The sequence below is a fragment of the Nicotiana sylvestris genome, chromosome 2 (assembly GCF_000393655.2).
Source record: "Nicotiana sylvestris chromosome 2, ASM39365v2, whole genome shotgun sequence".
Classification (NCBI taxonomy): Eukaryota; Viridiplantae; Streptophyta; class Magnoliopsida; order Solanales; family Solanaceae; genus Nicotiana; species Nicotiana sylvestris.
The window spans coordinates 102,598,992-102,671,080 of record NC_091058.1 but is presented as its reverse complement, the minus strand read 5'-3'; the positions used below and the strand labels follow the sequence as shown (position 1 = coordinate 102,671,080).

Here is a 72,089-nt window from a genome sequence, read left to right as displayed (position 1 = left end):
ATTCGGACCAAACAAGGACGAACTCAGATCCGTTTCAAATTAACACCAAATAACCCCTAGGCTACCCTCACCATTGTGTCATGTTTGGTTCTTCTCGAATCTGACCAGAAATGGTTAAATCCCAAATCGAGTTTTTAAGAACCCTAAAAATACCAAACTTCCGGATTCTGTGCATATTAAATGAAGATTGAGGTTTAATCGACCTTAGTCGAAGTATTTTCAGTGGAAAATACTTCGACTAAGGTCAGTTTGATTTCAAACAAAAAAAGGTCCAAATCCAAGTTGAGTTCGAGTTTAATTGAAGATTTAGAGGTATTTTCTATTTCTTTTTGTATTATTCTACGTGTATTGTTGTCTGTTTTAATAGCTTTTTAATTTTTCATATTTTTGTTTTGATTAATTTTGTCATTTCTGTCTCCTACCTATCTACTTAATCCGAATGTGAAATGTTTCTGTTGGTTATGTTTGTTTACAATGTGTGTAATCGACTCGATTAAGTTCGTCGATTAGTTACATTATAAATCCCCGTTATGATAATACATTGTAATAACCTGCTCACCTGTTTTGATTGACTATTATCATGTTGTTGTAATCAGTTAGTTAGACCTTGCTAATTAGTTGGTTCTTGTTTAATAAGTCAGAAAGTTTATCAAACATTTGAGTATTAATTTTGGGCAGTTGGTTTCAGGCAAAGTCAGTATACTGACCATGCCCCTGCATTCATACATATTTCAGATTTAGTCTGAATTGTTCTGATTCTGTGTGATGTTGTTGAGATGTTAAGTTTGAATTCAAATTTACAAATGTTGCATAGATACAACTGTGTTAGGAAGTTGTTTAGAATTGGTTTTAGCTGTTAAAATCAGAAGGATAACCAAGCCTGGACAGATTTTAAAATCAGTTTTGTAACAGATTCTGGATTTTGGTCTGGGGCAGTAATAACAATAATATTAAGGGATTTTCAAGGGGTATTTGAGGAATGAAACAGTAGGGTAATGTAATAATAATAGTATGTTTATAATGGAATGTTAGTGGCTATAATTTAATGGGATAATGGGAAACAAAGGGTAATGGAATGCTGGAAATCAGGGAAAAGTTCACTTAATGGGATTTAAAGTAGTTAAAAGCAGATTTTAGATAGGATTTTCTGTTTTTAAAAGATAAAAGGGTGCAACCATCCCTGTATAAATACAGGAGCTGGACAGACAGTTAAGGAGGACAGAATTTTCAGAGAAAAACAGAATTTTCAGAAAGCTTTTTTTAACAGAGAGAGAATTTTTAAGAGAGAATTTTTAAGAGATTTTGAGGGCTGAGATTTTAAAGGAAGGAAACAGAAAATAGGACACTCACATACACACTCACATACAGATACAGCAGCAGAAACAGAAAATCAGAAACAAACTGAATTTGAAACTGAAGAAAAAACTGAAATCTGAAATGTTGTTCTTTTGTTGAATCTGTTCAACTTTATGTGATTCCACTGTTCAGTTAAAATCCGAAGTGTTTCTTAAAAGTACTTTACTGTGCATCTGGGCTCTTCGAATCCTATTCCTGTTCAGATTTACTGTGTTATCAGTATATTCTACTGAATTTGTTACTGCTGTAACTGCTGAAACTTACTTCTTCTACCTCCATTTTCAGGTATATGTCTTTTAAATTTTAAGTTGGAAAGAGATTTCAGCATGACCCATCAATGAAGTTTGAATTGAAATGCTATTGCCAATTGTCCAAGTTCATTATTTTCATTTTTTATGTTGATTAATTATTAGTGAACTCAATTTGATAGCCATGAGTTAAATTGTCTTATTTTGAAATTCATATAAAACTTTGTAATAATGTTATCCATGTCAAACTTCATTAGTTTAAGTTATCTATGAGTTATGTAAATAAGAAGCATGGTAGAAAGTTGGTTTTATTTACACTTCATGGTGTTGTTAGATAGGTATAGCATAATATAGCATTATCAAAGAAAATATGATATATGTTTATCTTGTTAGTTAATTAGTTGTTGTTTAAAGCTATATGATGATTAGCTGCAATTTGCCATCTTTTGGCATAATATTGGTGGTGTTCATAATTTATAGTTGAAAGATGTATTAGTATAATCCGTATGTTCAAAAGTGTCAAATATAGTAAATAATATTGTATGCAATATCATTTTATTAAGTCAACAAGACTTATTCTCTTTCTTAGTAATAAAAGGCTTAGGAACTTATACAATGCGAAAATTAATAGTTAGTAATAATTCACATAGATTGAGAATCAAATTGGTTTGATTATATCTATATCTATCCTAACTCAATCATAGGCATAACTAAGTAAGTTAATTTCATCTATTAAGATTAAAACGAGTATGTGAGAATAAGTTGAGTTGTATATACACAAATGGCAACATTTTAAATCAATGGTAATTAAAAATAGAATTTGCATTAAGTAATCATGAAAATTCCCGGAAAATATTTCCTTCCTTTATGAATCATTTATTTTCGGTTTCATATGCAATTTATTCTTTGGCATATATATATATATATGTCACATTTGTTTTAAAGTTAGTATTAATCATATTTTTATTCTGTCCTTTGACTTTGAATAATTGGAATGAATATGATTTATATTCGGAAATTATAATCAATGGTCAATATTTAATAAATTGTGGTTTATTTTCCAAAAATTAAAGAATATCTTAAAACGAGATTTCTCGTGATATAACAAACATTTTTTTTGGAAATTCCATAATATCATTACAAATATGTTGCGCAATTAGGGATACGTTCGCGTACCCTGATTATACTTTTAAAAGCAAAATTTCTGATTATGCGTACGCGCAATTTCGAGCGAATATTTAATAAAAGGATTTTTCTAAAGGCGTTAAATCAATTTCATAAAAATCCGATATGTACGGTTCATTATTCAAGAAATAATTATTCTTGATTCAACGCAATCTCGAAAAAATGTGCTTAATAAATATATTGTCAAAAGTAATTGTGTACACGTGCGCGTGACACAATTCCGCATCTTTTAATTTATAACACGAATATACGTACGCGTAATTCGATTCAAAGAAGGTTTCTCAATCACAATAAGTATAAGCGGTAGTAAAATCAGATAACATCAATATTTAATAAAATCAAGATGATTAAGCCAATAATAAAAACAGTTAAGCGACCGTGCTAGAACCACGGAATTCGGAAATGCCTAACACCTTCTTCCGGATTAACAGAATTCCTTACTCAGGATTTCTGGTTCGCAGAAAAATAAACAGAGTCATATTCTCCTCGATTCAGGGATTATAATTGGTGACTTGGGACGCCTCAAAATTCCCAGGTGGCGACTCTGAAACAAATAAACAAATCCCGTTTCGACTGTCCTTTAATTGGAGAAAACTCCCCACGCGCCCCGCGGGCGCGGGAAAAAGGAGGTGCGACAGCTCTGGCGACTCTGCTGGGGATAAATAGGTGTTGCCGTAACCCAGAACCATTGGTTCAGGGTTTAAAGAATTCGAGCTTAAAATATCTGTTTTTATTGGCTTTACTTACTATATAATTTTCAACTGTTTATATGCTAATATGCTAAATGTTTTTTTTACCGCTTTAATATTATTTGAATTGTGAATATATACAACTGCTACGAAACCCCCTTCTTTCTGAGTCTTCTGAATTTATGGTGTACACGTGCGCGTGACCCACCTTTCTGTTAAAGTCATACCAAATAAGACGGAGTTGGGACAAGTAACTAGGTCGGGCAGACTTTCGTGCTCCCGGTACGTTGCCCCCGCTTCGGCTCAAACTGTCCGTTTGGGTAAGCCAGGTTTAGAACAATCAACCTAAGGTTTTACACTTAGAATAACTCAACCATGTACCGGATCCCTAGTAGGAACGAATATTTGCATCATATGCATTTGGCCTTGGAGACTCAACACAGGGGTTGGGTCTGTCTAGGACAGGTGAACCAAAAATTAAAAGACCATCATGATGCATCCTACTTGTTATTTGTGCATTCATTCGCCTCGAACATGCTTGTTGACCAGCTTAAATAAAATCATGGTGAGAAGAAAGGAATAAAAAGGGTTGCTTTAAAAATTTCGAAAAAATATAGTTTTAAATTTTTTTTTTAATAAAAGAAAAAATTTCGAAAATGATTTTTAGTATAAATTTTGACTTTATTAAAATTAAATTTCAGATACAAAATGAGCACTACACAAAGCCCCTCATCCACAAGTACGGAGGAATTTCTATGTCAGCTTCAAATGTGGTGGTATGATTTAGGCGAAGACGGTCAAAAATGGGTCGTCAAGCATTTGGGAAATCTCACGGACATTATGAAAGTTGAGCCTCGGGATGATCTGATTACGGCATTAGTAACTTTCTGGGATCCTGTTCACAATGTTTTTCGTTTCTCTGACTTCGAGCTTACTCCTACATTAGAGGAGATAGCTGGCTATGTTGGTTTTGACGGAAGTTTAAGAAATCAAAGCTTGATATTCACAAAGGCTCCTTCAATACATCGATTCTTCGGTCTTCTGAACATCAGCAGTCAAATCAGGAAAAGCAATGTCATCAATGGATGTTGTTCCTTCAATTTTTTGTATTCCAGGTTTGGAAAGTCAGATGGGTTCAAAATTCATGAGAAAGGCCTTACTAATAAGCAAAACAAAGACACTTGGCAGATGCACCGTCGATTTGCTTTCATGGTGGCTTTTCTAGGAGTCATGGTCTTCCCAAATAAAGAGCGAACAATTGATATTCGCACCGCAAAAATTGTGCAAATCCTCACCACTAAAGAAAATCACACCCTTGTCCCCATCATTCTATCAGATATTTATCGGGCTTTGACTTTATGCAAATCAGGAGCGAAAGTTTTCGAAGGATGCAAAATTTTGTTGCAAATGTGGGTGATTGAACATCTCCAACAACAACCCAAGATCATACAGTATGGGTCGAACAAAGCTAATTGCATCGAGAGCTATGAGGAAAGAACAAAAAATTATCAAGCTCCAGAAGGGATAGAAGCATGGGTATCTCATCTAAAGGCTTTAACGGCAAATCAAATTGAATGGACTCTGGGATGGCTCCCGATGAGAGAAGTAATACATATGTCAACCTCAAATAGTTATCTACTACTATTGGGATTGAGAAGCATTCAGCCATATGCACCACTAAGAGTCCTAAGGCAACTAGGGAGATATCAAATAGTTCCTGATGAGGAAGATTTGAGTATGCAAGTAATCGAATTACACCCAGAAGCCACTATTCCCGAAGCTTTACTTCAGCAAATGTGGAATGGGTGCCGATACTTGAAAAGTGATACTCAAGTCCTAGACACTACCAAGGGTGAGATAAATCCTGGATATGCGAGGTGGTTCGAAAAGCGGTCTCGCGTGGATGATGTACCAGAACCTGAGCTAAAAAGGCCAACAAAAAGACCCCATGTTCAAAATTTCAATGATAAAATCCAAGAACGGTTAATCTGGGGAGAAAAAGAAAAAGGGTACAAAGCCACTATCCATGCCCTAAAAGAAAATCTAAGAAGCCTCAGTTTGGAGAAAGATTTGCAAGAACAAGAAGCCAAAGGCGAGAAAAAGAGTCTAGCTTGTGAGAATGAAAATCTTCATGCTCGATTCCTAAAAATGAAAAGAGTCTCTGAAACGCCAAAGAGAAGCTGGAAGGATCAAAAAATCATCGCCAATCTCTTCGAAAAAATGCAAGATTATGATTCCATTCTTGCGGAAAACGAAAGGGCATTGAGCAAAGCAAAAGAAAGGATCCAACAATTAAACGAAGAAGCCAGATCTAACAAGGAACGCCAAGATAGGCAATCCGAAAAAGACAAGGCTCAATTCAAGAAGGAAAAAGACTATTGGATGCGATCAGAAGACCAGCTTCGTGCACAACTAGAAGAGGCAAGAAGATGCAACAGAGAATACCAACAAGCAGACCTCGACAGGGAAAGATCGCAAGCAAGATTAGAGCAGGCCAGACTCCGAGCTCTATTAGAATCAGCTTTAGATCGTGAAAACCGTGTCAGAGACATAGCCACCACTCGTCAGCAGCAATTGCAAGACCAAGACCAACGTCTCCAAGGTTTCAGGGCACAAATCCACGACTTGGCAGTCTTCACATCTCAAAGTTATGTAAACTGCCAAGGAATGGATTATGAAAGGTTTACAGAGCATGCGCCCACTTTTGCTCGTCATCTAGCAATGGAGTTGGAAAGGATGTATCGTACGCTGGGAGGCCATCCAGGTCAAGCCCCACATTGAGCAGATAATCCAATATTAGAGAACAAAAGTGGAAAGTGGGGCATTTTGTGAGATGTTATGAATTGTATCTTTTATTTTGATTTAAGTGTGTGTGTTTCAAGCTATTTTCTTAAAGTTTTCAAATGTAATTCCATCTTTGTGTAATAAATAAACATGATTGACTTTGGTCCGAACTACGCAAGGTCTGATTCATGTTTGACATGATACGTAGGCAATCTCTAAGATTCGACCACCACGATAAAGATATATATAGTAAATAAAAGCGAATGACAATTTTTCAATTTCAAGAAAGCTGGGACGACACAAGCAACCGAGCGAATGCATAATAGAAAGGGATTATTTGTCTAGGAGCATTGCATCTCAACGTGTGATTATATATGTGTTAAACTCTCAAAACTAACAAGTTTGTCCATTTTCAGAATTCAACCAGTTAGTTTCTCTAAAGAGTATACTGGCATACTATCACTATCATACAAGATCAAAAGGACCAATACCCGAAAGTATGTCTATCCCAGATGTTGACACAGGTATGGAGATAGAAGAGATGGATGTCGGGAAAATGAAAGAAGAAATGCTTAAGCTCAAGCAGCAAATGGCTGAAATGTACCAAGCTTGGTCTACAGGACAGTTACCCCCATCTTACCCAAATAACCCTGCTCCATCAATGATCCAAACTCAGGATAATATCACCACTGAATTATCCCCAAGTTTCCCCATTTATCAGCACTACCGAGGCACCACCTCTCAGACACCACAGTCTCCACCTCCAAAACCAGTTCCGTACCTTCCTCCACCTATGACTCCTGTTTTTGTAGCACCTCCCCCTGCTACATTTCACAAATCTCCTAGTGAGCCTACATTTCAGGCCCAAGACAACCAATATTACCCCCCGGAGCCCACCTTCAAAGCCTCCGAAATCAATTCACCTGCTCCTCGGTTTGATCTCCCAACCGAAATTGACAAGCCAGCCAAAAATGCTGAACAAGAAGAGATGTTCAGGAAGGTCAAAAGTCTAGAACAGTCGTTCCGAGACATGCGGGGATTAGGTGGGCAAGTCAGTGTAGCATACAAAGATTTATGCTTATTCCCTAATGTACAATTGCCATTTGGCTTCAAGATGCCCAAATTTGACCTATACAGCGGGCACGACGACCCAGTAGCCCACTTAAGGGGTTTCTGTAGCAAGATGCGAGGAGCTGGGGGAAAGGATGAATTATTGATGGCTTACTTCAGTCAAAGTCTAAGCGGATCAGCTTTGGAGTGGTATACACGCCAAGACCATGGAAGATGGTACACCTGGGATGACCTGGCACAGGCATTCGCATACCATTTCCAATACAATCTGGAGATCATCCCAGATCGATTATCTTTGACCAAATTTGAGAAGAAACACAATGAAAGTTTCAGAGAGTATGGTTTTCGGTGGAGAGAACAGGCAGCAAGAGTGGATCCTCCTATGAAGGAGAGCGAAATGGTAGACTACTTCCTCCAAGCCTTGGAACCAACTTACTACGCCCACTTGGTTTCAGCGGTTGGAAAATCATTCAACGAGGTAGTGAAGATGGGAGGTATGGTGGAAGAAGGCCTCAAGACAAATAAAATTATGAGCTATTCAGCAATTAAGGCAACTACTCAAGCTATTCAAGGCGGGGTAGGAGGAATCGGAAGAAAGAAGAGGGAGGAAGCAACCGTAGTTGATTCAGGAATTTGGCCGGGACCCAGGGGTTCACCGCTTTACTATAATCAGCAACGACCTCGCCAATCAGCTTACCACCATGATTCATCCCAACATTACTATCACCCTTCAGAGCCTCATTTCGCCATTAACCACGCTCAAGCATACAATCAGCCACCTGTTCACACCAATTGGCGTGCTCCTGTCACACCAAATACCTACCCCCGAGCTTATCCCGGACCAGGTTTCAGGCCTAGGCCAGCATTCAGGGGAGAAAGGGAACAGAAAAAGAAAACTTACACTCCATTGGGAGAGTCTTACACTAGTCTGTTCCACAGGCTGAGACAGTTAGACATGTTGAGACCAATACAATCCAAGCTACCCAATCCTCCACCAAAGAATCTGGATTACACCATTAGCTGTGAATATTGCTCCGGTGCACCAGGCCATGATACGGAGAAATGTTGGCATTTGAAAAACGCAATACAAGAGCTGATTGATACTAATAAAATCGAGGTTCAAACCCCCGAAGCTCCAAATATCAATAAAAATCCAATGCCAGCCCATCAAGAGGCTAATATGATAGAAATCATACAAGTTGATGGGGAGACAAAGAAGCCGTCACAAACTGTCATGATGATCAAGTCTCATGAAAGCAAGCCAGATAAGCAGTTAATGGAGGAGAAGCCGGTGTCTAAGCGTAACAAGAATGGTGATGAACCGTCTATGATAGTCGATGAGGGATCATCAAACAAAGTTGCCACAAAACAAGAGAGGCCGAAGGTGATAGTACCAGGGGTTGCTAACAAACCCGTTGTATTCGTAGAAGGAGCACGTACAGATCGAGTTATTATTGCACCTGTAATCCAGCTGCCAATCATCAACAACAAAGCCATCCCATGGAACTATGAACGGGTGACCGTAATGTACAAGGGCAAAGAAATCAAGGAAGAAGTGTGTGAGGTACAAGGCTTGACTCGTTCGGGAAGATGTTTTACTCCCGAAGAGCTGAGGAAAACTAAAAACAATCCAATGCCAACAAAGAAAGCTGTGACGGAAGAAGAGGCGGAAGAGTTTTTAAGAAAAATGAAGCTCCATGATTATTCTGTTGTGGATCAATTAAAGAAAACCCCCGCTCAAATTTCATTGTTGTCATTACTGATCCATTCAGAGGAACACCGTCTGGCGTTGATGAAAATCCTGAATGAAGCTCATGTTCCTGAAAAGATCTCTGTAAATCATTTGGGCAAAATAGCCAACAGAATCTTTGAGACAAACAGAATTACATTTGCTGATGATGAATTACCTGTGGAAGGTACCGAGCACAACAGAGCTCTTTACCTCACCGTGAAATGTGAAAACTCCATAGTAACCCGGGTATTGGTTGACGTGCAAACATATGCCCTCTCTCCACTTTAAACAAATTGAAAATTAAAGAGGAGAGGATCCAAAAGAACAGTATCTGCGTACGAGGATTTGATGGTGGAAGCAGAGATTCATTTGGCGACATAGTATTGGAACTAACTATAGGGCCAGTTGAATTCACAATGGAATTTCAAGTGTTGGACATGACTGTTTCTTACAACTTATTGTTGGGGCGACCATGGATCCATGCTGCTAAAGCAGTCCCGTCAACATTACATCAGGCTGTCAAGTTTGAATGGGACCATCAAGAAATAGTCGTGCATGGAGAAGAAAATTTAAATGCTCACAACAGCACCATTGTACCAGTCGAGGGAGCAGAAATTGACCAAGGACCATGGGTATACCAAGTGTCCGACACGGTGACGGTAGAGAAAATTCCAGAAGGAAAATACCTTGCGAATCCAAAGGTATCCTCTGCATCAGTCATGGTAGCTTATGAAATGCTGAAGAATGGCTTTATACCCGGCAAAGGTCTGGGCTTATCTTTGCAAGGAATTGTACAACCAGTATCTCTCCCCGAGAACTGGGGAACATTCGGTTTAGGGTTCACACCTACCACCAATGACGTGATAAGGGCCAGGAAGTTGAAACCAAGCATGGGTTCTTCCAAAACCAGTACCACAGCTGTCGAAGTCTTTTGTCAAGACCGGTGCTAAAAATCGCCCGATAACAACAATTCCTAAATCCCAGGTCAATCCTGAGGAAGAATTAATTGAAAGGTTCGAGAAATTGTTTAGTGATGTGAATATGTTGGAAGGCGGAGAAGGGTGTAGCAACGCAGAAGTTCAATTCGTTGGACCAGAAACAAAGCTCAATAATTGGAAAGCCACTCCTCTCCCAATTCGAAAGGAGTCTTGGTAGTTTATTTTGATCTTCTTTCAGTTTGTTTGGGTTATTTCAAGGTTGTAATCCCAAAGTTTATCTTACAGTTGGTTTGAAGTGTGCAAAACCTTGTTATCTTTCGTTATCCAATAAAAAGCAGTTTCCTTTTTATTATCATTCCTAATAGCTTTCTTTTCTTTTTTCTTCTTTTCTATACATCTCTTTTTACGCTGGCTCTAGTGATATGGCATGCATGAGGAATCCTCAGCCCAGTCTTAAAAATCAATCTGGTTCTGAAGTAATAATTCAAGAAATATATTGTGATTACGAATTAGAATATGATGAAGATGAGGGTTTTGAAGAGATTAGTAAAGAGTTAATTCACTTTGAGGAAAAAATCAAACCTAACTTGAGTGATACCGAGGACATCAATATAGGGGACACGAGTAATATCCGAGAAACTAAAATAAGTGTCCATCTCGAACCAAAGATCCGAGAAGAGTTAATTAAAGCACTCATAGAATTCAAAGATGTTTTTGCATGGTCGTATGACGACATGCCGGGCTTGAGCACTGATTTAGTGGTCCACAAATTGCCCACCGATCCAATGGTGCCTCCTGTCAAGCAGAGGCTGAGAAAATTCAAGCCTGATATGAGTGTGAGAATTAAGGAAGAAATCACCAAACAATTGGAAGCAAAGGTCATTCGAGTCACTCGATATCCTGTTTGGTTAGCTAATGTCGTTCCTGTGCCAAAGAAAGATGGCAAAATTAGAGTATGCGTCGACTATCGCAATCTCAACAAAGCAAGTCCAAAGGATAATTTCCCATTACCCAATATCCATATTTTGATCGACAATTGTGCCAAGCATGATATAGGGTCTTTCGTGGATTGTTATGCCGGATATCATCAAATTCTAATGGATGAAGAAGATGCAGAAAAGACGGCATTCATCACACCATGGGGAACTTATTGCTACCGGGTAATGCCATTCGGTTTAAAGAACGCCGGAGCAACCTATATGAGAGCAATGACCACAGTGTTTCATGATATGATACACAAGGAAATTGAGGTATACGTGGATGATGTAATCATAAAATCAAAGCATCAGGCCAACCACGTTGGGGATTTGAGGAAGTTCTTCTTAAGACTTCGCAGGTACAACCTCAAGCTTAACCCTGCCAAGTGCGCATTCGGAGTTCCGTCCGGAAAGTTGTTGGGATTCATAGTCAGTCGACGAGGCATCGAGCTAGACCCATCAAAGATTAAAGCCATTCAAGAACTGCCACCTCCAAGAAACAAAACTGAAGTAATGAGTTTGTTAGGGAGGCTAAATTACATCAGCAGGTTTATTGCTCAGCTCACAACAACCTGTGAGCCAATTTTCAAATTGTTAAAAAAGGATGCTGCAGTCAAATGGACCAATGAGTGTCAAGAAGCGTTCGATAAGATAAAAGGGTACTTGTCGAAACCACCCGTGTTAGTCCCGCCAGAGCCAGGAAGACCTTTGATTCTTTACTTAACGGTTTTGGAAAATTCATTTGGTTGTGTATTGGGGCAGCATGACCTCACTGGCAGAAAAGAACAGGCCATCTACTACCTTAGCAAGAAGTTCACAGCTTATGAGGTTAAGTATACTCATCTGGAAAAGACATGTTGCGCCCTAACATGGGTAGCTCAAAAATTGAAACACTATTTATCATCCTACACTACTTACCTCATTTCTCGGTTGGATCCATTGAAATACATTTTTCAAAAGCCTATGCCAACGGGAAGACTTGCAAAGTGGCAGATATTGCTCACGGAATTCGACATCATCTATGTGACTCGAACTGCAATGAAGGCTCAAGCACTGGCCGATCATTTAGCCGAAAACCCGGTCGATGAGGAATATGAGCCGTTGAAGACTTATTTTCCTGATGAAGAAACAATGCATATCGACGAGGTGGAACAAATTGAAAAACCTGGCTGGAAACTTTTCTTTGATGGAGCCGCCAACATGAAAGGAGTCGGAATAGGAGCTGTAATCATTTCTGAAACAGGGCATCACTATCCTGTTACGGCTCAATTGCGATTTTATTGCACCAATAATATGGCTGAATATGAAGCTTGCATTTTGGGGTTAAGGCTAGCCGCAGACATGGGTATCCGAGAAATCTTAGTCATGGGAGATTCGGATCTTTTGGTACATCAAATTCAAGGAGAATGGGAAACCCGAGACTTGAAGCTCATCCCATACCGACAATGTCTACATGATCTTTGTCAGCGGTTTCAATCAGTGGAATTCCAACATATTCCAAGAATCCATAATGAGGTTGCCGATGCATTGGCTACCCTAGCATCAATGTTGCACCATCCGGATAAAGCTTATGTAGATCGAATACATATTCAAGTCCATGATCAGCACGCTTATGGCAATATGGTTGAAGAAGAATTTGATGGTGAACCATGGTTCCACGACATCAAGGAGTATATCAGAATAGGGATATATCCCGCACAAGCCACAGGAGACCAAAAGAGGACCATTAGGCGATTGGTAAATGGATTCTTCTTAAGCGGAGGAGTTTTGTATAAAAGAACACCGGATCTTGGATTATTAAGATGCATAGATGCCAGACAAGCTACAACTGTCATGTCTGAAGTACATTCAGGAGTTTGCGGACCCCACATGAGTGGATATGTGTTGGCAAAGAAAATCCTCCGAGCTGGTTACTATTGGCTTACCATGGAGCGAGATTGTATCAGTTTTGTACGCAAGTGTCATCAATGCCAAATACACGGAGATTTGATTCATTCTCCACCATCCGAGTTGCACACAATGTCGGCACCATGGCCCTTCGTTGCCTGGGGCATGGATGTGATTGGACCAATTGAGCCGGCAGCATCCAATGGGCACAGGTTCATTCTGGTAGCTATTGATTATTTTACCAAATGGGTTGAGGCCAAGACATTCAAATCAGTGACCAAGAAAGCTGTGGTCGATTTTGTCCACTCAAATATCATATGTCGATTCGGAATCCCGAAGGTGATCATCACAGATAACGGTGCTAATCTTAACAGCAACTTAATGAAAGAAGTATGTCAACAGTTTAAGATTACACATCGTAACTCTACCCCATATCGGCCCAAGGCGAATGGAGCAGTAGAAGCAGCCAACAAAAACATAAAGAAGATACTGCGGAAAATGGTAGAAGGTTCAAAACAATGGCATGAAAAATTACCATTTGCATTATTGGGATACCGCACTACTGTTCGCACTTCAGTAGGAGCAACTCCTTATTTGTTGGTATACGGCACTGAAGCAGTAATTCCTGCAGAAATTGAGATTCCTTCCCTTCGGATCATCGCCGAAGCAAAGATTGATGATGATGAATGGGTCAAAACCCGTCTAGAACAGTTAAATTTGATTGACGAAAAACGATTGACCGCAGTATGTCATGGTCAATTATATCAAAGAAGAATAGAAAGAGCATACAACAAAAAGGTGCGTCCCCGGAAGTTTGAAGTAGGTCAGCATGTGCTGAAACGCATTCTTCCACATCAGGTTGAAGCAAAAGGCAAATTTGCTCCGAATTGGCAAGGACCATTCATTGTGACCAGAGTATTATCGAATGGTGCACTATGTTTAACAGATATTGAAGGCAAATGCATAGATATGGCGATCAATTCTGACGCGGTAAAAAGATATTATGCATAACTTTTTGAATGTTTGTATTTAGCACTATTTCGAAGATTGAAATGACAAAGGCAATTTATTCTGCTATCCAAACACTATACCATTTGCTTCCCCTTTGAGCCATACTTGTTTCTTTCCTACCCTCTCTTGGAATCAATAAAAATAAAAAATAAAAAGAAGATCAAAATCTTCACTATTATGTAGTGAACTACGTTTGACCTGATTCCTCAAAGAAGGATACGTAGGCGCCTCACGGCTCGGTCATAGGGTACACCACATGCACAATGTGCACAGAAAAGAAACATTAAGAGACCCCAATCAAGAAACTGGGGCAGGAATTGTGTCGGAAATAAGAAAAGATTCCAAGAGTTGTAATCTTAAACCCATACCAAAGCTATTTAGCTTTTAATACCTTTTTCATTTCTAACCCTATACCAAAAAAAGACCTTTCGATCAATCTTAGAAAAATGCTGAGGCAAGCAAATAAAGTGGTTCATAACATTCTGGTACAAACAAGGAAAGAAAGTAAAAATGAGAGAGTCTTATAGGTGAAAACCCACACGGGCACCATAAGGCGACGGAAGTAGAGAGAAAAGTAAAATGAGAGAGTCTTATTGGTGAAAACCTTAGCAGGCACCATAAGGCGAAAAGGAAGTGAAGAAGTGAAAAATGAGGAAAATTTATCGATGAAAACTCCTTGAGACAATTGAAAGGAGATTGATTAAAAGACTGGGTTGATTAATCCGAAATGCATACCCTGATCATTGGTGCCAGTAATTCCAATCAGATAAGTCCTTTATTCCTTTTCCAACAGTCATCCAAAAATTGGATTTTTCTTTTCATTCTATAATTGTCGAAATCAGCGTATTTCGCTACTAATAATCTTACTTTCTCCAAGCTTTGAGATAAGTTTTATTCCAAACAAATAAGAAGGAATGTCAAGGTATACTACCAAGATTCAAGGTTACAAAATACAGCCACGAAAGGTGGGAGATAAAATACGGGTGTAAGAAAGATGAAATCAAAAGAGGATCAGCAAAGTCAAAAGAGGCACATGATTACAGTTGAAAGATTTTGAAGGAAAACACACAGAAGGGAATCCTATAGTCAAGGATCAATTACAAAGACAAAACAGTCTTTTCAATCATTCCAAGGCAATAAAGAGAGACGAAGAGAAACATCACCATCGGCAAGAATACCACAGCCAGCCACCCTGCTTTAAACTAACGAAGTTTTCTTTGATTTAAAACTAGGGCAAATACAATATTTGTGTCAGGAAATACCTGGTAAAGAATTAAAAGAAATCAGGCGTCCACCTGGAGAATGAGGATGAAAGAATTAAAGAAATCAGGCGTCCACCTGGAGAATGAGGATGAAAGAATTAAAGAAATCAGGCGTCCACCTGGAGAATGAGGATGAAGAATTAAAAGAAATCAGGCGTCCACCTGGAGAATGAGGATGAGAAAAGAAGAAATCAGGCGTCCACCTGGAGAATGAGGATGAGAATTGAAGAAGTCAGGCGTCCACCTGGAGAATAAGGATGAAGAATTGAAAAAGTCAGGCGTCCACCTGGAGAATGAGGATGAAGAATTAAAGAAATCAGGCGTCCACCTGGAGAATGAGGATAAAGAATTAAAGAAATCAGGCGTCCACCTGGAGAATGAGGATGAGAAAAGAAGAAGTCAGGCGTCCACCTGGAGAATGAGGATGAGAAAAGAAGAAGTCAGGCGTCCACCTGGAGAATGAGGATGAGAAAAGAAGAAGTCAGGCGTCCACCTGGAGAATGAGGATGAAGAATTAAAAGAAATCAGGCGTCCACCTGGAGAATGAGGATGAGAAAAGAAGAAGTCAGGCGTCCACCTGGAGAATGAGGATGAGAATTGAAAAAGTCAGGCGTCCACCTGGAGAATGAGGATGAAGAATTCAAGAAATCAGGCGTCCACCTGGAGAATGAGGATAAAGAATTAAAGAAATCAGGCGTCCACCTGGAGAATGAGGATGAGAAAAGAAGAAGTCAGGCGTCCACCTGGAGAATGAGGATGAAGAAAAGAAGAAGTCAGGCGTCCACCTGGAGAATGAGGATGAGAAAAGAAGAAGTCAGGCGTCCACCTGGAGAATAAGGATGAGAATTGAAAAGTCAGGCGTCCACCTGGAGAATGAGGATGAAGAAAAGAAGAAGTCAGGCGTCCACCTGGAGAATGAGGATGAGAAAAAGAAGAAGTCAGGCGTCCACCTGGAGAATGAGGATGAAAGAATTAAAGAAGTCAGGCGTCCACCTGGAAAATGAGGATGACAAAAGAAAAGAAGCAGTCAAGGCACCCACCTGAAGAACGAGGGAATGAAATTGAAGTGTTGAAATCAAAAAGCCCGCTCATATGAGAAAGGAGCACACTTAAAATCAATAAAGCAGAGGAGTCCAATAGAATCCCCAGCAAGAAACAACAAGAGCTTCAAGAAAAATACGAAATAAGCCAAATGCCCAAGATTCACCAAGATATCAAAACAACAAGAAACGCAAGGGCATGATCTAGATAAGATTTTATAATTCATGTACCATAGTCTAGTTTAATTTTGTATTTCCTTTAAAGTAAGGTGTAATAAGGAGGTCAGCAAGCAGTAAAAACAGCACGAAGCAGCAGTAACATCACAGTCCCGCGGTAGTCCCAGCTACCCCAAAGTTCCCGAACTACACTGACCTGATTCCTTTATAGCCAAGGATATGTAGGAAACCTTTGAAGCAGAGGTTCGGTCAAATCTTTCTAAAAATGCTTCCCACGGAGTATTCGAACGGGCAAAAATCGCTCGTATCCGCTCACTTTATCTTTGCACGAAAACTCTTCGAGTTTCCGCACAAAGAGGGGCAGCTGTGAGCACGTGATTTTTGCTTTAACGAAAACTACTCCAAAAATAAATCAAAAAATAAAATAAAATACATATTGCATGCATATAGGATTTAATTATGCATTTAAGAGATAATTTAAATAAAATCACAAAAATATGCGTTTGTTCTAATTTTAATGTTTCATTGTGTGATTGATGTTTTGACTATGTGTTAAATAATTGTTATGAAGTAATTAATATTTTTGGTGTAAGGTTAAAAAATTGTTTTATAATTTTTATTAGGATTTTTTTTTATTAGAAAATATATGTAATTGTGAAAGAATATTGGACCTGGATTAAAATCCAGGCCCAAGTGAATTAATTACCCCAACAGCCCAAACCAAATTACCCCCCTTTTAGCCCAGGTCCGGTCCAGTCCGAAAAGAATCAATACGACAGCGTTTAGTCGCGGTTCAGCATGGACCGTTCGATCAAATCCAATCAACGGACGAGATCTCCTACCCTTACCCGAAACCTGTAACCCGACCCTTGGACCCGATACAGGCCGACCCTGAACTTAGACCAAACGACGTCGTTCGGATTAGTGGATTAATCCTGGCCTTTCATCTTACTTGATCGGACGGATAACATCAATCCACCCCACCCCTATATAAGTTCCCAAGCCTTACCCGGCCCCTAACTGAACACCCCCTCCCCCTCCTACACTATTCATCATCGTCCCCCAAACCCCCACTCCTAACCCTAGCCGCCCTAGGATTCCACCGCCTGAAACCCGGCGGCATCAACGCCGCCGGTCACCAAAATAACACCATAGAATCCCCTGAGCCTCCTCTATCCAAATATGTTAGCCGTTGGGCTCGAATCCTCCTGAAGGTTCTCGAATCTTCATTTGAAGATTCGAGCCAAGTTCAGACCTAAACCAAACAACACCTAGTTAACACCATAGCTTCCCCTAGTCATCCTGAGTATGGATCTGTTGGTTGTTTGGCTCGAATCAGTCCCGAGCTTCTCGAATCTTCTTTTGAAGATTCGGACCAAACAAGGACGAACTCAGATCCGTTTCAAATTAACACCAAATAACCCCTAGGCTACCCTCACCATTGTGTCATGTTTGGTTCTTCTCGAATCTGACCAGAAATGGTTAAATCCCAAATCGAGTTTTTAAGAACCCTAAAAATACCAAACTTCCGGATTCTGTGCATATTAAATGAAGATTGAGGTTTAATCGACCTTAGTCGAAGTATTTTCAGTGGAAAATACTTCGACTAAGGTCAGTTTGATTTCAAACAAAAAAAGGTCCAAATCCAAGTTGAGTTCGAGTTTAATTGAAGATTTAGAGGTATTTTCTATTTCTTTTTGTATTATTCTACGTGTATTGTTGTCTGTTTTAATAGCTTTTTAATTTTTCATATTTTTGTTTTGATTAATTTTGTCATTTCTGTCTCCTACCTATCTACTTAATCCGAATGTGAAATGTTTCTGTTGGTTATGTTTGTTTACAATGTGTGTAATCGACTCGATTAAGTTCATCGATTAGTTACATTATGAATCCCCGTTATGATAATACATTGTAATAACCTGCTCACCTGTTTTGATTGACTATTATCATGTTGTTGTAATCAGTTAGTTAGACCTTGCTAATTAGTTGGTTCTTGTTTAATAAGTCAGAAAGTTTATCAAACATTTGAGTATTAATTTTGGGCAGTTGGTTTCAGGCAAAGTCAGTATACTGACCATGCCCCTGCATTCATACATATTTCAGATTTAGTCTGAATTGTTCTGATTCTGTGTGATGTTGTTGAGATGTTAAGTTTGAATTCAAATTTACAAATGTTGCATAGATACAACTGTGTTAGGAAGTTGTTTAGAATTGGTTTTAGCTGTTAAAATCAGAAGGATAACCAAGCCTGGACAGATTTTAAAATCAGTTTTGTAACAGATTCTGGATTTTGGTCTGGGGCAGTAATAACAATAATATTAAGGGATTTTCAGGGGGTATTTGAGGAATGAAACAGTAGGGTAATGTAATAATAATAGTATGTTTATAATGGAATGTTAGTGGCTATAATTTAATGGGATAATGGGAAACAAAGGGTAATGGAATGCTGGAAATCAGGGAAAAGTTCACTTAATGGGATTTAAAGTAGTTAAAAGCAGATTTTAGATAGGATTTTCTATTTTTAAAAGATAAAAGGGTGCAACCATCCCTATATAAATACAGGAGCTGGACAGACAGTTAAGGAGGACAGAATTTTCAGAGAAAAACAGAATTTTCAGAAAGCTTTTTTTAACAGAGAGAGAATTTTTAAGAGAGAATTTTTAAGAGATTTTGAGGGCTGAGATTTTAAAGGAAGGAAACAGAAAATAGGACACTCACATACACACTCACATACAGATACAGCAGCAGAAACAGAAAATCAGAAACAAACTGAATTTGAAACTGAAGAAAAAACTGAAATCTGAAATGTTGTTCTTTTGTTGAATCTGTTCAACTTTATGTGATTCCACTGTTCAGTTAAAATCCGAAGTGTTTCTTAAAAGTACTTTACTGTGCATCTGGGCTCTTCGAATCCTATTCCTGTTCAGATTTACTGTGTTATCAGTATATTCTACTGAATTTGTTACTGCTGTAACTGCTGAAACTTACTTCTTCTACCTCCATTTTCAGGTATATGTCTTTTAAATTTTAAGTTGGAAAGAGATTTCAGCATGACCCATCAATGAAGTTTGAATTGAAATGCTATTGCCAATTGTCCAAGTTCATTATTTTCATTTTTTATGTTGATTAATTATTAGTGAACTCAATTTGATAGCCATGAGTTAAATTGTCTTATTTTGAAATTCATATAAAACTTTGTAATAATGTTATCCATGTCAAACTTCATTAGTTTAAGTTATCTATGAGTTATGTAAATAAGAAGCATGGTAGAAAGTTGGTTTTATTTACACTTCATGGTGTTGTTAGATAGGTATAGCATAATATAGCATTATCAAAGAAAATATGCTATAAGTTTATCTTGTTAGTTAATTAGTTGTTGTTTAAAGCTATATGATGATTAGCTGCAATTTGCCATCTTTTGGCATAATATTGGTGGTGTTCATAATTTATAGTTGAAAGATGTATTAGTATAATTCGTATGTTCAAAAGTGTCAAATATAGTAAATAATATTGTATGCAATATCATTTTATTAAGTCAACAAGACTTATTCTCTTTCTTAGTAATAAAAGGCTTAGGAACTTATACAATGCGAAAATTAATAGTTAGTAATAATTCACATAGATTGAGAATCAAATTGGTTTGATTATATCTATATCTATCCTAACTCAATCATAGGCATAACTAAGTAAGTTAATTTCATCTATTAAGATTAAAACGAGTATGTGAGAATAAGTTGAGTTGTATATACACAAATGACAACATTTTAAATCAATGGTAATTAAAAATAGAATTTGCATTAAGTAATCATGAAAATTCCCGGAAAATATTTCCTTCCTTTATGAATCATTTATTTTCGGTTTCATATGCAATTTATTCTTTGGCATATATATATATGTCACATTTGTTTTAAAGTTAGTATTAATCATATTTTTATTCTGTCCTTTGACTTTGAATAATTGGAATGAATATGATTTATATTCGGAAATTATAATCAATGGTCAATATTTAATAAATTGTGGTTTATTTTCCAAAAATTAAAGAATATCTTAAAACGAGATTTCTCGTGATATAACAAACATTTTTTTTTGGAAATTCCATAATATCATTACAAATATGTTGCGCAATTAGGGATACGTTCGCGTACCCTGATTATACTTTTAAAAGCAAAATTTCGGATTATGCGTACGCGCAATTTCGAGCGAATATTTAATAAAAGGATTTTTCTAAAGGCGTTAAATCAATTTCATAAAAATCCGATATGTACGGTTCATTATTCAAGAAATAATTATTCTTGATTCAACGCAATCTCGAAAAAATGTGCTTAATAAATATATTGTCAAAAGTAATTGTGTACACGTGCGCGTGACACAATTCCGCATCTTTTAATTTATAACACGAATATACGTACGCGTAATTCGATTCAAAGAAGGTTTCTCAATCACAATAAGTATAAGCGGTAGTAAAATCAGATAACATCAATATTTAATAAAATCAAGATGATTAAGCCAATAATAAAAACAGTTAAGCGACCGTGCTAGAACCACGGAATTCGGAAATGCCTAACACCTTCTTCCGGATTAACAGAATTCCTTACTCAGGATTTCTGGTTCGCAGAAAAATAAACAAAGTCATATTCTCCTCGATTCAGGGATTATAATTGGTGACTTGGGACGCCTCAAAATTCCCAGGTGGTGACTCTGAAACAAATAAACAAATCCTGTTTCGACTGTCCTTTAATTGGAGAAAACTCCCCACGCGCCTCGCGGGCGCGTCAAAAAGGAGGTGCGACAGGTGTGATCAGCCTAGGGACAATAAAAAGAAGAATGGTACGTAATTGCTTAATTTATTTTAATTTTCAAAGTATATCTATTCTGTTTATTAACTAAGATTTATGAGTTTTCAGGAAAAGAAGTTGGGGCGTCCGATGAACTAAGATGAGCTATTCAAGGAGACTCATATTGTAAATAAGAAGAAAGAGACGGATCAAGAAAGGTGGGTCGAGGCCTGAACCTTGACTGTACATGTAAGTTTTCACTTTTCATTAAGTATTTTGATTTACTTTTATATAAATTTTGAAATACTAATTCAATGTAATTTTTCTTATAGGGTCTCTTCACAGCTGAAGAGGAGGAATTCATACGTAGTCAGCCACCTAATGAGTCGGGCGAGCCAATCCAACATTCGGACGAGGATGCTGAAAGAATGTGGACGGAGGCTGCAGGCGGTCCAAAATGGGGGAAGGTATACGGGCTTCCTACTAAGAAATTCCATCCCTATAAGTGTGGAATGCAAGGAATAGGTACTTCCTCGCAAGCCGAGCAACTTAATGGGGAGAGCCTCTCCGCTATGCGGGAGACTGTGACAAATCTCACATCCGAGCTAGAAGCGGCCAAGGAAAGAGAAAAGCTTAGAGATGCTCAGTACATTGGCATGCAAGCTCAGTGTCAGGGCATGCAAGAGCAGCTCAAATCTCTCCTAGCTTCTGGAGGTTTTGCGATTCCCCGGTCTCGTGAGTCATCGCCATAGGCTCGCCTTCCCTGTGCTCGTTCCTCCTATCCTCCAAGTGCTCGTTCCTCCCGTCCTCCCCGCGATCGTTCTTCCCGTCATCGACAAGTAGACCCTTCTGTATACCATCTTGGTGATGAAAATTCATGAGACGGTGATGATAATGATGTGCAAAACACTTCTTGACTTTTATACACTTTGAACTAGACAAATAGAATCAGTTTTCGAATCGGCTTGTAATAAGAGTTAACTTAGTTTGGTTAGCTTAATGTGTTAGTTCTATTGAACTTTATACTTTGTTGGTTTTAATGTTGTTGTTAATTGTTTTGTTGTTGTTGTTGTTGTGTTATTTTTGTGTTGTTGTTGGTTTTGTTGTTGGTATTGTTGTTGTTGTTGCTTGTAATAGGGATTTGGTATGCTGACAGGTGGTGTAGCTGCCAAAACAGGCAGTTTCTGCCAAAATTATACCCAGAAAAACGACCAACTTTGGCGCTTGTTGGTCTCTTTTCTATTTAAAAAAAATATTTTATGGGAAATAGCGACCAAGGTAGGTCGCTAATTAACCCAGATTTCTCAAAAAACGACCAACTTTGGTCGCTATTCTATTAAAAAAATAATTTCTAGAAAATAGCGACCAATTTTGGTCGCTTATGTTTAAAAAAAATTAAATTCTTGAAATTAGTGACCAATTTTAGTCGCTTATGTTTAAAAAAATTAATAAAAAGCGACCAACTTTGGTCGCTATTTTTCAGATTTTAAAATATAATATTTGGTTTACAGACCAAAGTTGGTCGCTATATTTTGATTAATAATAAATTAAAAAAAACATAATTTAAATATAGAGACCAACTTTGGTCGTTAAATTTATATTATTAAAATATTAAAGCGACCAAAGTTAGTCGGTATATTATTTACCCGGAATATTTGATCCTTTTACTTTAGATACCAAAGTAACTTTGGTCCCTAAGGTAAAGGGGCCATCAAAATAGTGACCAGGCCTGTTTGGATGCTTTTTGGTCGCTTTTTGACCTATAAGCAACCAACTTTGATCGCTTTTTGTGGTCGCTTTTTTTCAAATTTCTAGTAGTGTCTGTTTAATATATAGTACTTAACAAATTAAAGAAGCTAATTGCTTTAGTATACGTGTTGTAATATGTGATTGAAAGCAAAAAGATTTCAGTGTCCGCCTCATGCTACCGATTATTTGCGTACGTCCAAACAATCAAGTTATAATCTTACTTATCAAATATTAATAAAGCTCCTTCCTGCGATTCCCGATAAATGGTTGATAGTTCACTTCTATATATTCAGGCTTTTCAGCTTAATTTAGAAATATTAGATGGATTCCTCTCCTTAATTATTGATCTTTTTAAAAAGAAACATTTGATTTCATATTTGGAGCGTGCTAGTATCTGTTTAGACTTGGACTTTAGAAAAATAGGTGCAACTAACATCTTGATGATTTTTTTTAATTCTGCCCGTTATCATATTAAGATGAAGTGAAAGGCAAAAGCATCTGCCGAATTGTTGACGGCAACAAATGATGGCTGGAAGAATCATGACGTGTTAAGAATAATTGAATATATTCAGATTCCTAATTAATTTTGTTATGGAAAAGAAAAGAATCTAACGAAACATTAAGGTTATATTTGGAGCGTTCCCTACCGCTAGTATCTGTTTAGACTTGGACTTTAGAAAAATAGGTGCAACTAACATCTTGATGATTTTTTTTAATTCTGCCCGTTATCATATTAAGATGAAGTGAAAGGCAAAAGCATCTGCCGAATTGTTGACGGCAACAAATGATGGCTGGAAGAATCATGACGTGTTAAGAATAATTGAATATATTCAGATTCCTAATTAATTTTGTTATGGAAAAGAAAAGAATCTAACGTAACATTAAGGTTATAAACTTATAATTGAGGAAATTGTTTTACAGTCTCGCTATATAATCTTACTTATCAAATATTAATAAAGCTCCTTCCTGCGATTCCCGATAAATGGTTGATAGTTCACTTCTATATATTCAGGCTTTTCAGCTTAATTTAGAAATATTAGATGGATTCCTCTCCTTAATTATTGATCTTTTTAAAAAGAAACATTTGATTTCATATTTGGAGCGTGCTAGTATCTGTTTAGACTTGGACTTTAGAAAAATAGGTGCAACTAACATCTTGATGATTTTTTTTTAATTCTGCCCGTTATCATATTAAGATGAAGTGAAAGGCAAAGCATCTGCCGAATTGTTGACGGCAACAAATGATGGCTGGAAGAATCATGACGTGTTAAGAATAATTGAATATATTCAGATTCCTAATTAATTTTGTTATGGAAAAGAAAAGAATCTAACGAAACATTAAGGTTATAAACTTATAATTGAGGAAATTGTTTTACAGTCTCGCTATAAAATTCTGTTCACATATGCGTAATTTTTTATCGAAGTCGTCTATATTCGTAATTCAAGTGGCAACTTCTTGTGCTTTCCATTATTTCTTCTTTTTATCCTCCTTATCATTTTCACAAAAGCAAAAATTCTTGGTGTTCGAATTTACAAAGATAAACATACAGTTAGTCCACTCAAAAAACAAGGACGCAGTAATAATCAGAGGGATAAGGCTTAACGCACAAAATCTCCACGCTACTATTTGGTTTACTTGCCCACAGTCTCGTTGAATAGGAAAAAACTTGTTTGGTGTTTATCCAGATTTTTTTACCATAATTGGTTTTATATTTCATGAAAGAAATGACAACATATTTATCATAATTGAGTTTTTCTTTTCCTAGAAGGAAAATATAATTTTTTCATATTTGGCTAGTCCATTTTCTTATAGGAAAAGGTTTGGTGTTCTATAAATTAAAGATATGTCTTTCTCATTCAGTAGCATCCACAATGTAGCCATATAAGTTTGAGAGTCGTGTTTAGGGGGAGAACTTTACGGGACAAGTGTTAGTGTCACTACTAGAAATCCGGTAATTAGCGACCCAAAAAAGCGACCAACGTTGGTCGGTTTAGGCAAATTACCGACCAAAACTCGTTCAAACACGCTTGGTCGCTATTTTGGTGGTCGTTTTAGTATACCGACGTTAGTCGCAAAGGTAAAAGACCAACTGTGCAATTTAAAGCACATACCGACCAACTTTGGTCGGTAACAATATTTTAATTTACCGATCAAAGTTGGTCGGTATATTTAAATTACGTTATGTTATTAATTATTAAAATTTAAAAATTAGCGACCAAAGTTGGTCGGTAAAGTTAAATATATATTTTTTAAACAAATTAAAATTTAACCATACCGACCAAAGTTGGTCGGTAAAGTTGAAATTTGGGTAATCCTTGTTCAATAATCGACCAACTTTGGTCGGTAATTTTTAATTTTTTATTTTTTTTAAAATGAAGCGACCAAGGTTGGTCGCTAATCAGCAGATTTTTTTTTTAAAATTAGGAACCGACCAACTTTGGTTGGTTTTCTGGGTTTTAATTTTGGTAGAAAATGCCTGTTTTGGTAGCTACACCACCTGCCAGCATACTAAAATTCCTAAACAACAACAACACAATTCAATAAATACATTAAAACTAACAAATTAAAGTTCAATAGAACTAAAAAATCCAAAACCAAGTTCATACTTATTACAACTAGTTCAAAACCGGTTTTATTTGTCTAGTTCAAAGTATATAAAAGTCATGGAGTGTTTTGTACAACATCATCATCATCGTCTGATGAACTTTCATCTAAAAGGCAGTGTCGAGAAGGGTCTTGTAGAGGAGGGGAAGAACGACCACGGGGAAGACAGGAGGAACGATCAGGGGAAGGACGGAAGGAACGCTCACGTTCAAGTCGAGCCTCTGGCGATGACTTATGAAACCGGGGCAATGGAAAAAGCTCCAGTAGATAGGAGAGTTCTGATCTGATCTTGCATGCCAAGTTCAACAACTCTAACCCTTTCTCTTTCCTTGGCCGCTTCTAGCTCGGATGTGAGCTTTGTCACAGTCTCCCGCATAGCGGAGAGGCTCTCCACATCAAGTTGCTCGCCTTGCGAGGAAGTCCCTATTCTTTGCATTCCACACTTATAGCGATAGAATTTCTTAGTAGGAAGCCTGTATACATTCCCCCATTTTGGACCGCCAGCAGACTTCATCCATATTCTTTCAGCATCCTCGTCCGAAGGTTAGGTTGGCTCGCCCGATTCACCATCTGGCTGAGTGCGGATGAATTCCTCCACGTTAGTTTGTTAGCGACCCTATACGAAAATTTAAATTGAATTAATATTTCAAAATTTATATAAAAGTAAATTAAAATACTTAAAGAAAAGTGAAAGCTTACATATACAGTCGAGGCCCGGTCCTCGACACACCTTTCTTGATCCGTCTCTTTCTTTTTCTTTACAATATGCGTCTCTTTGAATAGCTCATCATGGTTTATTGGATGCCCCAACTTCTTTTCCTGAAAATAAATTAATTTAGTTAATAAACAGAATAGATATAGTTTGAAAATTAAAATAATTTAAGCAATTACATATCAATCTTCTTTTTATTGTCCCTAGGCTGATCGCACCTCTAGTGTGCAAGGAGCCTCCCTTCTCAGATGTGCGAGCTTTCTTTCTTTTTTCGCTCTTATCTAAGAACTTTGCGGTAAGCCATTACCTTTGCAAATCATCCCATAAATTTTGAAGTAACCAGTCAGGCTTCTTGTTCTTCTTTCTAGCTTCGGAGAAAGTATGAGACAATCGCTTGCGAGCTTTGTGATGGAAATTTGCAGCCACTTTCGCGCTATAGTGGTGTTCCCATACACACTTGCTATGTATTTCAAAAGTTAAATATTATATGAAAATATCATAAATATAAATTATTAAACTACTTAAAAGAACATTTATACCTTAAATTGATTGAAAATTTGCTCCTTCAGCGAGAATGGGAGATTAGTTCTTTCAGCGAGAATGGAAGATCAGTCCAAGTCGCATAAGGGTCATCATAAAGCTTTCTGATGGATTTGGTGATTACCCTTGTAGTCTTATTAATAAAAATACATTAATATCTTAGTAAAAACTTTACAAAACAATAAACGCAAAAATAATAAATAACTCTTACCCATCACCCTCAAGGACTATGATGATCTTGCCATATTGATCATAATGCACCTCCTTGTCATAATCAACATCATCATCCGAAGCATATATATTAGAGGCATGTATGGATGGTGTAGGGGGTTAGAGCTACTGCCTCGCAGGCGAAGGCCTGAAATAAATGGAGTCGATAATGAAGATGGTTGCGATCCCTGTGACTGCGACATAGCTGGATGGACCCCAAGTGGCTGTGATACTGATGTCTATGACCCGAGTGGCTGTGATCCATGTGGCTGTGATATGGATGGATGCGATCCATGCGATGTAGATGGCTGCAATCCACGTGGGTGTGAGGCAGCTCGACTGTATTCGGATGTATAGTTCTATGGCCCTGTGATGAAAGACTTGGTGTCTGCACGAAGGTGTAGGGCTCGTGATGATGTGGCAACTTAGTATAGCCGTCGGGTGGAGGATAAGACATATGCATAGGCATAGGTATCTCTGAAGAGGGTGGAGCAGATGAAGTATTATTTTCTACCCGCCTCTTTCCCTTCCTAGCCTTTTCTCGACCCCGAGAACCAGTAAGGTCATTGTTACCTTGACCCTTGCCTGCCATCTGCATAATATAATACATATTTAGATTGAAACATATAAGAAACTAGCTATAAAACGAGAGTTATTTAAAAAAACTAACTTTTTAAAGCTCATCGACGTATTATTCCTCGTCCGAGAATTCTTCGTCCTCACTTGTTTGAGCTTCATCAGTTGATTCTTCGTCCTTATTTTCTATAATTCTTGCTTCATTTATATCAACTTCTTCCAATATGTGTTCAAGATGTTCCAAATCATTTTCTAGTTGATCGTCCACTATTTGGTGAACACTGGAGATATCGTTTTGATATGCAACATCTAACACATTCTCAACTTCCACCCTACCTACATGCTTAGTTTTTACTACAACCTACTAATCGGACTTATTCTGCCGCAATGGATAAGGAACATAATACACTTGCCTAACATTATGTGTAATTAAAAAAGGATCATAGCGATCATACTCCCTCGTATGATTAACCTCAATTATGTTGTATTGGTTGTGTACTCTTGTACCTCTTGTTGAATTTGGGTCAAACCACTTGCATTTAAAGAGTATCAATTTCTTATATGGCCAACATGTATATTCTAGTTCTATTATTTCTTTGAGCACACCATAATAATCAATATCTCCAACTTGGTTGCCATCACCACCTTGAACCCACACCCCGCTGTTGTTGCTATTTTTATTTTTAGAGCAATCCTCTGTATGGAACTTATAACCATTCACTACGTACTTAGACGTTGTTGTGACATGAAGCCCAGGTCCCAAGATATATCTATCAAAAATTAATTTACACCATTATTTGGATCATTTACCTACATAGTGTTAAAAAAATTCATAAGTTAGTATAACTTACAAACATTATTTACCTACATAGTGTTAGAACATTATCAGGATAAACTTACAAATTGTTTGAACCACGTATCAAATCTCGTATATACAGCATCATGGCCAAATTGACCCACGAAGTGACTGTGACACATCAAATATTTTTAGTAGTTGCATCGAGATGTAATCATAGTAAATTTTATATTTTGATAACTAATAAATCAATACTTACTTGAGAAATGGTACAACTTCGGGACAATTTAGCAACACATGAAGTGTAGATGACTTGTACTCCATATCACTCAAACTTCTCTTACTAACATCCTTAGAACATCGGCTTGGTTGATTGAATATGGACATTGGTGGATATAATGGATCATTCACACATTTGACCGTGTGCCTATTGGGTATATTCCTAGAACATGACACGTTACTCTCAAAATAATAAGAACAAAAATGAACAGTTTCGTTTGCAAGATAAGCTTCGCATATAGATCCTTCAATCCTATTCCTCTGCTTAACAAATTATTTGCATTTGCCAATTGTCCTACACAATGTCATGTTAGCCTAGAACATTCAAATAAAACAGAAAATTACATCAAACTTATAATATTACCTCTCAAAGGGATACATCCATCTGCATTGAACAGGCCCTCCAAGTCGTGCCTCGTGTACAAGGTGGATTGGAAGGTGTTCCATCACATCAAAAAAACCACATGGAAATATCTTTTCCATCTTACTAGAAGTTACACGAATGTTCTAATCCATCCGGAGTAGGTTTTCTTCCCTTAATGTGGTAGAACACAAGTCTTTGAAAAAATAAACTAATCTCTGTGATGGGTTTCCAGATTCTTTTAGGCAAACCACAAAATGCAAGAGGCACTAAGGTCTCCATGGAAACATGATAGTCATGACTTTTCAAATGGCTCAACTTCCCTACCTCCATATCTACTTTTTTTTCTAAGATTCGACGCATAACCCTCAGGCATCTTCAATTTCGTAACCCAATCATAAATTTGTTGTCTTTCCTCTAAAGTGAATGTGTAACTTGCTTTGGGCTTGAACACCTTACCATTGTTTGCTGTCTGCAAGTATAATTCAGGCCGCCTGCAATATTCTTGTAAGACTATTCTAGCCTTCGGGTTATCCTTTGTCTTACCTTTAACATCCATCACTGTGTTGAACAAATTGTCAAAATAATTCTTCTCAATATGCATGACATCAAGGTTGTGACGGAGAAGATTATCCATCCAACAAGGCAACTCCCAAAATATACTCTATTTCGTCCAATTATGAGTAACACCATATCCGGGGAATCTATAAATTGGAGCTTCAGTAACTTTACTGAAATTCTGGACCCTCTCCCAAATTTCCTCACCTGAAAGTATCAGAGGTGGAGAATCATATTCCATTTTATTCTTTTTGAATGCATTTTTCATCCTTCTAAACTCATGATCATGAGGCAAGAATTGACGATGACAGTCAAACCATGATTGCTTTCGGCCATGTTTCAAAGTCTCCCAAAATATACTCTATTTCGTCCAATTATGAGTAACACCATATCCGGGGAATCTATAAATTGGAGCTTCAGTAACTTTACTGAAATTCTGGACCCTCTCCCAAATTTCCTCACCTGAAAGTATCAGAGGTGGAGAATCATATTCCATTTTATTCTTTTTGAATGCATTTTTCATCCTTCTAAACTCATGATCATGAGGCAAGAATTGACGATGACAATCAAACCATGCTTGCTTTCGGCCATGTTTCAAAGTGAACGCTTTACTATTTTCCATGCAGTAAGGACAAGCTAGCTTCCTAGTAGTCATCCGCCCAGACAACATTCCATACGCAGGAAAATCGTTAATAGTCCACATTAAATTAGCACGCAAATTGAAATTCTGCTTGGTTGATATGTCATATGTTTCAACACCATCACACCATAATTGTTTTAGCTCATCAATCAAAGGTTGCAAATATACATCAATCAAACTTTTCGGATTACGTGGACCGGGGATAATACAATTTAAGAATATATATGGACTAGTCATGCACAACTCGTGTGGTAGATTATAAGGTGTAAGAAAGACATGCCAACATGAATATGGTATCTTAGATACAGAAAAGGCGTGAAGCCATCCGCACACAGACCTAACCGAATGTTCCTTGGTTCACTAGCAAAATCTAGATATGTCCTATCAAAGTGCTTCCAAGCTTCTCCATTGAAGGATGACACATTACACCAAGTGGTCTTCTATTTTCAAAGTGTCATCTCATGTGAGGAGCAGAACTCATCAACGCATATAACCTCTTTAAACTAAGGTATAAGAGGTAAATAATGCATCGCCTTGATAGCGACCATATTCCCGCTGGAAAGCCTCTCGAAACGAGGCTTTTCGCAAAATTTACAACTGTTTAAAGTTGCATCATCTTTATAAGATAACATGCAACTATCTTCACAACAATCAATTCTCATTGACGAAAGTCCTAACTTAGAAACCAATCTCTTTGCCTTATAGAAATCACCAGGTAACTTGATATTAGGGTCAACTAATTCACTCATAAGGTCAATGAAAGAGTCCATGGCTGCTTGAGAAATATTCCAATAAGAATTTATACTTAGTAATCTAACTGCAACAGACAGCTCGGAGTGAGAACTTTCTTTACGTAGTGGACGGCTAGCTTCTTCTAACTGTTCATAAAAACGTTTTGCATCACCATTAGGAGTTTGTTCAACATTTTTATTGGGATCACCCCCGAAGTGCATCCCAAAAGCATCTGTATCCATATCATGAATTCTAGAATCACAATTTGTATTCTCCACTGACCTACTACTTTCACCAACAACCATGTTATGAAATATCCCACGGCTACCATAGATCTCTCCATGATTAGTCCACACAAAGTAATTCTCTATAAACCCCTTCCTATAAAGATGAATCTTAACTACCTCCGGTTTTTAAACTTTATACAGACAAACCTGACACAAGGGCACCTAATTACTCCTTCACTTTGGTATAGTGGAAGTGACATTTCATGTCTAATAAAGTCATCAACCCCTTCTACAAAATCCTCCCACAATTCCCGCCGATTAGGATAATTCCTATTGTACATCCAAGTATGATGTTCCATCTATACAAATAAAACGAGAACTAATTAATTTAGTTAATTTATATCATAATCTTTTTTTAGTTAATCCATATCCTAAAAATTCCAATTCATATCCTAAAAGGTCCATAAACTAAAAGTTCAATTCATAAACTAAAAGTTCAACTACAAATCCTAAAAGTTCACTTCATATCCTAAAATTTCAATTTATAAACTGAAAGCTCAATTAATAAACTAAAAGTTCAATTCATATCCAAAAACTTCAATTCATAAACTAAAAATTCAATTCATATCCAAAAGGTCCAATTCATAAACTAAAAATTCAACTACAAATCCTAAAAGTTCACTTCATATCTAAAATTTAATTTATAAACTAAAAGTTCAATTCATAAACTAAAAGTTCAACTACAAATCCTAAAAGTTCACTTCATATCCTAAAATTTCAATTTATAAACTAAAAGTTCAATTCATAAACTAAAAGTTCAATTCATATCCAAAAACTTCAATTCATAAACTAAAAATTCAGTTCATATCCAAAAGGTCCAATTCATAAACTAAAAATTCAACTACAAATCCTAAAAGTTTACTTCATATCCTAAAATTTCAATTTATAAACTAAAAGTTCAATTCATAAACTAAAAGTTCAATTTATAAACTAAAAGTTCAACTACAAATCCTTAAAGTAAAAGTTCAACTACAGATCCTAAAAGTTCACTTCATATCCTAAAAGTTCGATTCACAAGAACAAATCCTAAACCCTAGATTATAACTAAACTATTCAATACAATACAAAGTTAATAATTCAATTCTAACTAAACTATTCAAGACAATACAAACTCAAACATTCAATTTATACCATATGTAATCAATTCAATTAAAACAAGACCTAAACCCTACATTTCTATAAAAAACAATGTTAAATAATCAATTAAAACACTAATCAATTGAAACCAATTCATAGCTAATAAACAAAACATTAGATTTATACACAAAAGATATAAATTGTAATTCAAACCTAGAATTTTTAGGAGGTGGAGAAGGAGAGACGCAGCAGTGGCAGTGGCAGCGGCGACGGCGCGGCGGCAGCTGGGCGGTGGCGACGCGGGGTGGGGAATGAGATTTGTGTGAGGAAAATAGAGAGGGAGAGGGGAAGGTATTGAGTGGGAGTTTAAGAAATTTTGAGAAGAGAGATATGAAAAAATGGGGGGAATCCTATATATTTCAGGTCTGTTTTCAGACTTACCGACCAACGTTGGTCGGTATTTTGGTCGGTACATTAAGTGTTGACCATTTGACCAAATACCAACCAACTTTAGTCGACTTTTTTTTAAAAAACTAAATTCTTTTTTTTCGTTTTTATTTTTAACATATTATAAACTATAAAAAATTATTACAAACTATAAAAAGGGTCATATGTACTATAAATATTTATTTTATTTAACTACAATTATTTTAAATAATTATAAACTATAAGCATAATCTTTACAAAAAATTGTATTAATTAGATAATTACTTTAATAGATTATAATAACATCTATGTAAGTAAATTTTTAAGTTATATTTAAGTATATGAGTAATTTTACACACACAAATAAACTATATTATAATTGATGATCAATCTTATACATTACTATGTACGTACGAATAATTAATCAATTGATAAACTAATATAATATTATTCTATTTTAGGTCGAGACTTTTTGTTTTTTATATTAATCAATATAGGTCAACATGTTTTGTTTTTAATATTCATCGATGCATCTAAATAAGATATAAGTCGATCAATCAATTTACAAGTCTATCAATCCCTAAAAGAACCCGACCCTATATTCTTAGTGCTTCATGTTCTTATATATATACGACTATCAAAGTGTGTGTGTGTGTATATATATATATTCATGTTCTTATAGTATATGCTACTGTATTCATTAGTTGTATTATAACAGAGTTAATGGATTACATTCATTCATCACTAATAATGCACGACATAGATTAATCGATATAGGCCGAGACGTTTTGTTTTTACTATTAATAGATATAGGTCAGATGTTTTATTTTTAATATTCAACGATGCATCTGAGTAAGTTATAAGTCGATGAATCAATTTCCAAACAGATATATTTGATGATAAATTTTAACTGGGTCCCACATTACCGACCAAACTTGGTCGGTAATGTGAAATTATCTTTAACTAAACAAGTCTGACCAGCTCGGTCAACTTGTTGACCACTTTACCGATAAATTTTGGTCGGTAATTTATTTAAAATAAATATAAAATATTTTTCTCTCCTTTACCGACCAACTTTGGTCGCTTTTTTGGACCGTCAAATTTTGGTCGCTAAATTTTGGTCGCTAATTTCCGAATTTCTAGTAGTGTGTGTGTCACGACCCAAAATTCCAACCCAGTCGTGATGGCGCCTCTCGTGGGGACAAGGCCAGACAACAACAAAACAATACATCTCTTTATAATTACTTAGCAGGAATAAGTCTAATTCGCAGATAATATAATCACAAGTGCGAAGTAAACATGATAGAATAATGGAAATCATCCCGACTCAGCCCGAAATCGGGGTGTCACAAGCCACGAGCATCTAAAGATCTAAATACTAATACAAGACCAGCAATATACAGAATGGAATTTAGAATCAATGAAGAAATACGGTGCCGTGAACGCTGACGGTCACCTTGCTCAGCTACAATAGTATACCTTCAGTCCGCTAATAACCCGCTACCGGGTGAACAGTACCTGCAACTGCACGCGAGGTGCAGGGAGTAAAGTGAGTACTTCCAACTCAGTGGTAATAAGAGTAAATAATAACTGAGCGATAAGAAATCACGTAAGAACACTTCATCATGCTATCTAAGACGGTACAACCCTTTTTGAAAACAACATTCCATGAAAATCCTTTATAAAATATCTGACTCAGTTTTAAACCTCTTTGGAAAATAATCTTTTTAACAGTTGCAAAATAATTCCAGCCATCAGTGTCACTATGCACAGAAACCCGCCCCTCGGGCAATATCTTCGTTCCTGGTCAGCCACTCGGGCCCCAACACTCAAGGATCAGATAGCACCAGCAAAAGCAGATAAATATCTCCAGAAATATCACAACAACAAATAATGAACAAATGCATGAATGCAATGCAATGCATATGATGGTACATTCCAGTACCCACTGCGGCGTGCAGCCCGAGCCATCCATATTTATTTATCGTCGACGGCGCTCACTGGGGGTGTGTACAGACTCCGGAGGGGCTCCTACAGCCCAAGCGCAATATCTTGGTCAGTCATTGTTACCTGACCGGTCAGCCATTGTTACCTGACCAATTTATATCATACAGTGCCATTGTTACCACTGTTCAAGTATATCATCCAGTGTCATTGTTACCACTGTTTCAAGTATATCACACAGTGTCATTGTTACCACTGTTTCAAGTATATCACACAGTGTCATTGTTACCACTGTTTCAAGTCACTTTATAATCAGTCCAGAAAATAATATAATAAGCCCCTTGGGCATTTACAAAATCGAAGTTTCCAACCCGAAATGCATTTAAAATATCATTTAAGTTTTCAAAACTTAGAAATACGACTGGGTTTGCAAAACAGCATTTAAAACCTTGGACTGAAGTTAGATGATATGCAAATCATGCTAAGCGGTAATATCAATCCTCGAAGGATTTTACAAGTCGGCACAAGGCCCCAAACATGGCAATCAGCCCAAATTATGATGATAACAAGTAATTTCAGTCAAATACGCAGTAAAATTAACAACCGGGATGGACCAAGTCACAATCCCCAACGGTGCTCTACCCCACGCTCATATTCGGCGTGCAAGTCACCTCAATACAGCACTATGATGTGCAAATCCGGGGTTTCAAACCCTCAAGATATCATTTACAAGTATTACTCACCTCGAACCGGTGAAATCTCTAGCCCGCGACGCCTTTGACCATTAAATCGGCCTCCACGCGCGTCGAATCTAACCAAAATCAAAGCGAATACATCACAATATGCTAAGGGAACAATACCCAATCGAAAACAATTGAGAAATGTCGAAATTCACGAAATTTGCAAAACCTGAGCCCCGGGCCCACATCTCGAAACTCAGAAATTTTTACATCAATATGATCCTTATCTCGCCACGAGTCTATACATACCAAATTCACAAAAATCGGAGTCCATTTGACCCCTCAAATCACCATTTTAGAACGTCAATCTCAAACCCTAATTTCTTATAATTTGGCTATGTTTTCATGGATTTCAAGGATGATTCTTCAATAAAATCATGTATTTAACTCATAAAACTTACCTCTAATTGATCTCAGTTGAAACTCCTTTCAATCCCCGTCCAAAAGCTCTCAAAAATGACTGAAAATGGTGCAAAAATGACCCAAAATCGGGTATAAACTCGCTGCCCAGATTTTTCGGAATTACTGTTCACCCGCGCAATTACTATTCACGCGCGTAGTCACTGTTCACTATTCACCCCCGCGTGATTACTGTTCACGCGCGGGTACTGTTCACTGCTGCAGAAAATACAGCAGCTTTTTAAGAAATTTGCGGCACAACCATTTTTCACTAAAATGGCTCTAACTCCATCATACGAACTCGGAATTATACGATTCTTATTCCTATGAGTCACAAATAATAATACGAACACAACCCTTCAATCAAAACTCAATTCGGAGCTCGTTTGCCTAGTTCAATACCCATTTCGCTCGTTAAACAATTAACTCACATTTCGCGTCAAAAACCCAATCGCGACTTGATGAAATTAAACCAAAATTTCCAGATCAGTCCTATAATTCATGATTTAAATTTTGGAAGTCTCTAAATCAAATTTGGATCTCTAGAACTAAAAATGAACCTTTAGATCATTACATTTATGCTTAAAACGGCAAAAATCTTCCAAAAATGACCCGTTGGGCATCCGAAACACACCCGAGGCCCCCGGGACCCCGACCAATAACACCAACCAGTCCCAAAATACATTACGGACTTTCTCGAGGCCTCAAATCACATCGAACAATGCTAAAATCATGAATCAACCTCCTATCCAAGCTTTATGAACTTTAGAACTTCCAACTTCTATTTCTGATGCCGAAACCTATCAAATCACGTCCGACTGACTTCAAATTTTGCACACAAGTCCAAAATGAAATAACAAAGCTACAGCAACTCTCGGAATTTTATTCTGACTCCCGGATCAAAATTTCACCTATCAACCGGAAATCGCCAAAATACTAACTTCACCAAAATAGGCTAACTTCTTCACCGGACCTCCAAAATTACTTTCGATTGCGCTCCTAAGCCTTAAATCATCACCCGGAGCTAACCGAATCATCTGAATTCAATTCTGAGCCCTCTAACTCACAAGTCAACATCCGGTTGACTTTTCCAACTTAAGCCTTCTTAAAAGAGACTAAGTGTCTCATTTCTTATCAAAATCATTCCAAATCAATTCTAACGCACCCCATACCGGTAATGAAACATAAGAAAGAAGAAAATGGGAAGAACGGTGTAGTAACTCATGAGACAACGGGTCGGGTCGTCACAGTGTGTCACTTGTGTTTGCCTCTTCGTGAGGTTGTTCTCTCCATATTTTGTACTCTCTTTTTCTCCACCGTGGACGTATGTCAATTGATCGAACCACGTTAAATGTTTGTGTCTCTTTTGAAGAGGCACAAGTGACACACACTATCAGTGGCGGAGGTAGGATTTTCGCTAAGGGTGTTCAAAAAGAAAAAAGTTAAAAAAGATTGTAGGTAATGGGAATTGAACCTATGACCTTACAAAAGTTTGAATCCTCTTGACCACTCAGCTATGTTTTTGGCTGTGTCAAGGGGATTCAAAGCTTAATATATAAAGGTAAAAAAATAGATTTTGCCTTATATACTATGTAATTTTTCGACGTAGAGGGTCCGAGTGAATCCCCTTCCGCCTCTCTAAGTCTGCCTCTATCCATTATGAAGACACTCCCCTTTTGACTAATACCACAACAGATTTCCGAGCCGAACCTCGATATTATCCTTCTAACGAGCCGAAATCAAATTTGTTCGTATTCGTCAATGATCCCAACGATCACCTCGAATCCAATACACCACTCTGGTGATATGACACCTCAATACAGGCCTAAGCCACTCTGGTACAACTTGTGTTATACGCGCACCAATAAGAAACGGTCCGAACATACTCAAAGCAAGAAAATTATTCAACTGAGAGAGTTGTACCTCAAATTCACTAGTACTGCCACAACACAAGGCTGAGACCCTGTCTCACATCATAGAAATAGGATACACAAATTTGACCCGCAAGGTCATGTTTCCACACTTCTCTATTGCACGCGCGATCCCATCCAAATACTTATTCCACGTGAAACACCTCTGCACTGACATCCACCACAAAGGCCCAATTAAGAAGCAATCTTTCCCTGCTGTCCGCTGGTTCCTTGAAATATAAATCATTCTGCTAAAACATATTCTAACGCACTTCACCACTTAACCCGTGACATTTTCGGCGTAGCCCCTAATGCAATAGTTCAAAATTACCCAACACTAAAACAACCAGTCTGAATTTCAACATCACATCCAAAATATAACACACCAGCGAATAAAGATCCACCACCACCACATAGCCTGTACATCAGAACTCCATATAGCACACAAATCATCATACCTGATCCCAGTTTCCACCGTGCAATACACGCACATATTTGATACTCCTTCATTCCATGATAGATACTAGATACTTACATGTTCTTCCAAGCAAACCCGAATACCACCAGTGGACCCAACAAGAACATGCCGCAATACTACTGAAATATAATCAGTTTAATCACATTACCTTTTTCTGAGACATATACTCTCATCAAATCACTTCCACTTAGCAATATCATTTTCCCAAATCATCCGAAGATCATTTATCTAATCACTTAGGAGGAATCACTACACATCCCATGCTCTGCATGACATACATAGGTCTTGTTCAAATTCTTACAATACTGACACGGCGGATGAGACCTGTACACATTCATAACTACTATCGAAACAACAATTCATTAGTTATATACTCTTGGCAAGAACTATCACCTCATTCTGAGCCAAACAATGGTCTTAGCTCTTTAATTTACTTCACATACTCAGATTGCACTGATCTCAAATTCAATGATCTCGCCCCGCCTAGCATGAACTGCTCGGGCAATAAGCCACTCAAGACATAATTAAAAGTCGCATATGATGCCCCAATGTGCCAATAGGCTACCAGTTCAAACGCAATACAAAAGAAAACGAGCTCTGGAAGGAATTACCAAATCCTACGCACTAATACAGACTTTCCTTGGAAAACAGGAAGCAAGGCATACAAAGATAGCATATGAGAAAACTATACTTGATTTCACACTGTTGCGGCGTGCAACCTGATCCGGATAACATACGCATGGCGGCGTGCCACCCGATCCACATATGGATCTCACATAAGGAGATGCACATCGAGCCAAGTTTGCTCATTACAATAAGATACCGAGTATCGGTCGTAAGCATGCTAAGTGCATAATAATATCTCTGAGGGACTTATAGCGTTATAAGTTACAAAACTCAAGCACAACTGAGGTGCGATGTACAAATCTGAATTTTCAAGAGCCAAGATGCTCATATAGCGTCATTCCTACACAGATTCTCAACACATAGCAATTTCTCAAATCGCCTTACAACTCACACAGCGCAATGCATCACTACGCGAAATATCTGACAATGAAACATCAACCTAACTACTCCTCCATGAGGATTATGTCACTAAAATGCACACATCTGGCCTGATATAGAGCCATTATTCACATTAAATCTATTTATGGACTTCAAGCCGATTCTGATCACACTGGACTAGTCTGATAAACTTTCAAAGGTCCATAATAACTTCCAGTTTCTTCTAAAAACACAAGAATAACCATCATAATCGGAGTAATCCTTCCCAGCTCACAACCCAATATGCCAAGTGCCCTCCAGGCATGAATCTTTAATTTAACGACACTATCACAAACTTCCTACTTGATTTACATCTTTATTCAATCAAGTGATCACATGCCACACTTATAAAATCTTCCAGTGGGTCACACTCCCACACCCTACCACAAAATATCTGGAGCGTACCTCCAAAACACCGATCGCACTAACATTGCAGAGCGATAGAGAATCATTAACCAGGACGTAAAACCCTTTTTACAAGACACCGATCTTAGGTGACGCTGAAGAGAATGCCAACTTACCGTAAACATCGAAACTTATCTCCTGCTCATCCGAGCTCATGACATCTTGTCAAAAAAAAAAATTCCTTCACTCGAGCCATTCTCGGCGAAATTTCCACAACCAGAATTGACTCATCAGCATGCATCAAATCGGAACTAACATAGTACATAACCGTACAATCCGCTAACCAATAGCAAGCTCCCCAACTTGGCTCGAAGCCATAGATCACAATACTTATACTCTATTGCTGTCGTAATACCATAGTGAGATTAAACTCACTCCTTCATAAGCTCGTGGAAATACAAATCATCTGGAATTTTAACTTTTCTGCAATTCTTGCATTTACTCACACAACAGTTAAGCCCACTCTTTAGGCGACAAAATTTTTACTAAGTCCCAATTTTTTCAAAAATTTCGGCAGAGTCTCCTTTGTAATTGGGCATATCCACCTGCTAGAGAATCACCAAAACAATCCTAACAACACGTCCACAACTTGACAAAGCATCACAATGTATATCAACAACATTAATCTCAATACTACATGTATTATATTATCAAAATTGATACATGGACATGCGTTGCACCTACTCGAATCATAAGACATAGAAAAATACATTTCAATCCTCCATTATTGGGCTATTCAATTGAGTAAGAACATATTCTTTATTTAATGTTTTCGACCTTCAAGGTGGTCTCCTCGACTCAACGATTTCGTCATAATACATTTATAAAAGCGATCTCAGCTCCCAGACTCATCTCACGTCATATAGAAACATCTCACAGTACTAACATACCCTCACGTAGCTATCCAGCCATGATTCCCACTAGTAGGGACAATACCAAACATAAAGGTTCAAAATACTTGCTCGCACAATCAGCACCTCGGTGCTCAAGCCATTGGCAAAGATTCGGCCTCAAGTCCTCCAGACTGGCCTAACGTCAAACTCACAGAGATTACACCTCGCCCCTCAATCGGGGAATCAAAAGCCATTGAGGCACATCTGATACTGAGTGCCCGTTCGTGCATACAATCACGTAGAAAGAATTTCAAGAGTTTCCTTTCAAGCTGAATCAAGGACGCACGATAAGAATTCAAGAATGTGAAGTTTTCCTAAAGGTTCTGCAGCCTCTCGAGGATAAATATAGACGTCTCCGTACCGATCCGCGAGACTCTACTAAACCTGCTCATGACTCGTGAGACCTAGTAACCTAGGCTCTAATACCAACTTGTCACGACCCAAAATCCCAACCCGGTCGTGATGGCGCCTCTCGTGGGGACAAGGCCAGCCAACAACAAAACAATACATCTCTTTATAATTACTTAGCAGGAATAAGTCTAATTCGCAGATAATATAATCACAAGTGCGAAGTAAACATGATAGAATAATGGAAACCATCCCGACTCAGCCCGAAATCGGGGTGTCACAAGCCACGAGCATCTAAAGATCTAAATACTAATACAAGACCAGCAATATACAGAATGGAATTTAGAATCAATGAAGAAATACGGTGCCGTGAACGTTGACGGTCACCTTGCTCAGCTACAATAGTATACCTTCAGTCCGCTAATAACCCGCTACCGGGTGAACAGTACCTGCAACTGCACGCGAGGTGCAGGGAGTAAAGTGAGTACTTCCAACTCAGTGGTAATAAGAGTAAATAATAACTGAGCGATAAGAAATCACGTAAGAACACTTCATCATGCTATCTAAGACGGTACAACCCTTTTTGAAAACAGTAATTCCATGAAAATCCTTTATAAAATATCTGACTCAGTTTTAAACCTCTTTTGAAAATAATCTTTTTAACAGTTGCAAAATAATTCCAGCCATCAGTGTCACTATGCACAGAAACCCGCCCCTCGGGCAATATCTTCGTTCCTGGTCAGCCACTCGGGCCCCAACACTCAAGGATCAGATAGCACCAGCAAAAGCAGATAAATATCTCCAGAAATATCACAACAACAAATAATGAACAAATGCATGAATGCAATGCAATGCATATGATGGTACATTCCAGTACCCACTGCGGCGTGCAGCCCGAGCCATCCATATTTATTTATCGTCGACGACGCTCACTGGGGGTGTGTACAGACTCCGGAGGGGCTCCTACAGCCCAAGCGCAATATCTTGGTCAGTCATTGTTACCTGACCGGTCAGCCATTGTTACCTGACCAATTTATATCATACAGTGCCATTGTTACCACTGTTCAAGTATATCATCCAGTGTCATTGTTACCACTGTTTCAAGTATATCACACAGTGTCATTGTTACCACTGTTTCAAGTATATCACACAGTGTCATTGTTACCACTGTTTCAAGTCACTTTATAATCAGTCCAGAAAATAATATAATAAGCCCCTTGGGCATTTACAAAACAGAAGTTCCCAGCCCGGAAATGCATTTAAAATATCATTTAAGTTTTCAAAACTTAGAAATACGACTGGGTTTGCAAAACAGCATTTAAAACCTTGGACTGAAGTTAGATGATATGCAAATCATGCTAAGCAGTAATATCAATCCTCGAAGGATTTTACAAGTCGGCACAAGGCCCCAAACATGGCAATCAGCCCAAATTATGATGATAACAAGTAATTTCAGTCAAATACGCAGTAAAATCAACAACCGGGATGGACCAAGTCACAATCCCCAACGGTGCTCTACCCCACGCTCATATTCGGCGTGCAAGTCACCTCAATACAGCACTATGATGTGCAAATCCGGGGTTTCAAACCCTCAAGATATCATTTACAAGTATTACTCACCTCGAACCGGTGAAATCTCTAGCCCGCGACGCCTTTGACCATTAAATCGGCCTCCACGCGCGTCGAATCTAACCAAAATCAAAGCGAATACATCACAATATGCTAAGGGAATAATACCCAATCGAAAACAATTGAGAAATGTCGAAATTCACGAAATTTGCAAAACCCGAGCCCCGGGCCCACATCTCGAAACTCGGCAATTTTTACATCAATACGATCCTTATCTCGCCACGAGTTTATACATATCAAATTCACAAAAATCGGAGTCCATTTGACCCCTCAAATCACCATTTTAGAACGTCAATCTCAAGCCCTAATTTCTTATAATTTGGCTATGTTTTCATGGATTTCAAGGATGATTCTTCAATAAAATCATGTATTTAACTCATAAAACTTACCTCTAATTGATCTCAGTTGAAACTCCTTTCAATCCCCGTCCAAAAGCTCTCAAAAATGACTGAAAATGGTGCAAAAATGACCCAAAATCGGGTATAAACTCGCTGCCCAGATTTTTCGGAATTACTGTTCACCCGCGCGATTACTGTTCACGCGCGTATACTGTTCACGCGCGGGTACTGTTCACTGCTGCAGAAAATACAGCAGCTTTTTAAGAAATTTGCAGCACAGCCATTTTTCACTAAAATGGCTCTAACTCCATCATACGAACTCGGAATTATACAATTCTTATTCCTATGAGTCACAAATAATAATACAAAAACAACCCTTTAATCAAAACTCAATTCGGAGCTCGTTTGCCCAGTTCAATACCCATTTCGCTCGTTAAACAATTAACTCACATTTCACGTCAAAAACCCAATCGCGACTTGATGAAATTAAACCAAAATTTCCAGATCAGTCCTATAATTCATGATTTAAATTCTGGAAGTCTCGAAATCAAATTTGGATCTCTAGAACTAAAAATGAACCTTTAGATCATTACATTTATGCTCAAAACGGCAAAAATCTTCCAAAAATGACCCGTTGGGCATCCGAAACACACCCGAGGCCCCCGGGACCCCGACCAATAATACCAACCAGTCCCAAAATACATTACGGACTTGCTCGAGGCCTCAAATCACATCGAACAACGCTAAAATCATGAATCAACCTCCTATCCAAGCTTTATGAACTTTAGAACTTCCAACTTCTATTTCCGATGCCGAAACCTATCAAATCACGTCCGACTGACTTCAAATTTTGCACACAAGTCCAAAATGAAATAACAAAGCTACAGCAACTCTCGGAATTTTATTCCGACTCCCGGATCAAAATTTCACCTATCAATCGGAAATCGCCAAAATACTAACTTCACCAAATTAGGCTAACTTCTTCACCGGACCTCCAAAATTACTTTCGATTGCGCTCCTAAGCCTTAAATCATCGTCCGGAGCTAACCGAATCATCAGAATTCAATTCTGAGCCCTCTAACTCACAAGTCAACATCCGGTTGACTTTTCCAACTTAAGCCTTCTTAAAAGAGACTAAGTGTCTCATTTCTTATCAAAATCATTCCAAATCAATTCTAACGCACCCCATACCGGTAATGAAACATAAGAAAGCAGAAAATGGGAAGAACGGGGTAGTAACTCATGAGACAACGGGTCGGGTCGTCATAGAGACAACGGGTCGGGTCGTCACAGTGTGTCACTTGTGTTTGCCTCTTCGTGAGGTTGTTCTCTCCATATTTTGTACTCTCTTTTTCTCCACCGTGGACGTATGTCAATTGATCGAACCACGTTAAATGTTTGTGTCTCTTTTGAAGAGGCACAAGTGACACACACTATCAGTGGCGGAGGCAGGATTTCCGCTAAGGGGGTTCAAAAAGAAAAAAGTTAAAAAAGATTGTAGGTAATGGGAATTGAACCTATGACCTTACAAAAGTTTGAACCCCCTTGACCACTCAGCTATATTTTTGGCTGTGTCAAGGGAATTCAAAGCTTAATATATAAAGGTAAACAACAGATTTTATCTTATATACTATGTAATTTTTCGACATAGAGGGTCCGAGTGAATCCCCTTCCGCCCCTCTAAGTCCGCCTCTGTCCACTATATGATTTGTGATCCAAACAACAAACTAATGATATTTTTTGCAGTTCATGTTAATGCTATCAGTATTTGGAGTGTTATATAGTACTAGTTGTGTAAGTACAAGTAATGGAGTATATAATTAACCTGAGGAAAAGCAGAAGATTACCTAATCACATATAAAATACTCACTTCTACGTAGAATAACACTATGGATAAATAATGATTGCCAGAGAGTGGGGAGTCCATCACTCTCATTAAAAAATTTTCAATTTCAGCTCATTCTCTCGGCTTGCTATAGCCTGAGCCGAGCTCAAACGTGCTTCCACGTAAGCACCTTTTCAAACTATTGGCTCTTCACACGCTCAACTCATACAAAAGATGACACGTAGGCACATTATGTCCCCACTTCTTTTGTTCCTTCGTGACTAAGCTGAATTGTGGGTCCTAGTTGCTTATGTCACCCTAAAATCTACTTTCAAAAGCCAATGGGTGGGCCCTACCTACTAGTGCCACCTGACTCAAAAGTTTTGTCCAATGACTAAAATACCCCTAAGTGGAGCCCGGCCTACTCCTTAATTCTTGTCAATAAATACTACACTCGTGACCTTACTAAATCCCTTTTCTCCTCCTACCTACCTACCCTCCTCTATAAGCGATTTTCCGGCCATGTTGTCCACTTTTCCGGCCCTTACTCTGCCCACCGATGGGTTCTTTCCCCACTTGTTTCCGGCTTTTGATGGCGGTTTCACTCCGTGGGAGTGTATCGAGCCGGCTTTTCTATTTCCACAAAAAGTGGAAGAAGAACCGGTTATTTCTCCCGAAGACTCTCCACCCCCTGAACCGGTTATATCCAACTCCGGTTCAGGGTCTGATGACTCTAAACCGAATTCCGTTCATTCTAGTTCCGGTTCTGATGAGCCAAGCCGGAATAACAATAATGATAATAACACGAACTGCTGTCCGGATAAGAGAAAGCGGAAGAATACGGCTTCGAACCGGGACATAGATGAGAGAAAGCGCCGTCGTATGGTCTCGAACCGGGAATCAGCCAGGCGGTCCCGCATGCGAAAGCAAAAGCACTTGGAGAACCTGCGGAACCAAGCGAACCGGCTTAAAGTTGGGAACCGGGACTTAACGAACCTGTTTCGGTTGATGACCCATCAGTGCCAACTTGTACAGTGTGACAACGAGCGGCTCAGGACTGAATCGGCCCTCCTTCGGCAAAGACTTGAGGGTATACGTCAAATATTGCTGGCCCGGCAACTTGAGCAGTTTAATGCTTACTCTGCATGGGCATGCAATAATATGGAACAAAGACCTCAATAATTAATCACTTGACCTACATAATAAATCATCACTAAAACCTGCTGCTTCTAAGCATTATACATAAGTATCTTATAAGATGAATGAAATGATCATAAGAGGACACACACTCTCTCTCTCTCGTAAAGTAAAAGTTGCGTACGTATAGTAGGGTAAAGAGATATGTAGGAGTTTTGAGGTTGCTGGAAACCAAATGGTGGTTTTCTTTTTAGGCAAAACCAGGCTCATTATGGTGTAAATGACTCGTGCAATGTTTGGCTCTTATTAGATAAATCGAAGTCTTTTTTCCTCTTTGTCTTTTACCGTTAATTTAGTATTGCTATGCACATTGCCACATTTGTTTTCTCTGACTTTTCAAGCTCTCTCAAGGGCGGACCCCCGTCAAATTAATTAACATTTGTCGTCATTTAAAACTAATCCAAACGGTTATTAATGCATGTATAGAGTTAAGAGCACAATTATCTGCCGTTGGATTATAGAATAAGCTGTCCATCGAAAAAAGTTTCTTCGAATCACGCCATGCATTAAGTAGAGAGTAGCGTCCCGCAAAAGGGAAATGCGTTTTAAACACTTCTAAGCGAAATAATTCTTTATTTCGTAGGTTCACTGGTTCTTTAAGGAATGAATATATTGATGGTTCACTCTACCACCTGATTTATGTTCACATCCATATGCAGGAAATATCAAGATAAAAAGAGAGAATAATTGTGTGTGACAAAATAAAATATTAACTAAAGGACAGCGAATATGTTTCTTTCAATGTGTGATGTATATAGATATATCCATGCTCTTTTCCTTTAATAAAACTTTAGGTTATTTGGATCAAGCACGAAAGCAGATAGGAGCTTTATAGTATAATAATGAAGAGACAGATGACGTTATAGTGAGAATTGCATGATTTTAGATGTAACAATCATTAACAGTACTCTAAGATAATTAATCCAAACCATGTCTTAATTAGAACCATAAATTTCTATATGAATTTCATTAAAAATTACTTTATAAGAATATTTTAATCAAGAAGATGCCCTTCAAATTTACACGCTGATCCCTCTATGATGGCATTCTTCTCCCTCTCCGACTTTACGATATCATTCTAGCAAAAGTTAGTGATTAGCTAATAGTATCGTATCTCGGCTAAGGGCCGACTCCCCTACTTAAGATTGTCGAATCTAATCTATCTTTTATGACCTAGCTTGCTAGATTTTTTTACCAGTTTCGTCGATTGCTGACTTAACTGAATTTATGTACGATTCTTGATATCATAAGAAAAATATATTGCTTCAATTTCTTCGGCCATGACAAAAAGTTTTCTCTCTCTTCACCCATTTTTCTCTCAAGCTCTTGATGGAAATACTACAGTAATTAGGTTTATTTCTCAAGTTTTAACAAGTGAGAAGTTACTTAACTGTTATTTCAGAAAATAACCTCTAACTCTATCAATTAGACTTTAGTCATTACATCTACTTAACCAGATTTTAATAGATCAGATTAGGATATATAATTCTAGTCCTACAATAAATATCGGGTGGACCACATCTTATTTATTGTTTTTACGCATTTGACATGAAGTTTTGATTCGAAACCTAATCCAATCATCTCACAACATAAAAGTTGTATATGTCATTCCCATTTTCATTTCCCTTTCACCAAAAGTGTGGATTTATTATTACAATGAACAAATTTTGGTTTTCTAGTGCACAAGTTGAGGGAGTATTTTACCTCTAGGTGCCACGGATATTCCCCAGTAAGGGTATAAAACTATTAATATATTAAACCACCATTGATAAAGAATTAAGCGATAAAAGAAAAGTTAGTTTGAACTAGTAACGATTGTTTCTTTTTGTTCAATTTTATTTTTTTCTGCTTGCTTTTCTTGTAAAAGGGTGAAAATGCTTTTAAAACAGCAGCTTCGTTACAAATAAAACAATGGTTAGGTTTGTTTTTGTTTTTGCTACAATTACTTTTCCTCTTTGTTTTCTGCTCAGACCCTTAGATCAATATATCGAATTCGATACCATGGCATCACCTATACGATTGTGCAAAACCTATGCAAGAATAATGGTCACCCAATGGACAACTTTGATGTAATTTGTTTCTCTTTTATTCAAAGCAATAAAATAGGTGTAGTCCCTTAATTTTTACCTAGTTATTCAGACATTGTTACATGTGATAAACTTTTCCCACATGGCTTGCACTTGAAACTCGTGATTAATTTTTTACTTTGAAGCATATGCTCTCTATAAATATATTCAATGTCAATTGCAATATGTCTCTAACATGATTCCAAAGGAAATTTTGATTTTGTCAGCAGGTTTTTGAATTTGCTGTCAAATTACCCTTATTACACTCTAGTCGATTGAACGAAGACGTAATCATTCTGTCAGACCTTTACTCGACGTGATAAATTATATTATACGTATCTAATTAATGCTATTTCAATTTTTTTTTTTTAACGAATTAGTAAGGTCACATATCGCTAAAACATAAAATGCAGGTCAAATCTGACCGGAATGAACTTAGATACCTATTTAATATAATATGGGACATCAGGAGTAGTTCATATAATTAAACTATATCATAGACTATATAAAAAACATAGTTAAATACTCCCTCTATCCCATTTCAAATGTGTCATTAATTTGCATGTGATTTCTAAGCTTATTTTTCATGGCATGTGATCTCTTAGTTAATACTAAAATTTTATTATATTTACATAAAAGTTGGCCAAATATAGACAAAGTTTGCTTTTGTAAAGATTTAGGACAGTACTTTGTATAAAAAGTTATTTCCAAAATACCTTTTGGAAAACTAAATAATTAGGAAAAATGTTAATAAGTTGTTTACACTACAACATTACACATCTATAACTATGAAAAACATCGTAGCTAAATATGAAAATTTTCATGGCAAAACACTTTAGCCACAATATTTTTTTCCGTAGCATTCATAGCAAAATGTAGCGTAGCTAAACTCAGCTACAGACTTTATATGATCCGTGGCTAATGACTAATACTTATTGCTATGGAAATTTTTTATGTTGTAGCGATGATGGTAAAAGGTTTTTGCTACAAAAAATATTCTTATAGCAAGTGATTTTATTCTTTTGCCACGATGAACAAATTTGTAGTTATCTTCATATTGTAGCCACGAATTGTTGTGTTGTAGCAAAAGATTTAATTTATTTTCTATGAAAACTCAAATTTTGTGGCTATTTCTAGAGCTTAGTCTCGTGGCAATAGTACTCATGTTTAGCTACAATTTAAAAACTCCGTAGCTATGAATTGAAGTATTTGCCATAAACCTTTTCATATTGTAGCTAATATTCCATACTTTTAACAATAAAATATATAGAACTATAGCAAATGATTTTCATCATTTGCTACGAAAAGTGAAAATGAATAGCCATGTTCTTGATACGTGGTTATTGTAGGAGTATATGTTTAGCTACAAATTAAAAAATTCATAGCTAATATTCCATTCTCTTTTGCCATGAAACATAAAATCGTAGCAATAAATTTTCTTCATTTTTGCTATGAAAATAAGAAAATATATAGCTACATTTTTAATATGTTGCAATATATATATGTTTAGCTACAAATTTAAAAATTCATTGCTACTAATTAAAAAATTGCCACAAGCATTATTAGTCATAATAATTCATATAAAGCCTATTTAGAAATACAATCAAATTTTGACAGTGAAACACATAGGCAACTGTAGCATAAGATCTTCAATTACGTAATAACACAATATATTAATAAACAAAATTTAACAAAGGTTCAACAATATCATTCCAAATATTAAAACATCGTTTGAAACATATCAATAAGCTTTGACAAGAGGAAAAACATTATTCACGTGCCCGTCGACCTTGATGCTTTTATAATTCCTCCACAGGCTGCAATAACAATAGAAAAAAAAAGCATATAACTAAATAATACAATGAAGTATCTTTTATATAAAAAATTAAATTTTATTTTTAATATGAATATTACCTAAAAGAAATCACATATACTAAATTACTAATATAAAAAGATAGTAATAAAAGTCTAATAAGTTACTTACCGTTAGATCTATATCATTTTGTTGTAGACCTTGTGCTGCAAGTATCATTCGAAATTTTTCTTCCCATTATTTATTCATCTCTACTAGTTGATTATTCATATCTTTCTTGATTTCTTCAACTTGTTCCTTAGCTTCCCTTTTAACTTCTTCCACACGCTCATTTGCCTCGTTTCTGGTCAATTCTAGTTGCTTTATAAGTTGTACTTTTGTTGGTCTACCACCAAAATATTCACTGATATTTTTTCCGGGGCCATACACACGAAGATATCCATTTTTTTCGGTCCCGAGTACTTTTTCGAAGATATCATCATCATTTAAAGAAATTTCTCCTTCTTTTTGCTGCTTTTTAAATTGGTAAAATTGGTCCTACAATCAAAAAATGCAAATTAATCAAATATAAGTACAAATGTGTAATATAAAAGGAGATAAAAAGAAAAGAGAACACATTGACATTACAATAACATCTTATTGAAATGCATCAACTTGTTTTCCTTTTTTTCTCTTGCGGGATTCCATAAAAACTTCAACACGAGAAGGAGCTTTTCCATTTTTTTGCTCCTGCGGAAAAATAATCATTATCATTAAATGAATAAAATATGTGAATATAGCTCTTCTAAATTTGTTCTAAAAATATTATTACAACGTTCATACCATTTCGTATCTAAGTCTTGCATAACTTTCGGTCCCAATGTATGGAGGCAAGGAACGTTTCGATCTATTTGTCTTGTTTTGTGTGCTCTTCTTCTAAATAAAAATTGAAAAAAAAATTAAGAACATTAGTTACTAAAGAAAAAGGCAGTGATAAAAGATAGCTTAATATGCCCTTGGATTGACTCATAAAAACTAGCAAATCAAATATGAAATACAAAGACAATAAAAATATCGTGCTCTTATATAAGGAAATGTTAGTGATAAAAAGAGAGCTTAATTTTATTTGGAATCAAAACCATGGATCACAAAAATAATAATTCAAAGTAAAACAGTTTTAGTTATCTCAAACACGCCCATAATTAATTTTCTTAAATAAACTTGAGATCCTCAATGAAACACATAATAATAAAAAGGCAGAAACAAATTAATTTACAATTTAAATATCTGAAAGTCGGCATCACTCCAAAGATTGACCAATTATTTCCATTCATCTGCGGCAACAAGTTTAGGCTTGTTTCGTAAGCGAAGTAGGTAATTTGCTTTTGGATCAAAATACTTCTTCTTCAACTTGTACCTATAGTCTCTATAGAGGTCACTCATTTTGCCAATAATTGCGCTTTTTCTTCCCTCGGACACATCAAAATTAAACTTGTCCCATATAAAAAAAAATACAATCAAAGTTTATAATCATATATTCTAGTAATTGTTAAACCATAGGAAATTATAAAATATTATAAATTATTAGTTTGTTAGTTTTTCTTACCAAGACAATTTCCCACATATGGTCGATCTTATCTTGCTCAATCTCTTTCCAACTATTTACCTTTAAAGGGCAACAAATTCGGCTTCTAACTGTTTGTCCCAAAAACCAAATTAATTTGCTTGCATTCTCACCGATAGCTTGATGATCTTCATCAAATTCCACTGGTAATTTTTGTCCCTCCTGTAAATTAATTATTTTCACACACCGTGTAGGACCTCTAGTTTTTTTTTTCATAGCGTTGGAACCTACGAAGGTTAAATAAATAACGTCAAGTAAAAATATCGATAGAAGTAATTAAAATCAATAAAAATAGTGATTACCTACTGAATTTGCTGATTCGTATGCTCCTACAACTGATTCTGTCATCTCTTCAGACTCATTACCCCTAGAACTATCTTCTCCAAGAGAAGTAGTCATAAAAATATCATTTTTCAGCAGTGTATAAATCTCAATAGGCCTTTCTTTATGCATTCTATAACTAATAAGCATATTTTTAATATCTTGATCGTCATGACATTCAACTAGCCCATCATAATCACCAATAATTCTATCACCTCTCAAATAAAAGAACTTGTCTCCCTCACAAATATTGAAGTTACAATACTCTTTTAAGTCATCCAATAGGTCAAAAAAAGATATAAAAGCAATATCAATATTTGTTTTCTTCAAATGACCACCTACATATTTTCTAGAAGAGGAGAATACAAAATGGCCACCATAGTGATAGCTAATTTCTTTCTCTCTTATCATGTCCGCGCTTCCGAGAAAATTATTGAAGATGAATTAGCTAAATATGAATAAACAAAGACACAAATTTATATAATGAGAAAAAAGATTTAATGACAAATTCAATATTACACAATAATCATATTACAATTACCCGGATAAACAAGTTCTTCTACAGATTGCGTGAGCAAGTTTTCGTCAATAGACGGCTTCTTAGAACTCTTAACAGGTTCCGAGTCACGATTATCAGTCAAGCGATTAGTTTTTTTTCCAAAAATCATTCCTACCCATGTTTGGTTACAAATAAGAATTTGTAAGACACTAAAATAAATTATCATAAATACAAATATAAATGATATTTTGTATAAGTACTTAGTAGCCAACTTTAAGAATTGAATAAAACCTCAAACTGTATACTTATAACATGATAAATACTATAGTAATAGAGTTTATATATCATTTGAACTTTCAGAAATATTGTACCCCCATTGTATAACCAGATCTTTTTAATTAGTATACGGTATCTAACAGTGAACTTTAAGAGTTCAGAATTTTCGGACAAATTCTTCACAGTGCTTTAAAATAAAAAATCAAACAGACATGAGGAAACAAATATAGACCAATCAACACACACTTACAACCCCAAAATTTCAAAAGTAACAAAGAAGAAGAGGTAAATTTCATATATTTAAGATAACACAAAAAGAAATCACCAGGATTCCATTTCTTAACAAAGTTGAACCAAAAAGTAAAAAAAGGGATATGTGCCGATAATCTAAGAACAAGAAAATTTGCCTAAGTCTGCAGAATTAAACAAAATAACAGAAATTTAAATGTATAATGCATAAATTGGAACAAATATATAGAAAGAAATTAGAACCTTTGCTTCTAGTGATGACAAGTTGATTCAGAGAAGTAATAAAAAATCTACACCTCACTTTTTTGGCTTTCTTTTGTGCTTTTAGTGTTTTAAGTTTTTTTTTGTAGTCTAATCTTTCTATAGAAAAGGAACACCATATTACTCTCTAATAGAATTAGGAGGCTTTAATTTAGGCACAAAATATTTAGAGGGAAATAATATGGAGGGAATTCTTTTGTTTTTGTTAATTCACGTATTTCAAAAAGAGAATTCATGTTTCCCTCCTAATAATCAATAACCACAAAAAAGAAGCTCCACATTTTTGTAAGTATAACAAATTATTATTTGACGGCAATTTTGTTCCTTTTGGAAATATAGTTTCCTTTTTTATTTATTTTTAGGATACTTTGTTTTTCTAAAAATTTATTCTGATATTTTGGCAAAAAAAACCTAAGCTTAATGAACATATTTCAAAGGAATTAAATTAACAATAAAATTTTGTTGGAGAATCCTTTGGTACCGTGTGGTTGTCAAAAAGGAAGGTGAAATTGTTGAAAGATTTCCTTTTTTCTTTTTTGGTTTGTTGAGCAGCAAAGTTTTAGGAAAAAATATATCTCACGGCAAAAGTTGGGACAATTTCCTTCTTACCATTTTAAAGGAATTATAATTGAATCCAAATTCTTAAATATTAGTTTTTTTTGTAAATGTTAGAGCACGATTATTAGTTAGGTAAAAAGATCTAGAAGAGTCGAAGTGGTGTATTTATAATAAATTTTGAAAGTTTTAAATATAAGTAGTTTTGTATAGTTCAAATATGAAAAAATATTATAACCAAAATTTTAGTTAATTTAAATTTTTTAAATATTAGGAGAATAGTTAAATTACAATATTATCCTAGTAAAATATATTTTTAAATAGTAAAAAAGGCGAACGACATATCACTAAGGGCCTTCGTACTTTTAATATAGTTACAATTATAATTTTTAAAGGGTAAAAAAATCGAACGACATTTCCAACTATATAATTATAATTTTATCAATTCAACTTTACAAGTGATCGTGCTTTCTTTTTAGTTTTAGTTGTAACGACCCGATCGGTCGTTTTGAGCTCTAGCGTGTCGATCTGCGGTTTGAGGTCATGAGCAACTTCATTTCAGGTATTATGACTCGTACGCGTGGGCGGAATTGAATTTCGGGAAGTTCGGAGTCGATTTGGAAAGAGAATTCTCATTTCGGAAACCTTAAGTTGGAAGAATTGACTAAGATTGGATTTTTGAGTAAACAACCTCGGAATCAGGATTTGAAGGTTCCAGCATGTTCGTATGATGATTTCAGACTTGGGCGTATGTTCGGATCGGATTTTGAATGACCCGGGAGCGTTTTGAGTATGTATTGACTTGCCTGACAGTGATGTCCGGCGCCATCACGACCTTTTAATGGATTTTGGGTCATGACATTAGTAAAAACACACAACCCTTGATGATTTAAGAATTTTCTAAAAAAAAAATCAAAAGTTATTCTCAAGTTCATTCAAGAAGACACAAATATAGTTAATTGTAGATTAATAAGATAATGTTTAATATGTAAAATTTAAATTAATTTCAAAGTCCTAAATATTAGGAAAGTAACTTAAATTATAATTTTGTCTATTGTGAAAGTGTCACGACCCCAGTTTGCCCTCCGTGAACTATCGTGATGGCACCTAGTATCTACGACTAGATAAGCCTAACAAATGCGGAAAAGAAAACAATTGCGAAAGGAAAATAATTAAGATCTGATATAACAAAAAGAAACAGTGTTTAAGATGCCACCTGACATTTAACAATACAAAATATCAACCTAACACTCCCAAAATACGGAACCCCATGAATCACAAGCTAAGAGATACATAAAAGCTCTAACTCTAGAATGTCTATCAAAATGAAAATACAGAAGGGCTATATTAATACTGCGAATAGAAAGGGACTCTTCAATCTGCAGACGCGGCAGATATACCTCGAAGTCTCTATGAAAACGCCTCACCTCAAGGGTGATAGGACTGAGTCGAAGTACCTGGATCTGCACATGAAAAACATGCGCAGAAAGGGCATGAGTACACCACAGCGGTACTCAGTAAGTGCCAAGCCTAACCTTGGTCGGGTAGTGACGAGAAAAGTCAGGGCCCTACTGAGATTAAATAAAATATAAGGTATAATAATGTAGAATAAGACAGCATAATTAAGTGCAATAGTAAGAAATAACACAGAATAGAAAGAACGACAACAACTATAACAGACACAAAATAATCACGGAAAAGAGTACAACTCAACATAGAGATAACAACCGGGGATCTCTTAGGATCCCGAGGATCTCTTAGGATCCCGAGGATCTCTTAGTATCCTCAATATGTGTACGGGGGATCTCTCAGTATCCTGAGGATCTCTTAGTATCCTCAATATGTGTGCCGGGGATCTCTCAGTATCTTGAGGATCTCTTAGTATTCTCGATATCTATGCTGGGGATCTCTCGGTATCCTCAAAATCACCCAGCGGAGCTAACAGAACTAACGAAATTCCATCCCGAGGTCGTCTTCACACTGCTCCGACTACGGTCCAATTTCTAAAACTAAAACTCTCATTTAGGGACCAGACCGGTCGTTTTGCTTTCTAGAACTCCAATCTCCTAAATAAGACTCCCCTATGTAATTTTATTGTTTATGACTTGTAGGGATGGTTAGTTCGGGATTTGGAAGGGTTCGGGTTGAAATCGGAACAAGTAGTTCCTTAAGGTTAGCTAAAAAGGCTAAGTTTGACTTTGGTCAATATTTTGAGTAAACGACCTAGGAATCGAGATTTGACGGTTCCAATAGGTTCGCATGATGATTTCGGACTTGGGCGTATACTCGGATCGGATTTTGGATGATCCGGGAGCATTTTAAGTATGTATTGATTAGTTTATATACTATTGCAGAATGATATATTGTTGAAGAAAGTGTGATATTTTGTTCAAGGTATTTACATGGAAGTGGGAAAGAGAATAATCCAGTGGACAAAATTTGTGAAGGTGATCAGGTTGAGCCATTCAGTAGATTATCATTTTTTGAACAAAGGGTTGCCCTTTATTAGGAGATACATCCAGAAATCTTGAAGAGCTTGAACGAAAACAAGCTCATCTTTATGTTTTGAGAAATTGTAAAGAAGTTCAACCATTTTTACGGTATGTTTCTTTATGCCATTGTACATTTCTGCTTGATTTTGTTAGCCTTTTCTCAATTATTATGGTTATTTTAAACAGTGAGTACGAGAGTGAGTATGAGCAGAATAATAGGAACAAGAACTTCGATGATTGGTTTTTCCATCGAGTAAGTTTTCATTACATTGTTAATTTTTATTTGTAATACTTCTTTAACATCATTATTTTATTTATTTATTATTATACAGATTATACAAATGCGCAAGAAAGGAAATTCACAAGTAAGTTGCAAGTTGTATTCTTTGGCTAGAGGTCCTTTTGATGGAGTCCAAAGATTCAAAGGGTATGAGATAAATGATTTTAGATTTCATAACTTATTGCCACGATTTTTATAACTTGAAGCAAATATATTTGATATTTTATTTGGCATAATTTATTGTGGCTAAATATTTATTGTTGCTATAATAAATTAAATGCGTGGCAAAAACTAACAATTAGCTACAAATTTATAATGTGGCAGTAAATGTGTAGTTATTTTCGCAGTTATTGTCACAATACTAACCAACTATAGCAAAAAGTAGGAATTAGCTTTGCCAATTTACTTTTTGTAGCTAAGAAATTTTACCAAATTGTGAACAGCCAGGGAATTTCAATTTTTATGGCTATTGCTAGATAATAGCCAGGCTTTTTTTATTCGTAGCAAAGAATTCATAGCTGTAGATGCATAATGTTGTAGTGTTACCCTAAAAATGGATAACAATTGAATTTATATGTGGTTTTAAGGACACGTGATTTTACTTGGCACAAACTGAGAAAATACGCAAATTGATATTGAAATTAACTGTAAATAGAAATAAAAGCAAACCGAAGGAAATGTATAGTTTTGACCCTCGAGCTAGGTCGCCCTAGAACCAAACGAATATTCCACTGGAAAATATGAACAAAGTAACAGAATATTGAAAGCTTAAGAGAAAGGTAGTATATTGCTTTGTATTGCGTGAATATGATGCCTTTTACAAATGATCAGATCCCCTTTATATAGTAGGGGAGTTCTACCTTTGATACAATTCTAAATACAGTAAGAAATCTCATGATTAGCTAAGTAATCGCCCTCTTTTTAATACATGCCGAGATTTCCGCCGTTGTCACACCTCCTTTTTCCGCCCCCGCGAGGGTACAAGGAGTTTTTTCCAATTAAAGGACAGTCGAAACGGGATTTGTTTATTTATTTCAGAGTCGCCACTTGGGAGATTTAGGGTGTCCCAAGTCACCAGTTTAATCCCGAATCGAGGAAAAGAATGACTCCATATTACAGTCCGCGAACCAGAAATCCGGATAAGGAATTCTGTTAACCCGGGAGAAGGTGTTAGGCATTCCCGAGTTCCGTGGTTCTAGCACGGTCGCTCAACTGTTATATTTGGCTTGATTATCTGATTTTATACAAATATGGACTCATGTGCAAGTTTTATCTTTTTACCGCTTTCATTATTATATTTTTTAAAGAATGTGAACATCGTTAAAAAAACATGTCTTTGGATTGGGTCACATAAAATGCATCCACGATCCGGAACGTATTTTTATTCAATGTTTTGGGATTTGGATTTGGGTCGCATAAATACATACCCGTGTTTAAGAATGTATTATTATTATATCGCGCCTAAAGCAATTAGCGATTTATTACTTTGGGGTAGGGCCGTGAAATTTGCTAAAACGACTCCTCCTTAATTCTAAGCAATTAAATGTACATTTATTGAGGGCCCCGCAATCTATACATTTTATTAAGCGAGGCTCATCTCATTTATTTTCCTAAATGAATAAATCTTAAAGCGACTACATTTTGCTATTTAAAATTAGTCTCTAAAATGAATAAAGAAAATCCTAATTAATTACGTTTTTTTTATTATTATTATTTAAGAAAACATGACACGCTAATTGCTTGATTCATACAAATATTGATGAAAAAGGGATTTTATTCTTAATTTCGAAAATTATAAATTAAATAAAAATTCAACAACTAATATTCAAAATAAACAAATATAGCTAGATTAAAACTTAGCATTGTTATTTTTTTAAAAAAATATTATTGAGATTAATTATTCACAATCATTTGAAACTAAATTTAACCATAATTACTAAAGCTTATTAGAAAGTTTATTAGACTTAAACGTTCTTCTAATCTTGATTAAGCTCAAGTCATGCCTTAATGCCTAATTTACGATGTTTAATTTAAATTCGTGTCTTAGCTAAATTTAGCTACTTGTTCATGATCAACCTATAATCTTGAAGCCTTCATAACTAGTGAATTAACCTATTTTGCCGAACCGATTTATTACAGACTAACTTATGATATTATTTTCTTATTCCAATTATTATTTAGTAATTCATGAAATAGCTTAAATACAATCAACAAAAGGAACAAAGAAAAAAAACGAAATTAAAACTTCAAATTTTCATTCTTCATATGTATTCACGCTTCATATTTCGGATTACAATAACCAGCTTTTCAGTTGTGTACCTGATATTGGAAGCAAAAGAAAATGAATATGAGAATCAGCAGCAGCAGTAAAATCAGTACAACACAACAACAATAGCCCAGCAACAGTAACAACCCAGTAACGGACCGGTAGAGTAGTAATCCAAAAAAAACAAAAGCTTCCAGCTTTGATGAAACAACAATTAATTCTGATTTCAAACAACAAAAGAAAGCAAAATATTTTTTTTAGTTTTTTTTTTATTTGAAAGCTTAAATATTTTTTCGGAATTTTCTATCTCTTAAATGTTCAGCCCTTTTCTCTCTCTTATTTTCAGATTTGTTTCTCTCTCTCGTATCTGTGTATTTTTCTCTATCTCCTTTATTTGTCTTCAAGACTTCACATATATAACACATCCCATAAACCTTTTAATCAATTAAAATCAACCCATTTTCTCTACCAAACCCATTATCTTCCCACTCATCCCCATTACATTAAATAAATATATCACACCACCCCATTATATTTTGTCCCCCATGCTTTATTTAAAATAATACAAGATTCCCCTTTAATTTAAATCTTGTCCCCCCTTTATATTAAATAATCATATCACAACCCACCCCATTTCATTTTGTCCCCCATGCTTCAAATAAACAATTACAAAATGTACAATTCCTAAACTACCCCTTCCGATCTTACTGAAATTACCAAACTACCCCTGAACGTATTACAAATTTACCAAACTACCCATCAGCTATAACACATCAATTAATCAAACTTAACCAAAATATAGACAATATGATCAATTTCTAACAATGTTCAAACAACAATATGAACACGGATGAACATCATAACAACAATATCACATGAACATGATTTTAACAACATTTCAACAACAAATCACATGAACACAAATTGAACAACCAAGAACAACTAAAATTTGATTGAACAATATTTTAGCAACAAACAATCCTATTTTCGGATTCAACAACAACAACAAACAAAGTATGAAGATTTCTAAATTCAATCATATTGAACTTAAAATCAACTCTAACAACATTACAACAAACAATTCTTATATTAAACTTTAAACAAGATTATGAGAACAATTCAAGCAATAATCATAAATGGTAAACAAGAAATCAAACTATACAAAATTCGGATTCAAGATCATCCAAACAAAGTATGAACATGAATGAATCTATTTTAAGACAACAAACATGACGGATTAAACGATTAAAACAATATATTCCTTTAATACAACTAAATTCTTTAAACAAATAACAAGATCGACGAAGAAACAATTATGAACTTAAACTTGAACTTAACAATATTAACAATTTCTAACAATACATAAACACATGAAACAAATTGAAGAAACAATTAATTAAATTTCAATTTGAATCTAACAAACATCAAACTAACAAATTCTTACTTAAACAATACAACAAACATGAAATAAACATGAAAACAACTAATTAAACTTCCATTTTAAAATCTGAAAATTGATTTAACAAATAACACATGAACATGAACTAAAAATTAATTCAAACGATAAACAAAACAAACATTTGTTGATTTTAGATTCGAAAATATCAAAACAAAATATGGACAAAATAAAACTCAAAAACTACTAACCGGATCGAAAGACGAACAACGACCAAACAAACAACGAACTTGACGATGAACTTACGACGTATAGTATCTTCACTTGACGAAAAACCCTCGACCTTTGCCGGACTTTAACCGGACTGTCTTGTGTCGTCAACAACAGTACGAAGCGGCGAGCAGCAACACGACGCCAAGAAGCAGCAGCAGTCCGAAGCAGCGAGCAGCAGCAACTGTCGACGACGTCCATGGCGGAATGGACTGCTCCCGATGGCAGCGTGCGAGCTTGGTCGTGACGAGCAGCGGCGATGGGAGCTTCGATCAACAGCTGACTCATCGAGGCTATGTTCGTTTGGTTGTTTGGTTGAGACAGAAGCAACAACGACATAGACATCGAGCTTCAACGAGCTTGAGCTCGATGAGCTTCATCAATGGCGGATAGGGTTGGGGTCGCGAAAGAGGTTGTGTCGTTTGGTGGTGTTTGGACGGTGCTTGGGTGGTGTTCGACGAAGGGGGGTGGCTGCTGGGTAGCCATGGTTGTGCTTTGGAGTTTTGAGGAGAAGAAGATGAAAAGAGAGAAAGAGAAGAAAGGGGGGGGGGGCGGATAGCTTAGGATAGTTTTAGGTTTTTTTTTTCTTTTTTCTTTTGTTTTGTGTCTTTGAAATGCAAGATAGGGGTATTGGGTCTTTTGGGTTATGGACTGGGTCGACCCAGTTCGAAATGGACTGGGTCGTAGGGAAGATTGGGCCATTTTTTGGGCCTATAGCTTGAAATTGAAGAAGAGGCCCAATTCCGACTTTCTTTATATTTTCGCTCTTCTTTTCTTCTTTTATTTTTTCTAAAACTAAATTATAAAAATACTTAAACTATTATTAAGAACTAAATTAAGTTATAAAAGCGCAAATTAACTCCCAATAACAATTAACGCACAATTAAGTATTAATTAAGCATAAAATTGTATATTTGGACATTAAATGCTAAAAATGCAAACGATGCCTATTTTTGTAATTTTTAATTTTTGTAAAACAAATTTAATTACTAACAATTGTAGAATTAAATCCTACATGCAAAATGCGACATATTTTTGTATTTTTTATTAATTTAGCAAATAAACACGCACAGACAAATACAAATAATTATTCAAAATATCACAAAATATCACAAAATTGCACACCAAAGAAAAATCATTTTATTTTTGAATTTTTTGGGAGTAATTCTCATATAGGGCAAAAATCACGTGCTTACAGCTGCCCCTCTTTGCCCGAAGACACGAAGGGTTTTCGTGCAAAGATAAAGCGAGCGATTTTTGCCCATCCGAGTACTCCGTTGAAGCATTTTTGAAAAAGATTTGACCGAACCTTTGCTTCAAAGGTTTCCTACATATCCTGGGCTAAACAGGAATCAGGTCAATGTAGTTCGGGAAGTTTTTGGTAGCTGGGACTACCGTGGGACTGCGATGTTACTGCTGTTGCATGCTGTTATCACTGCTTACCGATCTCCTTGTTACACCGTGCTTAAAAGAAAACAAGAAGCTAGGCTAGACCAAAATTTGTTCTTGTTGCCTTGCTTTCTTGTCGGCTTGTGTTTCCTCCGGTGCTTTTCTTCCGATGTTTTTCTTCCTTTTGACACATGCACTTGAGTTTATGCTGGGACCTCTTGTTGCAACCTTCTGCTTCCCGGTGCTGGGGATTTTATTGTTTACTGCTGGGGATTCCTGTTGTAACCTTCCGCCTTCTGGTGGGGTTACTGATTCCAAAATCTGTAATACAAGACTAAAAGGTTGCTTCAATGCAAAATTATGAAATGTATGCCCGCATTATACTGGTGGGCGACCTAGAGCTGAAAGTATTCCCGCATTTTACTGGTGGGCGACCTAGAACATGAATGTATTCCCGCATTTTACTGGTGGGCGACCTAGAACTGAAATGTATTCCCACATTTTACTGGTGGGCGACCTAGAACTGAAATGTATTCCCGCATTTTACTGGTGGGCGACCTAGAACAGAAAGTATTCCCGCATTTTACTGGTGGGCGACCTAGAACTGAAATGTATTCCCGCATTATACTGGTGGGCGACCTAGAACTTAAAAGTATTCCCGCATTATACTGGTGGGCGACCTAGAACTTAAAAGTATTCCCGCATTCTTCTGGTGGGCGACCTAGAACTGAAATGTATTCCCGCATTTTACTGGTGGGCGACCTAGAACAGAAAGTATTCCCGCATTTTACTGGTGGGCGACCTAGAACTGAAATGTATTCCCACATTTTACTGGTGGGCGACCTAGAACAGAAAGTATTCCCGCATTCTACTGGTGGGCGACCTAGAACTGAAATGTATTCCCGCATTTTACTGGTGGGCGACCTAGAACAGAAAGTATTCCCGCATTTTACTGGTGGGCGACCTAGAACTGAAATGTATTCCCGCATTTTACTGGTGGGCGACCTAGAACAGAAAGTATTCCCGCATTTTACTGGTGGGCGACCTAGAACTGAAATGTATTCCCGCATTCTACTGGTGGGCGACCTAGAACATAAAGTATTCCCGCATTATACTGGTGGGCGACCTAGAACTTAAAAGTATTCCCGCATTCTACTGGTGGGCGACCTAGAACAGAAAGTATTCCCGCATTATACTGGTGGGCGACCTAGAACTTAAAAGTATTCCCGCATTCTACTGGTGGGCGACCTAGAACTGAAATGTATTCCCGCATTTTACTGGTGGGCGACCTAGAACAGAAAGTATTCCCGCATTTTACTGGTGGGCGACCTAGAACTGAAATGTATTCCCGCATTTTACTGGTGGGCGACCTAGAACAGAAAGTATTCCCGCATTTTACTGGTGGGCGACCTAGAACTGAAATGTATTCCCGCATTTTACTGGTGGGCGACCTAGAACAGAAAGTATTCCCGCATTTTACTGGTGGGCGACCTAGAACTGAAATGTATTCCCGCATTTTACTGGTGGGCGACCTAGAACTGAAATGTATTCCCGCATTTTACTGGCGGGCGACCTAGAACAGAAAGTATTCCCGCATTTTACTGGTGGGCGACCTAGAACTGAAATGTATTCCCGCATTTTACTGGTGGGCGACCTAGAACATGAAATGTATTCCCGCATTTTACTGGTGGGCGACCTAGAACTGAAATGTATTCCCGCATTTTACTGGTGGGCGACCTAGAACTGAAATGTATTCCCGCATTTTACTGGTGGGCGACCTAGAACAGAAAGTATTCCCGCATTTTACTGGTGGGCGACCTAGAACTGAAATGTATTCCCGCATTTTACTGGTGGGCGACCTAGAACAGAAATGTATTCCCGCATTTTACTGGTGGGCGACCTAGAACTGAAATGTATTCCCGCATTTTACTGGTGGGCGACCTAGAACATAAAGTATTCCCGCATTTTACTGGTGGGCGACCTAGAACATAAAGTATTCCCGCATTTTACTGGTGGGCGACCTAGAACAGAAAGTATTCCCGCATTTTACTGGTGGGCGACCTAGAACTGAAATGTATTCCCGCATTTTACTGGTGGGCGACCTAGAACAGAAAGTATTCCCGCATTATACTGGTGGGCGACCTAGAACTTAAAAGTATTCCCGCATTTTACTGGTGGGCGACCTAGAACTGAAATGTATTCCCGCATTTTACTGGTGGGCGACCTAGAACAGAAAGTATTCCCGCATTATACTGGTGGGCGACCTAGAACTTAAAAGTATTCCCGCATTCTACTGGTGGGCGACCTAGAACTGAAAGTAAAAGGACAGAAATGTATGCCTCTATTATATGGGCGGGCTCCCAACTTCAATGCTAACTTAGGAGGAAATGCGTCTCCTATGGGTAAACTAAACTTAGGAGGAAATGCGTCTCCTATGGGTAAAAGTAAATTTAGGAGGAAATACGTCTCCTATGGGTAAACTAAACTTAGGAGGAAATGCGTCTCCTATGGGTAAACTAAACTTAGGAGGAAATGCGTCTCCTGTGGGTAAAACTAAACTTAGGAGGAAATGCGTCTCCTGTGGGTAAAAGTAAATTTAGGAGGAAATGCGTCTCCTATGGGTAAACTAAACTTAGGAGGAAATGCGTCTCCTATGGGTAAAAGTAAATTTAGGAGGAAATGCGTCTCCTATGGGTAAACTAAACTTAGGAGGAAATGCGTCTCCTATGGGTAAACTAAACTTAGGAGGAAATGCGTCTCCTATGGGTAAAACTAAACTTAGGAGGAAATGCGTCTCCTATGGGTGAAACTAACTTAGGAAGTGCGTCTCCTATTGGCAGAACTAGACTTAGGAAGTGCGTCTCCTATTGGCAAAGGCGTGGAATGTATTCCCTTGTTATACAGGTGGGCGCCTAAAATATGCAATGGACAGACAAGAAAAGTATTCCTTTCGTTATTCAGGTGGGCGCCTGGCTTCAACAACAACTTTGAAAATAAAATCCTATTCGAGGGCGGATGAACCCAAAATATCCTATTCGAGGGCGGATGAACCCAAAATATCCTATTCGAGGGCGGATGAACCCAAAATATCCTATTCGAAGGCGGATGAACCCAAAATATCCTGTTCGAGGGCGGATGAACCCAAAATATCCTGTTCGAGGGCGGATGAACCCAAAATATCCTGTTCGAGGGCGGATGAACCCAAAATATCCTATTCGAGGGCGGATGAACCCAAAATATCCTATTCGAGGGCGGATGAACCCAAAATATCCTATTCGAGGGCGGATGAACCCAAAATATCCTATTCGAGGGCGGATGAACCCAAAATATCCTATTCGAGGGCGGATGAACCCAAAATATCCTATTCGAGGGCGGATGAACCCACAATATCCTATTCGAGGGCGGATGAACCCAAAATATCCTATTCGAGGGCGGATGAACCCAAAATATCCTATTCGAGGGCGGATGAACCCAAAATATCCTTAAGACTTGAAAATGTCTTACCTCGAATACTTGCTGGGGATAACACTGTTGGGGAATTATTTACTTACCTGTTGGGGGGGTAAAATGTTATCAGCTGGGGATAACGCTGTCGAGGCTAACACTGTTGGGGGATTCTGATTCTTTCAGAACTAGTGCTTCACTGAGCTCAAGTTTCATCCCTTTGCTGGGGAACAACTTCCTCCATAGAACTTATTATGTTGGGGGCAACACTGGTTCTAAGACCACTTCCCTTGAGACTGGCGTTATCTTTATTCTTTCCCGCATGGGTACCTGACTTCCAGAAAATTTTCTAAGCGGAAGGAAAATTTTCTGCCCCAGTTTGATAATATCCCTTGCGGCATGCATTTCTGGCATCAATGCCATTTCCTTTACCTGTTTCAAATCAAACAAAATTTGTTAGTTTAAAACATGGTGGTTGGTTGTGATACCCCTACTGGGATGGCTTTTCCCTTTCTCCTTCCTTGCTCTGCGTTCCACAGCTTGTTGGGGATGATATTATGTGCTGGGGATAATCCCTTCCTGCTGGGGATATCCGTCTTCTTTTGTGACATAACTCGGAAGCTGGCATTTCCCCGACCTTTTAGTCCTAGTATGAATTTCCCAAATCATGCTCATTGCTCTCCTTGATTTGCCCACTGGCTTTGGCCTTGAGGTTTATAACTTTGGTTTTGGCAAGGATATCCCTTTTGACACTCGTCAATCCTTTTGTCAATTCCCTTTTGCTGGGGATATTTTCTTGACACTGGCCTCGCGCTTGTTCCTCGCTGACTACACCATTTGGATGCACTAGTCAGATCTCATTTTGTATAATTGGGAAGCTGATGACATATTTTGAAGTCATTTCATACTTGTTCTGACCGGACAGACTCTATTGGGGAAAATTTTTTATGAAAGGAGAAAGATAAAAGATACAAAACAAAAGACAAAGGAAATGATGACTCTTTTACAAAAGAAACTATAAATAAAAACCTATCAAACGCAGATACCGACTCTAATGGCCATGACATGCGTATGTGGCCTATCCTCTACCGTCAATCATCTTTCAAGATCTTCAATTGGCGATTCCCCATTGGATTCTTAATCTTATTCGACTTGTAGTGCCCAAAGGGTTTTCACTATCAAGTCTCTCTCATTTTTTGTTCTTCTCTCAGCTTTCATCGCCTTATGGTGCCTGTGAAGGTTTTCACCGATATGACTCTCTCATTTGTATCACCTTTCAGCTGGGGATTTGGAGTGTTGCCGGTATGACTCTCTCTGCTGGAGATTAGAGTCCTTTCTGTTGTGGAACAGAATGTTATGTTCGCCGGTAAGACTCTCATTTGTCTGACTTGGCATCTTTTGAAGACTGGTCAGAAGGTCTTTCTTTGGACCGTAATGTGGGTTTTGGATAGGGCTAGAAAAAAAAGGGTATTAAAGGCTCAAAAATGCATTAATTCTGGGTTATTAGTTACAACTTTCGGAACTAGATTTATTTACCACAAACGCAACTTTTGCCCCAGTTTCTTGCTTGGGGATATTTTACTTGATTGATTTATATTTTTTCAAAACTATGACCGAGCCGTGAAGCGCCTACGTATCCTCTTTGAGGAATCAGGTCAAACGTAGTTCCCAATTCCTCTTTTTTCATTTGACTTTTTTTTTTTGTTACCATTTTTCTTTTCTTTTCTTTTTCATTTTTTTTTTTTTTCATGTTTTCATGCCATGCTCGCGTTTTCTAGTCGTTTTTACTGATTCCGAACGAGGGGTATGAAAGAAAAATAAGTAAGGCTCAAAAAGGGGTAACGAAGGATAAAGTGTTTAGGTAGCAGAACAAAATGCCTTCGTCATTCCAGTCTTCAAAACATGCCAAATGCAAACAACACAACAAACAATAGATTTATAGTCTCTTCCGACGGTGCTGGGCTTGACAATTATGTTAAACATATGTTTGTTCATTTGTCACTTCTAAAGCACCGTTGGGCGACACTCTCATTCTCTTTTATTATGAACGACCCTCATGCCAATTTAGGCGAATCTTTATTTAACGGTTTTCTTTGTGTTTGCCCCAGTTCCACATGACTCGGGCTCCAAATAATCTCAAACCGTTCTTATTTCCTTTAAATGCTTTGATCACCTTCTCAGGGTTTTATGATTAACTTTTAAGACTAGGCCCAAACTGGGTGCGCATGTCATGTCCCTAGAATCGGCATTGAACAAAAATGATAAAAGGACTAAACAAAAAGATGACTGGAAATAATAAAAGACCGGATTTTGTATTAGACTACCGGTGAAATGGTTTAAATAACAAAACAAACAAAACAATCCAGAACAAAATCCTAAAACAAACTGGACAAGACAACATCCGACTTATAACCCTAATAATCCGAACAACAGAAATGACAACAAAATGAGCCACCACAAGCTTCTCTCTTGCTGACCAAGGAACGAAACGTCCTCCCACTTTATCAAAATTGGCATTTTAGCCACTGAGCTTTGCATCAATACTGCCGAGACCATTACCAGCTTCAATCTCATCAACCTCCGTCGGCAAGTTCTCGAGGGGGTTCGAGTGCTCCATGTCACTGTTATTAATCACAACCCGCCCTTCTCGGATCATTTTCTCTACTTCCCTTCTCCAACTATGACAGCTCTCAATGTTGTGCCCTATGACATTGGAGTGGTAGGCGCATCGCGCTGCCGGATCAAAGCTCCTTGCAAGTGGATTTGGAGTACATGCGGGGAGTGGTTCAATCGAGCCAGCATGCCTTAGCCTTTCAAACAGACTGGCATAAGATACCCCGATGGGGGTGAGAGCCTTTCCTCGTTTCAGCAACCTCTTCATTCTTGCATGTTGACAGGGCCGGAAACCTGATCCAGGTGGCTTTTGGTAGGCTTGTGTAGGTGGGTAGGCATTTTGTGGAGCCGGGTGCCTGGAAAGTGAAGTATGGCGGGGAAAGAAGTGGTGTTGGGGAGCGGAGAAGCATCTTCCATTATGGTGTTGGGTGCTTGGGAAATGACAGAGTTCAAGAGGCTTGGCGGTGGAAGGGGTGGTGCTTTTCCAGTTATCCATGCCTGATACATATCTGTCACATGTTGTCTCAGCATTTTCACTTCCTCTACCAACCTGTTATTCCGTTCGACCAATTGTTGTCGGTCATCGATACCGACCCACTCGGTTCTGCAGTTCTGAGCCATTGTTCTTTGATTTTGCTTTGCAGGGAAGAGCTACCACAACCAACCACTTTTCTATATATGAACACAGCAAAGGGAAGCCATCAACGTTAGTGTTAGGGCATTTGACAGACAATCATATATCAGAGATACAATTGTGCCCCTCCGAAAATTTCCCACACTTTCCTTTATTTATTTATTCTTTTTATTATTATTATTATTATTATTATTATTATTATTATTATTATTATTTTCTTTTTTTTAGTGGTGGTCGAATCTTATGGAGATTGCCTACGTATCATGTCCCCGCATGAATCAGACCTTGCGTAGTTCGGACCCAATAAAAGATAAACAATACTAAACATTTTTTTTTTCAATTTTCATGTCAAAACAAACTGGGTTTCAAAGGTTTGAAGATGACCTACAAGCTGGAGAATCAAACAACCCACATATTCTAATTAAAAGATTTACAAACGGCCAGTTTCTTTCCCCGTTTGACAAATGCAACCAAACGGTTATTTTTTTGCAAATGTGGCCCCTTCCAAATTTCACATGAATTTGAGGCCGGGGAGGATTACTTTATGACACTTTACACACTTGTCCATTCTTTTACGAAACTTTCGACAACTGACAGATACTCTAAGGCTATTTCGGCAAGAATGGTTTAAGACGCGGCCGAAGTTGGCTCGGCTTATTTTGACTAAAAAATCCAAACGGTATTCACCTGACCGCTGACTCTTTTTTTTCTTTTCAAATTATACTAAAAACCTGATGTTGCAAACACGGCCCTTCAGCGCCTCGGGGACGAAGATTTATAGGGCTGTGTGGGTCAACTAGACCAAAATCCTAAACATGACCCAAAAAGGTGGCTGTTTATGCAAAGTCAGCCTTCCGGCGTCCCTCTCGGGAACATTCGGCTATGTCTTCATAAAACAGCGTCACCCGACTTCTCTATGACAAAATTAAAATTTTGACATGTTTTTTTTTGGCTATTTTAGCAAAAGGGGAGGTTGGACACCACCCGACTTATTCATGACAAGATTAAAATTTTTGATTTTTGGCTATTTTAGCAAAAGGTGGGGTTGGACCCGATGAGGGTTGCCTACGTATCTCACATCCGGTGAGAATCAAACCCGCGTAGTTCGAGCCTCGCGAATAAGTAAATGAACTAATATATATTTTTTTTAATTGGAACTGTGAAAGAACTGCTTCAAAAGAAGAAAGGAAGTATATATATATATATATATTTTTTTTTTTGATTGATTTCTTTTTGAAAGAAAGACTTGTAAAAATTCCTTTTCTTTTGATTTGAACTTTGAGAATTTCAAAAGTAAAAGGAAGTTTTTTTTTTTTTTTGAAAGAAAAAAAAGAAAATATTTTTGGAATTTTACTTTTGATAAAAGAAATGCTTCTAAAAAATATTTTTTGAATTTTGAATTTTCTTTTCAATTTTGAAAGAAGTATCAAAATATTTTCGGATTTTTTTTAAAAAAACATTTTTATTATTTTTGTTTTATCAACAATGGAAAATAAAGATATTTATATTATTTTTTGCAAGACATATCTTTTTTTTGGAATTTTACTTTGAATTTTCTTGGCAAGACAAATACTCTTTGCAACAAATAAAGATATATATATTTTTTGGAAATAAAAAAAAACTTTTCAGATTTATATATATATTTGCGACAAATAATGAAAGATTTTTTTTATTTTTTTATTTTTTTGCATTTTCATAAGCAAATAAATAATAAAAAAACCATTTTAAAAATAAGACTCTTTTTCATTTTCATTTTCATGGCAAGACAAACTATATATTTTTTTCTATTTTTATTTTTTGAAAAACAAAACAGAACAACGACTCTTTTTTTTCTTTTCTTAGCTTTTAATAAAACAAACTAATAAGACATTTTTTTTTCATTTTCTCAAAATTTCGGTAGAGTTTTGACAGTATTTGGGCATTTGTTTTCTTTTCAAAATAAACAATCAATTCCCTAACCGCTATTTCTTTTTTTTCAAAATATTATTCCTGATATTCACAAGTCAGTCAACACACAAGTCCGTATCAAATTAATGCGCAAGTAGTAACAAGTAAGATGCATCAGGATGGTCATTTTCATTTTTGGTGCACCTGTCCTAGACAGACCCAACCCCTGTGTTGAGCCTCCAAAGTCAGATGCACGTGATGCAAACAAACGTTCCTACTAGGGATCCGGCATGTGGCTTTGTTATACTAGGTTCAGAACCTGGGTGTTTGTTCTAGACCTGGCTTACCCGAGCGGACAGCTCGAGCCGAGGGGGGGTAGCGTACCGGGAATACAGAAGCTTCACCGGCTTAGCAACTTGTCCGAACCTCGTTCTAAATTGGGATTTTACACTATACAGAAAAGAAGTCGTACGAAGTACACCCTTCTTCATGATTTAGAAGACTCAGAGAGGAGATGGGTTTCGGCACAGTTTATACACAGTTCACGTAATATCAAAGCGGTAAAAGCAGCATTTAGCACATTAGGCTCAAACATGTAAAAATCAGATAAAACCAAATATAACAATTTATATGAGCTCGAATTTCTAACCCTGAACCACTGGTTCTGGGTTAAGTCCCCAGCAGAGTCGCCAGAGCTGTCACACCTCCTTTTTCCGCCCCCGCGAGGGTACAAGGAGTTTTTTCCAATTAAAGGACAGTCGAAACGGGATTTGTTTATTTATTTCAGAGTCGCCACTTGGGAGATTTAGGGTGTCCCAAGTCACCAGTTTAATCCCGAATCGAGGAAAAGAATGACTCCATATTACAGTCCGCGAACCAGAAATCCGGATAAGGAATTCTGTTAACCCGGGAGAAGGTGTTAGGCATTCCCGAGTTCCGTGGTTCTAGCACGGTCGCTCAACTGTTATATTTGGCTTGATTATCTGATTTTATACAAATATGGACTCATGTGCAAGTTTTATCTTTTTACCGCTTTCATTATTATATTTTTTAAAGAATGTGAACATCGTTAAAAAAACATGTCTTTGGATTGGGTCACATAAAATGCATCCACGATCCGGAACGTATTTTTATTCAATGTTTTGGGATTTGGATTTGGGTCGCATAAATACATACCCGTGTTTAAGAATGTATTATTATTATATCGCGCCTAAAGCAATTAGCGATTTATTACTTTGGGGTAGGGCCGTGAAATTTGCTAAAACGACTCCTCCTTAATTCTAAGCAATTAAATGTACATTTATTGAGGGCCCCGCAATCTATACATTTTATTAAGCGAGGCTCATCTCATTTATTTTCCTAAATGAATAAATCTTAAAGCGACTACATTTTGCTATTTAAAATTAGTCTCTAAAATGAATAAAGAAAATCCTAATTAATTAGGTTTTTTTTATTATTATTATTTAAGAAAACATGACACGCTAATTGCTTGATTCATACAAATATTGATGAAAAAGGGATTTTATTCTTAATTTCGAAAATTATAAATTAAATAAAAATTCAACAACTAATATTCAAAATAAACAAATATAGCTAGATTAAAACTTAGCATTGTTATTTTTTTAAAAAAATATTATTGAGATTAATTATTCACAATCATTTGAAACTAAATTTAACCATAATTACTAAAGCTTATTAGAAAGTTTATTAGACTTAAACGTTCTTCTAATCTTGATTAAGCTCAAGTCATGCCTTAATGCCTAATTTACGATGTTTAATTTAAATTCGTGTCTTAGCTAAATTTAGCTACTTGTTCATGATCAACCTATAATCTTGAAGCCTTCATAACTAGTGAATTAACCTATTTTGCCGAACCGATTTATTACAGACTAACTTATGATATTATTTTCTTATTCCAATTATTATTTAGTAATTCATGAAATAG

General features: G+C 36.9%; 1 protein-coding gene across 1 annotated transcript; it reads left to right on the top strand.

The window, feature by feature from the left end:
* Positions 1-45,155: 45,155 nt before the first annotated feature.
* On the top strand, positions 45,156-45,815 carry LOC104239359 (basic leucine zipper 43-like). Its single transcript, XM_009793981.2, has one exon. It carries the CDS (start codon positions 45,156-45,158, stop codon positions 45,813-45,815), a length of 660 nt encoding a protein of 219 aa, XP_009792283.1.
* The last annotated feature ends 26,274 nt before the right edge of the window (positions 45,816-72,089 follow it).

What these genes read in the sequence shown, in the direction of transcription:
- LOC104239359 (XM_009793981.2), top strand. Translation starts at nt 45,156, where the DNA reads ATGTTGTCCACTTTTCCGGCCCTTACTCTGCCCACCGATGGGTTCTTT.